Source organism: Acomys minous, assembly GCF_964271855.1.
Source record: "Acomys minous genome assembly, chromosome: 1".
NCBI lineage: Eukaryota > Metazoa > Chordata > Mammalia > Rodentia > Muridae > Acomys > Acomys minous.
The window spans coordinates 16,556,137-16,626,473 of NC_140483.1; the positions used below are offsets into that span (position 1 = coordinate 16,556,137).

The 70,337-nt window shown below is 45.0% G+C and overlaps 4 protein-coding genes across 5 annotated transcripts; 3 read left to right on the forward strand and 1 right to left on the reverse strand.

The window, feature by feature from the left end:
- The first annotated feature begins 12,705 nt into the window (after positions 1-12,705).
- HNRNPU (heterogeneous nuclear ribonucleoprotein U) lies at positions 12,706-22,675 on the forward strand. The gene is made up of 14 exons (XM_084791859.1): positions 12,706-13,559; positions 14,384-14,495; positions 14,581-14,654; positions 16,481-16,620; positions 16,884-16,983; positions 17,452-17,564; positions 18,143-18,406; positions 18,538-18,657; positions 19,099-19,227; positions 19,316-19,484; positions 20,333-20,587; positions 20,895-21,076; positions 21,311-21,382; positions 21,833-22,675. The coding sequence occupies exons 1-14, from the start codon at positions 12,947-12,949 to the stop codon at positions 21,884-21,886; spliced, it is 2,397 nt and encodes a 798-aa protein (XP_084647985.1). The 5' UTR covers positions 12,706-12,946; the 3' UTR covers positions 21,887-22,675.
- A 6,597-nt stretch (positions 22,676-29,272) lies between these two features.
- COX20 (cytochrome c oxidase assembly factor COX20) lies at positions 29,273-32,757 on the reverse strand. Of its 2 annotated transcripts, none has more exons than XM_084791997.1 (4): positions 32,616-32,757; positions 30,142-30,256; positions 29,992-30,055; positions 29,273-29,475 (listed from the first exon to the last, which is right to left on the reverse strand). In XM_084791997.1, exons 1-4 carry the CDS (start codon positions 32,652-32,654, stop codon positions 29,343-29,345), a joined length of 351 nt encoding a protein of 116 aa, XP_084648123.1. In that variant the 5' UTR covers positions 32,655-32,757; the 3' UTR covers positions 29,273-29,342. The 2 variants fall into 2 exon arrangements, with proteins under 2 accessions (XP_084648123.1, XP_084648122.1); XM_084791996.1 differs by lacking the exon at positions 32,616-32,757 and adding an exon at positions 32,270-32,553.
- On the forward strand, positions 32,650-34,850 carry LOC311603118 (uncharacterized protein). Its single transcript, XM_084791949.1, has 2 exons — positions 32,650-33,664; positions 34,127-34,850. Exon 1 carries the CDS (start codon positions 32,653-32,655, stop codon positions 33,313-33,315), a length of 663 nt encoding a protein of 220 aa, XP_084648075.1. The 5' UTR covers positions 32,650-32,652; the 3' UTR covers positions 33,316-33,664; positions 34,127-34,850.
- A 23,106-nt stretch (positions 34,851-57,956) lies between these two features.
- Positions 57,957-59,190, forward strand: LOC311600922 (uncharacterized protein C1orf202). The gene has a single exon (XM_084788080.1). The coding sequence runs from the start codon at positions 58,676-58,678 to the stop codon at positions 59,075-59,077; it is 402 nt and encodes a 133-aa protein (XP_084644206.1). The 5' UTR covers positions 57,957-58,675; the 3' UTR covers positions 59,078-59,190.
- Positions 59,191-70,337: the final 11,147 nt, after the last annotated feature.

The window sequence follows — 70,337 nt, forward strand, 5'->3', positions numbered from 1 at the left end:
GATGGCGTGGGATTGAGGCAGGGATCCGATGCTTGCCCCATTATGGGAGACAATTTAGAGGATTGATATCTGCCCTGTCCCAGGTTAACTAAGGCTATCTTAAAATATAACAAGTGTCTGTGTCTTGATTGATTGCTAGCTGGGCATACTGATAATACATGTAATTTTAAAAACAATAGAGAAACATTTGTATGAGGGGACATTGCTTGGGACAAGGTCTGTTTTGTTTGTTTTTGTTTTTTGAGACATGGATTCTCTCTGTGTAGCCGTCGTTGTCCTGGAACTCACTCTATAGACCAGGCTGGCCTCAAATTCACAGAGATCCACCTGCCTCTGCCTCCCAAGTGCTGAGATTAAAGGTGTATGCCACCACCAAACAGCTGGACAAGGTCTTATTATGTAATCCAGGCTGGTTTTGTTTTGTTTTTGGAGACAGGGTTTCTCTGTGTGTATCCCTGGCTGTCTGGACTCACTTTGTAGACCAGGCTGGCCTCAGACTCACAGGGATCCACCTGCCTCTGTCTCCCGAGTGCTGGGATTAAAGGCATGCTGGCTCAGTAAGTGCTCTTAACCACTGCTTGCTTAAGTGAGACCTCTGTGCAGATGTCAAAGGCCTCAGGCTCATGAAGGTCAAAGGTTATCTCTAGCTGCTTATCCCAAGTTGTCACTTCTCAGTCCCTTTCTACTTTGCCTGCCGCTGGAAAACAGGTTTCTGGGGCTGTAGAGGGTGGCTCAACAGTTGAGAGTGTGTGCTGCTCTCACAGTGGACCTGAGTTCAGTTTTCAGTAGGTCATTCATAACTATAATTCCAGTTCTAAAGGATCTGACCTGCCCTTCCAGTCTCTCTGGGCCCCTGCAGTCCTGTGCACACACCCCAGCAGACACACAGAGACACAGAGACACAGACAAACACAGCAAATGTGCTAACGAAGACCCAAACCCCAACTAGATTCTCTGAATAACAGTAGGGTATGTGGACACAGGCTGTAATCTTTGTACTAGGGAGATAAAACAGGAGGACCAGAATTCAAGGTCACCCTCAGCTATGTAGTGAGTTAGAGGCTAGTGTAGGCTCCAACAGATCTTGTCTCAGAAAAACATTTGTTGTTGTTTAAAAAATCACTCTATTAGCCAGGTGTGTTGGGACACACCTTTAACTCCAGCACTAGGGAGGCGGAGGCAGGTGGATCTCTGTGAGTTCAGAGGCCAGCCTGGTCTACAAAGTTAGGCCAGGGCAGCCAAGGCTACACAAAGAAGCCCTGTCGCAAAAAACAAACAAACAACAACAACAAAAAAATCACTCTATTTAACTGATTCCTTTCAGTGCCTCTTTATTACCATGGTGATGGAGTGCACTGCTAACTTGGACCTTAAATATCTTTCAGTTTTTATATTTGAAATTCAAGTTGGGCTAGACCTGGTGGTACACACCTGTAATTTCAGCACTCAGGAGGCAGAGACAGGCAGATTTCTGAGTTTGAGGCCAGCTTGGTCTACAGAGTGAATTTCAGGGCAGCCAGGACTACACAGAGAAACCATGTCCCCAAAAAAACTAAATATAGATTGATAGATAGATATGTAGGTAAATAGATAGATAGATGGATAGATAGATAGATAGATAGATAGATAGATAGATAGATAGATAGGGAAATTCCAGCTCCAGGAATTCACATTCACATTTGTATCTCTCTTTCCCTCCCTCCCTTCCTCCCTTTCTCATTGCTTTTTGTTTGTTCGAGACAGAGTTTCTCTGTGTCACAGCCCTGGCTGTCCTAGAATTGCTTTGTAGACTAGGCTGGCCTTGAACTCACAGAGATCCATCTGCCTCTGCCTCCGGAAGGCGCCCCCACGCCCGGCTCTCATTGTTGTACTTTTGAAGCTGTGATGCACGTAGCCCAAGATGCCCTTGAACTCTTTGTGTACTGGGGCTGATCTTGAATTTCTGGTGCTTCTACCTCTCAAGTGCTAGGATCATAGGCTTATGGTCAGCATGCCCAGCCACATTTCTTTAAGAAAATTGTATAACCAGACTCTGAAGGAATGAAAAGGGGGCGGGGGTGGGAGGAGTGAGAAATCAGCCCATTTTGTAGCGCATCAAATCTCTCCCAGGAATGGGAGAAATCACAGCTGATCTCTGAAAGACTCACGTCTATGCTTAAAGCTTAGCTGGCCTCTATCTCTCAACTTGTTACTTCTTGTCTTCCCTGGAGGCAAGAAGATAAATTCCCTCTGCTCCTCCCAGGCAGGCAGGAATGAAGATTCTGTTTACAAAGTACTTAATTAGCTGGTGATATTACTCATCTTAATTTGAGAGAATTAGATTCAAACTCATCCGCTCTAGGACTACTGGTCTACCCTTGTTATGCAATACAGGCCCAGTTCAGAGTTCAGTTTCTGATGGGAAAGAGTAGACCAACTAAACTCTTCCCAAGTGAAACTGTATTCTGTGCCCTCATACTCATCACCTGCCACTCACAGTGCCTTTCTGTTGGTCATTTCACTATCCAGGCAAGAATGGACAACCACGCCAATTTATTCACTTTACCAGAAAACACACACACACACACACACACACACACACACATATCTATCTATCTATATATATATATTTTTTTTTTTTTTGAGGCAGTGTCTCTCTACATAGCCCTGGCTGTCTTGAAACTCATTACACAGACCAGGCTAGCCTCTTATTCACTGAGTTCTCCTGTCTCTGCTTCCCAAGTACTGGGATTAAAAAAGGTATGCCACTGTACCTGGTAAAAATATTTTAAGTTTATGTGCATGAGTATTTTGCCTGCATATGTTAGTACACCATGTGCATCCAGCGACCAGAGAAATCAGAAAAGGGTGTCAGATCCCTGGAGTTACTTACAGACAGTTGTGAGGTACCCTGTGGGTACTGGGAACTGAACCTAGGTCCTCTGCAAGAGCAGCCAGCCAGTGCTCTGAACCATTGAGCCCTCTTTCCAGCCTGCCAGAAAATAAGTCTCAAAGCATGATGCTGTTTTTAGAACTTTATCAGGTATTCATTTATTGAGACAGGGTCTCACTATATAACCATAGCTGCCATGGAATTCATTATGTAGATCAGGCTGGCCTAGAACTCATAAAGATCCATGTGCCTCTGCCTCCAGGATGCCAGAATTGAAGATGTGTGCCACCATACCTAGTCCATTACACACACACACACACACACACACACACACACACACACACGTGCATATATATAATTTATTTTTTGTTTTTCGAAGACAAGGTCTCTCTTTGTAGCCTTGACTGTCCTGGACTTGCCTTGTAGACCAGCTGGCTTCAAACTCACAGAGATCTGCCTGTCTCTGCCTCCCAAGTGCTGGGATTAAAGGTGTGCGTCACCACTGCCTGGCTCATTCCTTTATATTTAAAAATAAAATTTCATTACATATTTTAATGTTATGTTAATGTATATGTAGGTGGCAAGCACCTTACCCATTGAGACATCTTTCTTGCCCCAATTTTAATTTTTTGTTATCTACAATAATTACAATGCTTCTGCAGAAGTAACATGAACAAGGGACCTGGTTATCTGCTTTCTTTAAAACAACAACACCACCACTGTTTGAATCCTATGCAAAATATAATCATTCAAGAGTCAGGAACTCCTAGCTGGGCTCACTTGAGCATGCCTTTGACCCCAATATTCAAAAGGCAGAGCCAGGCAGATTTGTGAGTTGCCCTCTAACCAAAACAAGTGCCTTTTTCTTTTTTTTTTTTTTTTTTTTTTTTGGTTTTTTGAGACAAGGTCTCTCTGTGTTAGCCTTGGCTGTCCTGGAGTCACTTTGTAGACCAGGCTGGCCTCGAACTCACAGCGATCCGCCTGCCTCTGCCTCACAAGTGTCATTTATTAAACAGCAAATGTTGCTATCTTCTTCCTAACGCTATCAAAATGAAGTGGCAAAGCCCTCACTTTCAGGATGGGTAAACACAACTTTACCATCTCTTTTCACTCCCAGAGTCTAGGTTTGATAAATAGACGATAATTGGATGAATAACATTCATTTCAGTACCATGTTATAGTTTAGAATTTTCCTGTTTGTGGCTGTTAACATTCTGGAGTAGTTAGGGTCAAAACGGTTGTTATTTTATATGTTAAAAGACAAAGGGATATGTCAATGATAAGTAAGGGGGGGGGAGAAGGGAAAGGGGGGGAGTTTAGAGGAGGTGGGCTCAGTGTACAATGTACTTACTTATGTGGTAGTATTCTACAGTAACAATATACACAATTGCAATTTTTTTTATTTCTTTTTTGTTGTTGTTGTTGTTGTTGCTGTTGTTGGAGGGGATGGGGCGTGGCATGCGAGCACCATAGCCGGAGGATGGAATTAGAGGACAGTTCATAAGTCGCTTTTTTTCCTTCCACCATTTAAGTTCCAGGTCAGTGGGCTTGTGGGGGCAAGAATTCTTACTCAGTGAGCTATCATCTCACAGGCCCTCGTTTAAAAGAAAGAATTAAAAGCCGAACAATACAATAAATAAGCCTGATGCTGGAAGCAGGTTTGCCTGAGGTTTCCTGGCAGTGCAGGCTGGGAGCCATTGGCTGAATGGCATCTGAGAGATATGGGCTCATCCTTCCTCACATCCGGGGTCTGGGAGCCTTCCCGCTAGCAGTTCCCCCAGAGAGAGGGACAGACGTGGACACAAGTAATTGCAAAACTATGGAACAAAGATATTAGAGAGGTTGTGGAGACTCAGAGGAGGCGTTCCTGATGCAGTCAGGGTGGAGTGGAAGTCTTGGCAGGGAGAATCTTTCTGGAGCAAAGCTTTGTGAAGCCTAGCCTCAGAGCTGCTCACAAGGTGACGTAATAGGATACTATTCATATCTATACTAACTAAGAATTTGATAGACAATACAGCTCGTGTCTTTGTTAGGGTTTCTATTGCTATGATAAACACCAGGACCAAAAGCAGCTTGGGGAGGAGAGGGTTTATTTCAGGTCCCAGGTATAGCGCATCATGAAGGGAAGTCAAGACACAAATTCTCAGTAGGAATCTAGAGGGAGGAATTAAGGCAGAGGCCAAGAAAAAATACTGCTGCTACTGGCTTGCTCAAATGCCTGGCTGAGGCTGCATCCTTATATAAGTCAGGACCCTCCCTCAATCCCCACGCCTAGCCCACACTTCTGTGAGGAGGGTCAGTCCACTTCCTTAATCAAGAAAACTTTCTAAAGGGCCCAGCAAGGTGGTGCGCACCTTTAATTTCAGCACTTGAGAGGCAGATGTCTGTGAGTCTACACAGAAATCCAGAGATGTCTGGTGTACACAGAAAAACCCTGTTTTGAAAAACCAAAGAAAAAAGAAAGAAAATGCTCGACAGAAAATGCTTGCTTACTGAGAATCTGGATGTGTTTGGCTGAGCCAAATTTCAGTAATGTCAAGCTATGGGGCAAAGCAGGGTGGCTCACACTAATTCCGACACAAATGTGAGGCTGACCTGGCTACAAGAGAGACTCTACCTGAAAAAACAAAATCAAGCAAACACAGAGTTGTTGGGGAGAGTTGGAAGGACATTCCGAGGGATGGCACCTTGCTAAGGACGCCTTTGTCCATGCGTGGTTCATGCCTTTGTCCATGTGTGGTTCATGCCTTTGTCCATGCGTGGTTCATGCCTTTGTCCATGCGTGGTTCATGCCTTTGTCCATGTGTGGTTCATGCCTTTGTCCATGTGTGGTTCATGCCTTTGTCCATGCGTGGTTCATGCCTTTGTCCATGCGTGGTTCATACCTTTGTCCATGTGAATCTGGCATTTGGCGAGTGAGGAGAGGAAAGGGTCTTGTTCAAGGTAAACGCAAATGCGTTGTCCTGCGATCAGTGAGTAGGTATTGCATGGCCTCTTCTCTTGAAAAGACTATGCTGCACCACTCCAATAAAATTCCCTACCACCCTCATAGCAACAGCAGCATCCAGAAGTTAATCCAGATGTTTATGCTTGCTAAGGGTAGGTAGTCTTAAAAAACCCCGTGGGATATTAAGCAAATTTTCTTCATAGCCCCTTAACCCAGGTTATGATTAACTGAACTATTTGTGCTGTCACTGTGGCCTTCACTTCTCACTCATGTTAAATATCTGGGTATGCTAATGTTCTCTAGGGAAAGACAATCTAAAAAATTATGTACTATGTATGTATGTGTATATGTTATATATATGCATAATTATAAAGAGGATTTATTAGGTTGGCATGGCTGTTTGATGCTGGGGAGGCAAAAAATTACAGTAGTTTCTGAGTTCAAGTAGCTGGAACCAGCACCAGCAAGGTGGCACTTGCTACCAAGCCTGACAACCTGCGTCTTGAATCATGAAAGGAGAAAGCCAACTCCCTCAAGTCTTCCTCTGCCCATACACATATGCTGTGGTACACGTGAGCCCACATATATATGTGCATAAAATGCAGTAAATGGAAAAGAAAAAAAAAAGCTGGAGCCCTAAAGGAGATCCCATAATTCAGCCCGGTTCAATACTGAAAACCCCAAAGCTGAGAGAGTCACTTTTGTGAGTTCAGCTGAAAGGATGGAGAAGCTGGGGTCACAGATGACAGCAGCAATATTCTCAGGGGTTCAGGAGGAGCCGATTTTTCTCCCCTGGATTTATTTCATCCAGGCCATCAGCCTATTGGCTCGTGATGCCTACTTTTAAGGTGGGTCTTTCTCTTTCAGTTGCTCTCCTGCGGGTCTCATGATCCCAGATTGTCTTGAAACGGCCTTTGCAGTCAAGGATAGCCTTGAACTTCTGCTGCTGCCTCTTGTCTCTACCTCCCAAGTGCTGGGATTGCAGGTGCTTACCATCGTGCCTGGTTAACCCAATATTTGTGAGTTTGGGATTAAATTTAAGGCTTTAGGCATTGGAGGCAAAGCACTCTACCAGCTGCACTGCACGCCCAGCCCCTGAGTTGAACTTTCTGATACAGGAAAGAGAACTTGAGCACCTGACTTAACATCCTCAGCTTCATCACTTAATAATAACCTTGGGTCGGTATTGAAAACACTCTGATTCTGTTTCCATTCCTGTAATATTTCCCATCTTACAAGATTGCCATGAAACTCAGAGCTATTCTCTACGAAGTGCCTGGCCCAGGGGCTGGCACACAGCAGGTACCCAATTATACCAGGTAATAATCACAAATTAATCAATAGGACAAAGCACCCGGAGTCACTCATATAGAGTGTTATTGGTGTGATTGGATGGAGCGTGGTAGAAGGAAGGAGTTACACAGGACAGAGTGTACGTGGTGTCTTGGCGATTAGGGCAGTTCGGTTTTTACCCCAAACCCTAAGCAGCTTTTACGTGAGAATGAACTCTGCGTGCTCAGCCAGTGAACAACAACAGAGGCCTTTCCCCCCCAGCTTTTGATGAAGGATTTACTTAACAACCAGCTAGCAGAAGTCTGGAAATAAAATATGACTATATATGAAGTGATCTTGGCTCATTACTGCTTGCTAGTGAATGCCATGCAACTGGCTTCATTAGGGGTGTGTGTGTGTGTGTGTGTGTGTGTGTGTGTGTGTGTGTGTGTGGTGGGGTTTGATTGGTTTTTGGTTTTGAGTGTGTGGATGTGTGTGTACAAACCTACGCCATAGGAACTATGCAGCCATGAAGATGCCCTGCTCCCGTGTGGTTGTTCTTGGGTCTCATGGCATGTCTCTCTCACCAAACTACAAGCTGGCATTGTGGGGGCACACATCTGTTTTGGCTGCATAGTATATGGTATTGGACACAAAGCAAATTTTCAGTAAATATTTGTTACGTAGGTAAATGAGTTGGAAACTGCAGAGACGTATATGTACTTGTCTACGTATCTGACACACTTTCATCCCCATTCCTGGGGCCAGTTTTCCATGTCGCCTGTCATTTGAGTCGTGTCTACTTGCTGCTCAGCCTTCTGGCTAAACTCAAGGGTTGAGTCACAGCTGGATTCTATATAGCTGGATCCTTGGTCTAACTGCTGTCTGAAGAAGTCTGTGATGGAAATATTGTATTCTATATTATACAGTACAAGGTTACTGGCTATGAAAGATATTGAAAAAATGCTTAGAGTGACTGAAGAGTGAATTTTGAATTCACTTTCATTCATTTAGATTTAAGTTGCTATATGCAACTAGTGGCTCTTGTATTGGTCAACTCTAGTCTGTAGTCTCTCTTAGCCTAGACCAGCTGAAACTCGCTGTGTATCAGAGGCAGCCTTGAGCTTGGGTTCTTATGTCTCCAGCTCCCAAGGGCTGGGACTATAAATGTGTGGCATCCAACCTGGTTCTAGTCTTATGTTGGCCATCTCTTAGGATTTTCTACACCAGTCATTTGGTAGATGACAGACAACACTTCTTGATGGTGTTTATAGTAGGAAGGCTTCTCTAGTACTTTGTTTTGTTCTGTTTTTTTTTTGTTGTTTGTTTTTTGTTTTTTTGTTTTGGTCTTTTTTGAGACAGGGTTTCTCTGTGTAGCCCTGGCTGTCCTAGACTTACTTTGTAGACCAGCAATCTGCCTGCCTCTGCCTCCTGAGTGCTGGATTACAGGCGTGCACCGCCATGCCCGGCTATTTATATTTATGTGCTTGTGAGTGCCTGTAGAGGCCAGGAGAAGATTTTAGATACTCTACAGCTGGAGTTACAAGCAGCTGTGAGCTGTTCAATGTGGGTTCTGGGAGTTAAACTTAGGTTCTCTGGAAGAGCAGCAATTGCTCTTAACTGCCAAGCTATCTCCACCAAGCCATCTTTCCAGCACCCACCTTCTAAGTTTGAGTCCACCCTGGGCTCCACAGCTAGTTTCTGACCAACCACAATTAATTACATAGTGGACTTGTTTGAAAAGCAAGCAAACAAGAAATTATATGTATATAATATATATTAAATACACATACACACATATACACATACATATGTATATATATGTATGTATTTGAATACACATATATGAATGAAAATAGGGCTAGGATGTAGTTTAATGGGAAGGCACAGGGTCCTAGGTTCGCTCTCTCATGTCATAAACATCACATACACATCAATTTAAACGTGTATATGTTGAGTGTGTAAATACATACACATAATATAGAGTAAAAAAGAATCACTATAAAGTCATCATTTAGACTCCCTCCCCGCCCTCACCCCCCAGACAGGGTTTCTCCGTGTAGTCTTGGCTGTCCTGGACTTGCTTTGTAGACCAGGCTCGCCTCTAGCTGAAAGATCTGTGGGAAGGATTTGTAAGCTTTGCCCCAGGTGAAAGCAATCTTGGCGGGCTTTACCCCTTGGAAACACCACGGATAGACTGAATGGAACCATCCTGGGTCCGAAATTCAGAAAGTGGACCAGCAGGGTTATGGTGTTTCTAATCGAACATCGATGGGGGTAGGGATCCTGACCCAGACTGGCCATTGCAGGGCCCGAGAGAGACGCTGACAGAGGAGAGAGAAAGCTGCAGTTTTTGGAGCAGGATCACACGTGGATTTGGGGGGAGACCAGTTTACAGGCCAGACCAGCGGCCGGTCAGAGACACCTGGGGATCCGTCCCATGGAACTGATACTGGAAGGTTTACTCTTGTTTCCCTTTAACCCTTTTTCCCTCTTGTATAGGATTGTTGGGTTGTACAATAAAGTCTAATTGTTAAGAAACAGAGCCAACAGAGATCCTCCCAAGTGCTGGGATTAAAGGCCTGTGCTACCACACCCTATGATTGGATTTTGGTTTGTTTGAGACGAATTTTTTCTGTGCTGCCCTGCCTGTCCTGGACTTCCTCTGTAGGCCAGGCTGGCCTCGAACTCACAAAGATCCGCATGCCTTTGCCTCCCCAGTGCTGGGATTAAAGATGTAACCATTTAGACTTTTTTTTTTTTTTTTTTTTTTTTTTTTGGTTTTTCGAGACAGGGTTTCTCTGTGTAGCCTTGGCTGTCCTAGACTCGCTTTGTAGACCAGGCTGGCCTCGAACTCACAGTGATCCGCCTGCCTCTGCCTCTCAAGTGCTGCGATTAAAGGCGTGCACCACCACGCCTGGCCCATTTAGACTTTTTTAAAGTGGCAAAATAAAACATGGAATGGCAAGGCTGGGGCTGGGGGTGGTGGTGGCTCACGCCTTTAATCCCAGCACTCGGGAGGCAGAGGCAGGCGGATCGCTGTGTGTTTGAGGCCATCCTGGTCTACAGAGTGAGTTCAGGACAGCCAAGCCTACACAGAGAGACCCTGTCTCAAAAAAACAAAACAAAACAAAAGGAATGGCAACTATTTTAAAAAGGGAGATGATGGTTCTCTGATCAAGAAATTGTTTTCTTTCCAGTTTGGTCTAGGGCAGCACAAAGGATGGAGGCGTGAGAGTGTCAAGGGCTCAGCTTCGTGGGCCTTAGGGTGAACAGGCTGAGAGAATCTGCTGCCCCATGGAGAGCAACCAATCTGTGAACCTCTTGGATAATAAAACTGTGGATCCGCCTCCTGTGCATCTAAAAGTTACTGCAGCCAACAATGTTCTAAGAATGCCTGTTATGAGTAAATCTAGTATTATTAGCTTAGCAAACCTTTTGAGTTTAGTGGGGTTTTGTAGCTATTTGCCCATGAATGACTTCAAACCCACTGAGCTCTGCTGGCCTCTGTCTCTTGAGTAGTAGGATTAAATGTGTGCAGCACAACATCCAACTAGTTATTTTTGCCATAAATATAAGTATCTAAGAGCACATAGAAGCCTAATAATAAAGTTTGATGCTGCCTGATTAAGGGACTAATAATCCAGTTTATAAATCTGTAAGCCCCCTGTAGTTCTATCTTCCATTTCTGAACAGAGTTGAAATCCTAGTTTGTGCTTTATCTATAAGCTTCAGAATCATTATATTCTGAAGATAAAGTAAATTTTGGAGCCATTTTGGTGGCAGTCACTACCAATTACCAGGCTGTATTGATTTCAACTCAGCTCCTTTCACAGATATATTTCATGTTTACTCATGACTCCATAGTAAGAAAAAATGCTTTTTAAAAATGATTGCAGCAGTGTTGTTGTGGTGCATGTTTTAAATCACAGTACACAGGAGGCAGAGGCAGGAGGATCTCAGCCAGCCTGGGGCTACATAGAGTGAGCCCTTCAAAAACCAAATGAACAAATCATTTTATTTACAAGTTAAGTTATATTGGCCAAATAGGATAGATTTCATTTCTGTACTTCCAACAGTCAGATGAACGGGAAGAAAGGACCACAGCATCAAATGGTAGGTATAGCTTAACATTTTGGGGTCTGGTTTCTGTAGAGACATGGTCTCAGGTAGCTCATATTGGCCTTGAACTCCTTCTGTAGCCAAGGATGACACTGAATTTTATTGATGTAATTTTCTGTGTTTTTGAGACAGGGTTTCTCTGTGTAGCCCTGGCTGTCCTGGACTCTGTAGACTAGGCTGGCCTTGAACTCAGAGATCTGCATGCCTCTGCCTCCCGAGTGCTGGGATTAAAGGCTTGTACCACCTTGACCCAACAGGGTGACACAGAATTCTTGATCATCTTTCCAGCATCTCCCACATGCTGGAATTATAGACATATGCTTGGATCATAATGGATTTTGTGAGCAATACTTTTGGTGTTTTGTTTTGTCTGCCTAATGAAGCCCAAGATACGTGGAATTTACTATGCAGCTCTGACTAGTTTTAACTTTTTTTTTTTCCAAGACCCGGTTTCTCTGTGTGGTAGATAGCCCTGGCTGTCCTGGACTCACTTTGTAGACCAGGCTAGCCTCGAACTCAAGTGATTTGCCTGCCTCTGCCTCCTAAGTGCTGGGGTTAAATGAGTGCTCCACCACTCTGGGTTTAGTTTTATCTCGTTATTTCTGCCAGTCTGTCAAGGGATAGGACAGGTAAGTGTGTTTAAAAAACAAATAAACAAACTAAATCGCAGCCTTTTATTATTACTTGTTTGCAGGCAATATTCAGCATGTATATGCTTAGAATGTATCTGAGAAAACAGGGAGAGAATAAAAATGCGTTTTCTAGCTGGGTGTCCCTCCAAACTGGTGGACCAGATCTGAAGCGGGCACACTAAGTCCTGCAAGATGCCTGTCTTTACAGTACGAGTTGGGGAAAATTCCATGCAATTCTAAGGCTTCCTCATGAATCACTAATAAATACGGGGAGTAGTGCGCAAGGCCCGCTCAGCACGCTGTGCTGCACGGAGCAGTGTAAGCAAGCCTGTTTCCCAGGCCTTGCACCGCTGGTTGTGGAAGAGACAAAAGAAAGGCTCTGGCCTCGCCCTTGCAAAGCTTAAAAAGTCCGACTGGCAAAGCAGGACTTGTAAAAACCACACCGCAATCAAATGGAGGGAAAAGAAACAAACAGAAAACCGCCTTTGCATAACAATCGCCTACAGTGAAGACTTGAAGTTTTAAACCTACAGCCTGAGGGACAGACAAAAAAAAAAAAAAACCTAAGATGGAAGAAAGGAGGCTGTCCTCGAGTGGGAAATGACAGGTGAGGACTGACGGCGGGAAGAGGAGAGCCTCCTCCGGGCTACGGAGGCAGAGCGCCAGAAGAGCGCGGCCACCGAAAAGCCGGAAAGGCCGGCGGCCACTGCGGCCGGTCGGTTTAACCGAAAGGCGGCTTTCCTGAGCCTCCATTTGCTCGGCGGGGCCCAGCGCGGAGGTCGCGCCGTGGGGGCGGGGCGGGGCGGAGCTTGCGCGCGCAGGCGCCCTAGCGCGCCGCGCCTCGGCAGGGGGCGGGGCGCCTATATTACGTGCGCGGCGCCGCCCCTGCGAGAGGACGTTGCGTGCTCGCTCGCGCCGGGCGAGTCTCCGCGTCTTGCCTCGCGAACTCGGTGAAAGGAATTGGCGCCGTTCGACAGCAGGCGGATCCGCTCTGCAGCAGTACTCAACCATCTCCAGCCGCAGCCGCCGCCCGGGCCGACCAGCAGCCGCCGCCAACAGGCCGAGGGAGCCAGCAGTCAGCGGTGAACCGGGGCCCTCACCATGAGTTCTTCGCCTGTTAATGTCAAGAAGCTGAAGGTGTCGGAGCTGAAGGAGGAGCTCAAGAAGCGGCGCCTCTCCGACAAGGGCCTCAAGGCCGATCTCATGGATCGACTCCAGGCCGCGCTGGACAACGAGGCAGGAGGCCGCCCGGCCATGGAGCCCGGGAACGGCAGCCTCGACCTGGGTGGCGATGCCGCCGGGCGCTCCGGAGCAGGCCTAGAGCAGGAGGCCGCGGCCGGTGCCGAAGATGAGGAGGAGGAGGAGGGCATCGCCGCTCTGGACGGCGACCAGATGGATCTGGGCGAGGAGAACGGAGCGGAGGGGGCGGCTGACGCTGGCGCGATGGAAGAGGAGGAGGCGGCGTCGGAAGATGAGAACGGGGATGACCAGGGCTTCCAGGAGGGGGAAGACGAGCTCGGCGACGAGGAGGAGGGCGCGGGCGACGAGAACGGCCACGGGGAGGAGCAGTCCCAACCGCCGGCGGCGGCGCAGCAGCCCTCCCAGCAGCGCGGGGCTGGCAAGGAGGCCGCGGGGAAGAGCAGCGGCCCCACCTCGCTCTTCGCGGTGACGGTGGCGCCGCCCGGGGCGAGGCAGGGCCAACAGCAGGCGGGAGGTAAGAAGGCGGAAGGCGGCGGGTGAGTGTTGCGTTGTGGGTGCGCGCGCGGCGGGAGGCCCGCGTGGGGACCGTGCCCCGGGCCTGCGGGGGCCTCCAGGGGCGGGCGCCGCGGGAGGTGGGGGCGGGGAAGCCCGGGGCCGCCAAGAGGGCTCTGCTTGCCGTGCCGGCGGCGCCTCCATTATGTATGTCGGGCGCCGGGGGGAGCTGCAGCTGCTGCTGCGTTGGGGGTTGGCGGGGGAGCCGGGGCGGGCGGGCGGGAGCGGCGGCCGCTGGGGCGCTGCGTGCGCGCGGTTCGGGCACATGTCTTGGGTGGGGGAGGGGAAAGGCTCGAAGGTCCCGGGGCGGGCGGGCTTTGGCGGCTCTTCGCCGCGGTATTGTGCAAGGAGCGCAGGGGCTCGGTGTGACGTCATTTCCGGCGGGAGGCGCCGGGCGCGGGGAGTGGGGCGGAAGCCCAGTACAATGCGGCGGCGGGGCACGCGGGCTCGGGTGGGGGAGGGGTGGTTGGCCCACGCTACCCCTCCCCCCGCTTGAGCGCCGCGCACGTGGGCTCGGGCGTCGTCGCGCTTTTTTATTTTTATTTTTTGAAGGCTTTCTGGAAGGTTACGGTACGCTGGCAGAATTAGTAGTGTCTTTAGACTGCGTCACTGCAGTCCAATTCCAGATTGATGGCTTTAATTTTTTAAATTCGCATTTGTTTCATGGGTTAAGTCACGGAACCGGTATGGAAAAATCAGTAACTCGGGGATGGGAGTAGAAAAAGGTGCTTTTCTCCATTATTTAGTTAGCGGCCTGGTGTCGTAAGGCGGTGTTCTGTGTTATAGGAGACGGCAAAACAGAGCAGAAAGGCGGAGATAAAAAGAGAGGTGTTAAAAGACCCCGAGAAGATCATGGCCGAGGATATTTTGAGTATATTGAAGAAAACAAGTACAGCAGGTAGAGCACCCTAACCTAGTTTTCACTTGCCACCCATTCTTTATGGTGGAAAGAGTTTTTATCAGGAGACAATTCTGTCTTTCAGAGCCAAGTCTCCTCAGCCACCTGTTGAAGAAGAAGACGAACACTTCGATGACACAGTGGTTTGTCTTGATACTTGTAAGTGAAGCGGACTTTCCCCGCTCTCTTCTCGTTTTCTAGTATAGTGTTAATTTTAGTTTTAAGTGTTAGGAAAATGTGTTCATCTTAAAGTGGAGAAAAGCCCATTAAGAGATTTGTTTTAAAGCAGGAAAGTAATAAGCTTATGTTCAGGCTACAGTAGTTCAATATTTAGTACCACTTCAGTTGTATTGATATTTTTTATAAGCTCTACTAATTGGTAATATTTTTATGACATGGAACTTCTCAGTACTTAGGGATGTAAAACTAATCAATTTTTGTTCAGCTACCAGAAACTTGTTTTTTAAAACCCTGCCTGTAACTTGTCCTTAGATAGGTAAGACGATACCTTTTATGGAATTATATTAAGTGAGCTATTTGGGCTAGTCGAATACTTACTAAGTAGTTTCCCATTAGCACACACGTATATTCCCTATTCTAAGGATTGTAATATTACCTTTCAATAACTGCTCTTTTGTTCTCAATTCCAGTTCAGTAGCTGCTGCTTTAACATAAGTTGATTTCTTCCAAAGACCTGGGGCAGCAGCAGTGGGCTATCTGAGCCACTAGCTTTCTTCAGCAGCGAATGGTATCAGTGGCAGTGCTGTAAATATGCTACTTTACCCAGTTGGGTTGCAATTGAGTATGAGGAAGTATTGCAAGCCATGATACGGGCTTTAGCTGTCAGATTTGCATTTTTATCCTTTAAAGAAGCCAATTAGATTAGTATTTAATAAGAATGTATAACTTGATGTGAGCAGAAAAAAAATAGCAATAAGTGCTTGAGTAGTTACAGGGTTCACTTTATGGGTTAAAAGCTTGAACTCTCAAGTTTCTTTGTACAAATTGGTTTTTAAATTACTGAGCTGGTTTACAGTTAAATCAGTTAAGTCATGCAAGAGAAAGAGAAAACAAACTGACTTGGAAGTTTTGTGTTTACTGAGATGTAAAATACTTGGAAACCACGAGATAGTATAGTAATGATTCAAGAGAGTGGTTGGTTAACACAGTGCTACTGAAGATTTTCAGATCAGTCGGCTAGTGTTTGTTTTAAACAAAATTCTATCAGCAGTCAGGAAATTTTTGAACAAAGCTTGGAGAATCTCAAACTGCAGATAAGTTCAATAAAAACCAACAGCTTTCTAGTTAACATCAGTTGTGAGTGCCAGTTCTGAGAAGCTGCGTGTTAATGAGCTCTAGTCACCCAAAGATAGCTAGGTTAAGGACTGGATTTGTGTAATCCAGCCAGTAGTTAATTCCCATTTGTGATACCTTACCAGGTTGGGTGTACAAGCCTAAAAGGCAACAGATTAATAGACTGCCAGGTTTCTGAGTTTGAAGCTGGCTTAGTTACACTCTTTCAGAAATGAGTTAAGGTTCTAGAACTCTGGTGTTAGTCTACAAAGCATAGGATCCGCAGCTTTCTTAAAATATTTGGTAGTGGCTTCCCTTCCGTTTTTTATTGTCACTGGTAAATCCTACCTGGTTCTGGCACGCTTCACTTTGATATCCTGCTGTCCTCTACTGCTTGCCTCTAAATCAAGGTAAAGAGCAGAGCAGGTATGTATTACTGTTGCGTTGTCTCAGTCATTTTATGGTACTTAAAAACACTTCAAAGTGTGGCATTAATTGGCAGTTGACTGTATATAATCAGTTAAAACTGTCTTGGTGGGGGTGGGGCTTAAAATGAGAATAGGATCAAGAGCATGGTATGAAAACAATTTTCCGCAGTAATAAATTACATGAAAAAAACTACTAAATTTTGTCAACATAGCTGGAATACATTGGATATCAAAAGAATAATTTGGTATTTGATATAATTTCAGATAATTGTGATCTGCATTTTAAAATATCAAGAGACCGCCTCAGTGCTTCTTCCCTTACTATGGAGAGTTTTGCTTTTCTTTGGGCTGGAGGAAGAGCATCTTATGGTGTATCAAAGGGCAAAGTCTGTTTTGAGATGAAGGTAAATGGAATTTTGTGACTTCCTGAGAACCTATTTGTATTGATGGATGATGTAGGTAAAAAGGAACTCTTCTGAAATAAGATCTTTGTTATATATCAACTTACTAGATCTTTCAAGATGGGGGAAGTGTATGGCCAAAGATGGAATGTTTTTTCTTTGTATTAATAGCCGGGGAAGAAATTGGCCCATAGCCCAGATTAAATAAACTAGAGTGCAAGAGACTGTGTTTTAATACTTAATCATGTAATTAACTTGATTTTTAGGTAACGGAGAAGATCCCAGTAAGGCATTTATATACAAAAGATATTGACATACATGAAGTTCGGATTGGCTGGTCACTAACCACAAGTGGAATGTTGCTTGGTAAGGTTTACATTTGCATACTGCTTTAGGATCTGGTTACAGTATTAACTGAGACTTAGTACAGTGTGAGCCTTTACGGGACTCTATCCATTTAGTGTAGCTATTTTACAGCTAGCATGTACAGACAAGGATGGGTTTTATTTTGCTTTCCCCCTTCGTGGGTTTTTTTGTTTCTCAGTGTATCCTTGGCTGTACTGCCTGCCTGGGATTATAGACATAAGTCAAACAAACCCTTTTTGTTGTTTAAAGGATGATTAAAATAAACTTGTTTTGACATGTAAATTGTCAGTTGAATTGTATGTCCTAGCGGACCCCTTAAGTCATGTAGGTGTTTGGTATAGAGAGACTTGTTTGTCAGACTGGGCAATGTGTTTGCTAGTAATTCTTTTCAGCATATATTTTAAATAAGTTAGAATGGGTCTTTGGGCTGCTTAGATGCTGGTTTTATGCTTTGTTTTTGTCTTTTAGGCGAAGAAGAATTTTCCTATGGATATTCTCTGAAAGGAATAAAAACCTGCAACTGTGAGACAGAAGATTATGGAGAGAAGTTTGATGAAAATGATGTGATTACATGTTTTGCTGTAAGTTGTTAACCTGTTAATGTCACTAGCTGTGTATATAAGAGGAATTTTTGGCTTATCGAGGCAGGGTTTCCCTGTGTAGCTTTGGCTGGCCTGTAACTCAGATCTTCCTGCCTCTGCCTGAGTGCTGGAATTAAAGGGGTGTGCCACCAATGCCCAGCTTAAAAGAAGTTCTTACTAGTGACTAAATATATGCAGCTAGTTGGATAGGGGCTTGGGAAAGGAGGCTCACAGATTTTAGTCTCTGCTGTGTAAGTGTGAGGACCTGAGTTTGGATACTTAACACCCGTGTAAAGTAGTGTGATAATGCAGCAGGTGGGAGGGGGAATCAGCCAGTGTGACAGAAGGAAAGACATCTGAACTCTGGCCACACACGAGCAGTAGAAACTGGGAAAATAGAAGACTCTTAAATCACAAACACATTTTGTCAAACAAGATTGGCCTGAAAAACCTATTTGCTGATGCCTGATTCTTGTGCTTTGTTTATAACCATTGGTTCTTAGCAATTAATCTTAATGTGTAAACTTCTATGTCTTGAGTTGAGGGGCCTTAAAATTTTTTTAAATTCCATTCAACAGAACTTTGAAACGGATGAAGTTGAACTCTCCTATGCAAAGAATGGACAAGATCTTGGTGTTGCCTTCAAGATCAGTAAGGAAGTCCTTGCCGACCGGCCACTGTTCCCACATGTTCTCTGCCACAACTGTGCAGTTGAATTTAATTTTGGTCAGAAGGAAAAGCCATACTTTCCAATACCCGAAGACTCTACTTTTATCCAAAATGTCCCCTTAGAGGACCGAGTTAGAGGACCAAAGGGACCTGAAGAGAAGAAGGATTGTGAAGTAAGTTTGTTTTTAGTGGGGAATTTGTAGATTTATGACTGTAATGTTGAGCAAAGCTAAATGGTGGGTAAATTATTGTTAATAACTAGATGATAAAGTAGTAAAACAGCGTTTTCTTTTTTTCAATGTAGGTTGTAATGATGATTGGCTTGCCAGGAGCTGGGAAAACTACCTGGGTTACTAAGCATGCAGCTGAAAACCCTGGGAAGTATAACATTCTTGGAACAAATACCATTATGGATAAAATGATGGTAAGAAAAGGAATGAAACTATAAAATGTCACATTTTACAGATAAAATGTGGAACCCTGAAATACTGATAATAATTCAGAGGGAGGTAACTTGTCTAGCATATGCTATGTCTTGGCCTTAATTTTCACTATAACAAATAAATGGAGTCAGAAGGCATCCTAGGTTAACCTTGGCTTGTGTGTCCTATCTTAGTGAATAGGGGTTTGGCTAAAACAAAATGGGTTATATAAAGTAATCTTATCTGTAATAAGCTATCTTCCAGTGCCTGCTTTTTCAGAAATTAATCCATAGCAATGTAAAGACCAAGATCAAAAGAGCTCTTTTTTTTTTTTATAACTGTTAAAGGATACAATTGAGTATGTTACCTAGTCCCTGTAGTCCCAAGCTTTTACTAAATGTATATAAGAAATTACACAAATTAAAAGAAAAACCTTTTGGTAGGTTGCTGGTTTTAAGAAGCAGATGGCGGATACTGGAAAGCTGAATACACTGTTGCAGAGAGCTCCACAGTGTCTTGGAAAGTTTATCGAGATTGCTGCCCGCAAAAAGCGAAATTTTATTTTGGATCAGGTAAGCAGTAGCTTTGAAGTTAAAAAATGTTACCTGATAAATTGATAAACATGTAGAAGATTAATGTTTTTGACTCTTTCCCCTCAAGACAAATGTGTCTGCAGCTGCCCAGAGGAGAAAAATGTGCCTGTTTGCAGGCTTCCAGCGGAAAGCTGTTGTAGTTTGCCCAAAAGATGAAGACTATAAGCAGAGGACACAGAAGAAAGCAGAAGTAGAAGGGAAAGACCTTCCAGAACATGCTGTCCTTAAGATGAAAGGCATGGCACCTTACTTTTTCTTAAACTGTCTTAAGTTTGTTTTTATAATTTATGCCTAGAATTACAGTGTGGGTTTTTGGGTTTTGTTTGTTTTGTTTTGTTTTACTAGACAGGATATCTCTAGCCTTGGCTGTCCTGGACTCACAGTGATCAGCCTGACTATCCTTGAGTGCTGGGATTAAAGGCATAAACTACCATGCTTGTCAGGGTACAGTGATTTACCAGGACTTGTAGGGATACTACTAATCTTTGGTTATTTTACAAGGAATGTCCCTAAAGCTGGGCAGGATGGCGCCTGCCTGTAATCCCAGCACTTGAGGCAGAGGCAGGTGGGTCACTGAGTTTGAGGCCAGTCTGGTCTACAAAGTGAGTTCAGGACAGGTAAGGCTACACAGAAACCCTGTCTTGACAAACCAAAACAAAGAATGGCACTAAGCCATGGCCAGATACTAATTGAAAGAATTAAAAAGACATTCAAGCCTTGCGGTATGTGGTGGATGCCTTTAATCTCAGGATCAGGAGACAGGGGCAGGTGGATTTTGAGTTCAAAGCCAGCTTGGTTTACATAGTTCCAAAACAGCCAAGGCTACTTGGGGGGAAAATTAATGAATTAATTAATTTAAAATTGTAGAATTTGGGGCTGGAGAGATGGCTCAGACAATAAGAGCACTGGCTGTTCTTCCAAAGATCCTGAGTTCAATTCCCAGCAACCACATGGCTCACAACCATGTATACTGAGATCTGGTGCCCTCTTTTGGCATGCAGGCACACTTAGGGGAGACATTGTATATATAATTTTTTAAAAATAGAATTAGTATATAAGTTTAATTTTTCTTTATTCCCTGAAGGAAACTTCACCCTGCCAGAGGTAGCTGAATGCTTTGATGAAATAACCTATGTTGAGCTTCAGAAGGAAGAAGCCCAAAAGCTTTTGGAGCAATACAAAGAAGAAAGCAAAAAGGCACTTCCGCCAGAAAAGAAGCAAAACACTGGCTCAAAGAAGAGCAATAAAAACAAGAGCGGCAAGAACCAGTTCAACAGAGGTGGTGGCCACAGAGGACGTGGAGGATTCAACATGCGAGGTGGCAATTTTAGAGGAGGAGGCAAGTTATTTTGAATGTTATGTGTTACTTGAAACTGAGCTGAGAGATTAAGGTTTTTGTCTTTTTTTCTTTCTTTTTTTTTTTTAAGACAATTTTTTTTAAAGTTTACTTAAATAGGAAGTTGGCTTCTTAGATAATTTTATGCTGCCATGTAAACATGGCATACTTTACTACATACTTTTAAAAAACTCATGCTAGGTATACCAGAAGTTACAATGGCATTGATTATTTTTCAGTAATGTTCAGACTTATCTATGAACTCTGACCTCTATGTGACAGGACTAAACCAAACTCTGTTTGTATTTAGCTCCTGGGAACCGTGGCGGATATAACAGGAGAGGCAACATGCCACAGAGAGGTGGCGGTGGTGGAAGCGGTGGAATCGGCTATCCATATCCTCGTGGTCCTGTGTTTCCTGGCAGAGGTGGTTACTCGAACAGAGGGAATTATAACAGAGGTGGAATGCCCAACAGAGGGAACTATAACCAGGTATTGACTATAATTTGGCCTAGAAAGTTATAGATGGATGATTGGGTGTCTCATTGGTGGTGTTCCATAGTTATGAAATGATTTAGTTTATTGAACTTTGCTTTTCAGGCGCACTAACTTACTATCAGTGAGCTTGGGGTATGGGGTACAAGGGTTTCTGCATGCCCCTCCCTAAAATCTGTTGCTTCAGAGCTCTTTATTTACAGATTTCTTTTTTCTTTTTTCTTTTCATAGAACTTCAGAGGACGAGGAAACAATCGTGGCTACAAAAATCAATCTCAGGGCTACAACCAGTGGCAGCAGGGTGTAAGTAGTTTCTTAAATGATTACATACATTATAGTGTTTATGTTTAAGATTCAGGTGGAAGTCCTTATCTGGGGATTGAAGTATTTCCATATATACATTAAGAGGACAAGGTGTTTATTGTTAACTGTGTTATAAATTGTAACCATGGTTAGACTGGATTTTAACAGTTTAAAGTAATAATACTACATAATGGTTGTTTTACATGGTCCTTTTCAATAGTTTTAATTACATAAACTAACCCAAGTCTCCTGTTTTCTTTTGTAATGTGTATTGGTAAAATAATACGGGTAATTGGTAAATTAAAATTTCTGGTCTGATTAGAAGTTAAGTGTGATAAGTATAAATTTATTTCCAGCAATTACTCTCAATTAGATCAATGTCATTTCCTAAAAACAATTTGAGTGGCTTATTGATGTTTTTTTCTTTAAAAACAAAATTTTCTCTTACAGCAATTCTGGGGTCAGAAGCCATGGAGTCAGCATTATCACCAAGGATATTATTGAATACCCAAATAAAACGAACTGATACATATTTCTCCAAAACCTTCACAAGAAGTCGACTGTTTTCTTTAGTAGGCTAACTTTTTAAACATTCCACAAGAGGAAGTGCCTGCGGGTTCCTTTTTTAGAAGCTTTGTGGGTTGATTTTTCTTTTCTTTTCTTTTTTGTACATTTTTAATTGCAGTTTTAAAGTGAATCGTAAGAGAACCTCAGCATTGTGCACGATAAGAGAATGTGTCAGTATTTCAGGGTTCTACATTTTATCTGTAAAATGTGACTTTTTTTTTTATCACAACAAAAGTAAAATGTTGCTTTGTACCTGGTGTCTTTTATTAAGCATTTACTCCCCCATTTCTCACAGAGAATAACAGTCGGGAGTCATTGTCACAATAAAATAGCAATGTTAGCAACCAGATTCATGGAAGGACTAAGTGGCCCTCATGAATTACGTAAGATTCTGTACTGCTCATAATACACTCCATCCTCTCTGCACCGCTGGGTACTAGTGGAGGAATATGGCAAAACCCGGGAAGGCTACAATTGTTACTACTATTATTTTCTGTTATTAACAATGAAATTGGCATAATTGGGAATGAAGATAAATTTGGAACCAAGATTGAGAAGATGGAGTGTATGTAGAAGGGCTGTTAAAAATGTAAACTTGGTTGCATTATATGTGGAGGCTCAAACTTGTGAAGGTTAAATACCATAAACTTTTCCATTTGTTCTGCATTTTGATTCTGAAAAGAAAGCTGGCTTTGCCCATTTCTTATTAAAAAAACTTGTTGTAAATCCAGTTGTCTAATGGGATCTATATGAAGTTAGCTATGTCTGTATGCCCTTCTCCCACAAAATACTGTATAACTAGTGTGCTTGTAGTAGTTAACTCCACCATCTTTGTAAGCTAATGAACTTGTGAGTCACCCATTTATATCTTAATTTTTAATCATGTCAGTTCTTGAATGGGTATCTCCTTAGCCTGCTGATTCCTTTTTCTTTCTAAAGAAAGTGGGTGGAGAAATTAATTTAGACGTTTGTTTGCAATAAAAAGAATTCATTTTACTCTTGTTTGGGATTCTCGCCATCAAGGTCTAAATCCCTCTATAGTACATCTCCTAAGAGGAGAAACGTTAAGTGTGTGCTTTCTGGACAGCTTATTCTTTTACTCTGTTACTTTGCAACATTTAGGTTTTAAAAACTTAAATGTATAGTGACATTGATTTTTATAATATAAAGTTGAATTCTTCCCTTCCCCTCCCCCCCCAAGACGGCTTTTAACATTTATGAGGGGCAAAGGTACTGGCTGGGAGAAGTTAATGTTCAGTTGATCATGTTACAAATGTAAATGGCTGTCCTCACCTGATAGACATATGATACACGAAACTTTGGGAACAGATGCTTTTAGAAGCCATCATACAAGCAAGCCAGTCATTGATTTCACTACTACACAGTGCTGCTAACTTAACTAGCTATGTGATAACATTAGATCCCCTAATTGTAATTTTATTGGGTTTGCACAGAACACTTAAATCTTCTAAAAGGAGCCTCACTGTGTGAGGTGAGGAATCATGAGTCAAACTGTAGAACTAAAATCAGAATTTAGTGTGTCTGTTCTTAACCTGTTTCTGGTAAGTTCAGGTTTCTTGTAATACCGATTGCTATAGTTTTTGTTTTAGGTATTTTAAGTCAGATTTTTATACTACATATACTCTAGAAATTGCTACAAGTTCTAGCTTTCAAACATTGCCATAGAACCAACACTACCAAGGATAGTATCTTCTTGGGCTTTTGGCTTAGTGGTTAACTTAGTGTTAGCAACCATTGGTGTGAGTAACTGCTGTGTATATATTATTAGGGTATATATTCCTAACCCGGGGAACAATTCACATTTTAATTCGGATCAGTGTTGATCCTAATGTTTTAACCCGTGCCTTTCAAAAGTCTTGTATAGGCCTAGTGCTGGGACTCAGTACAACAGAAAAGGGTCAAGTAACAAACTAGGACATGATGTATGCATTGCCCCAAAAATTAGAGGAAAGGGAAAGAGAAAATGCTTTCTGGGAGTGATCTCTAGACTAAAAGATCACTAGTTACATCTATGCATATAAATTTTCTTTATAGAGGAAATGTCTTAAGGTTAGTTTTTTTTAATCCCAAATACTGACAGAAACATACCTGAAGGAAAAAATTGACTTAATCATGCCCAGTAGTAAGCAAACTGAACAAAACACATTGGTTTGAGACAAATGTTTGCCAGAGAGAACTTAAGATTGCTGTGTTGGTTCAAGACACGCTTTCAATCAAGCTGGGCATGGTAGCACAGGCCTGTACTGCAGTCTACAGAGAGGCAGAAAAATTAAAGGCTGGAAGCCAACCTGGGATACGCATTACATATTGAGACACTCCACACCCCACCCCCCAAAAAAGCACTCTTTTTGTAGAAATAGTTAATGTAATCCAGTGCCAGCTGAGCCAAAAGCTGGGGCAGAGGGCTGCTGATGCTTTGAAGGCAACAGAGAGCTGGTCAACAGTAGAATTGGAAAGTAGTGTAGGTTAATGCCAAAGGAAAAAATGTCAAAGTGTACAAGAGAACAAATTAATAGTCTCTGAAGTTTCTGGTAGAGTCCTACTTGTTGGTGGCCTTGGCTGTGACCTAAGAAAATTTAGGACTAGCTCAAAAGCAATTTTCTTAGATTTATTCTAGGAAACAACCAGTATTTTTAACATTTGTGGTTAGATTGTTTTGTACATAAGATTTCCTGTTTTACTTTTCTATAAGTTTGCTCATTAATTACAATTCTAGACTACACTGCACAAAAATATTTTAATAGCTTTTTAGGTAGTAATATGCACTTGGATGTAAAAGCCTAGTAGTATGCACATCGGTATGAATATATTTGAATTTTTAAAAAATGTAGAATCTTAAAACCCGTAACTCCCTTTTTATATAAATGTAATATATTTTTATTAAAAGTGAACAAAATTTGTAGCAGACAATTACACTCTAGTATTCATTCAGTTTTCCCTAGAAAGATGAGCAACAATACCTAAAGCTATTTTGGAGTAAACATCATAAGATGTTTGAGGCTAATTTTTTCTATATTAACCATTCTGGTGCATGGGTATTGGCAATGAAGTTTGTTAAACTCTTGAGTTGTAACGTATTTTTAGTAATAGTGTCAATTTGTTAATGGTCAAGATGGTTATGCATTGAGGGTGTAGTTAGGCCAAGGTTACTTGAAAGGAGTATTCTTGGAGTGTAATTAGCTTTGTGGCTTGTCCGAAACACTCAGTTGCTCACCTGGGGAGCCTTTTCCTTGTATGATTTTTAGTTTGTCATTTGGGCAGAGAGGTAGATAAAAGTGATTGCTCAACTAATATGAGGACAAGAAGAAACCCTAGCAACTTAACAATTTTGAGTTTTAGTCCCCCCCCCCTTTTTTTTGGTTGGTTTGGCTTTTTGTTTTGTTTTGTTTTGAACTTGTGCAGTACTAGTACTTGATAGAGGTATATATATATTTTTTTATGAGACAAACATTCAAAGAACTTTCTCAATCTTTGTCACTAACCTTTTTTTCCCCAAAGCCCTTGGAAATTTGGAAGTGAGCTAAAGTGTGGGTTGAAGGAAAATGCAGTGTTATAGAAGAATGGTTAGAACCAAGGATCTTTAAATATTTCACTAAGTGTATACTAGTTTATTTGTAAATACGTGGGTCTCACGCCATATAGCAGATAGAAAGTATGAACTTAGGTGGTAGGATTGGTGTATTTATACATTTTCATCTTTCCCCATTAAATAAAAGTATAGGTGATTGAATGTTGAAATGCCCTAGAATTTCACTTTATTTGTAAGGTAGAATCAAGGTTAAACTATAATTACTTAGAAAACGAGACACCTTAAAATTAGTCATTACAAACCCAGTGCTGGTAGGCTAGATATAGGTGTTAAAGATAAGTGATGGGCCAGTAATATGTTACTGGGACCGTAGTTTGTCTACCTGCTTAAATACAAGCTTGGGAAAGAGTTCTGTCTTTATGACAAAATTTAGTATATACTTGTAGCAAGAGAAGGAAGTAGGTGACTGCTTTTAAAAAGAGCTAAATCTGCATATGGGGAGCTTACTGTTTGATGTTATTAATGACATTTTAGGGTACTGTGTATTCTGTGAAAATATCCTCGAGGAGGTTCTGGGCCTTTCTTCGGACAACTGAACACCTTGTGTGGCAGTGGCATAATGCTGTGTTCAACTTAAGTTAATGTGTGGATTGGGTTTGAGTCAGGGCTGACAGTTGAGCTACTGTTGGTCTTTGTTAATCTGCTCTGCTTTTGTTTGGCCCATGCTATAGAGAGAGCTTATCCAATTAAAACCCTACACTTAACATAAAAGGTTAATATTGGACAAAAATATGAAGACACAGATAAAAGTTTGGTGTGAATTCAAGTATTAAAAACATACCTAGATAAAATGGTTACAGCTTGTCAACTAAGTAGCTAGCTGACATGGGGAAATCCTGGACAAAAAACAAGAATCCAAGATTTCCAGCATACTTCATTTTCTTGTAGCTTAGTAATAAAAGCAATGTGTTGATTTAAATTTCATCTCCTTTTTCTTAGTCTGTCCATGTGAATGTGCTGTGTGAAGAGTAAAAGGGGCCCAACTAAGTGTGTTCCAGTGATTCTAATAGGTATTCAAATTAATTGCTGCTTGTATGTTTACCAGTTATGCTAGGTTTCCAGGATCACCTCAGACAAAGCTATTGACAACCAAATGGACAGGACACAGTCACCTTACAGCTTTCCTAACTTTCCCTTTGTATATCTTGTATATCAAGTGAGATGTCTGGTAGTTGTCAATCTTTGTATAGGCTTACAGGAATACATGTGAAGACTTTACCCAAGTCTTAAGTTTTTAAGATACTTAATATCCTCAGAGGCCTGTTTATTGCAAGACTGACCTTTAGGGTACTTTTCCTTCATTTTTACCAGATTTTATAGTGACCAGCTTTAAGAAATCTGGGAAGTAGGCTGTGTGGTCTTTTCTGAGTAATAAAGTGAATATTCTTGGGAGTCCAAAATTAGATACAAAATAAACTGAAATTTAAAAGATGCTGAAGTTAATGAAAAACTTGGCTTGAGCTTTGGGCGCACCATTCCCTGGGGCATTTACTATTGTAAAACAAGCTAGAATAATGTCTAGGTGAGGTCAATGAGAAAAAACTTTTCAGTTTTCATAAGTTATTTGGGTTTGTGCAGTAAAAATGGCTGTACCCTCAAAAGGCAACCTAGTGGCTTTCAATGAGTCAGCTAAAAAAAAGTTTATGAGGATTATACATTGAGAAAAACTAAAATTTTCACATAATTTCATGATATAAAAGCATTTCCTTGGGGACATCCCTTATATAAAGTAAATATAGATATGTCTGGCCTCCAGTGGTGTGTCAAAAACAGGTGGTTTAAAGACAGTACTTAAAGGTTACAGTGATCTACACTTTTTAAAAGTGAACAGAAATGTTTAACAGATGGTACTCTTAAGATCTTACTGTCTTCATTAGAGACTGGAAGGATGAATATATACTGTTCAACTCTACCTGAAGTGGAAACACAGTTTATCTGGTAGTGCTTATACTAAAACTTTAAGCTGTATCTTGCTAATTTTTCCTTGCTACAACAGCTTTGTTCTCTCAAATACTTAACCATATATAAAAATTGAACTTAATGTTAAGTTGTATACAGTACCAGTATTTGGGTGGTAATAGTGAATACTGGCTATTACAGTGACCTGAGAAAATTACTAGACCATTAAGCTGCTTCAAAATTGATTTTAGAAGACTGTTACAAGTCAGAATTATATTGTTTAGTTTTTCCTACTTACTATGGTCTGCGTACCCAAAGAATAGTGTATATGTAACATGACTTTTAAAGGGGTGCTTTGACACCTGTCAGATTTCTATCTAGGAATAGAAGGATTCAAACTCTATTTGATCCTTAGCTCTTTGCTGAAAAGTGCATAAACAGGAATCCTGAATTTATTATATAGACCTCCGCATTATATAATCGAAGCAAAGGGAAACCACCGATGGAGTTAGAGGTACGTAGACTAAAAGGATGCTTGCAAATCAAATACTGGTTTTAGCATAGTTGAGATTTATTGTTGCCAAATTCAGTCAAGTCACAAGTCCAGGAAAAAAAGCTGTTATTAAATTTCCTTGAGGTCCTTTTTAGTGAAATGGAAAAATAATCAGAGGGAGGGGTTTGAGGGAAGGGTGGGGGGGAAGGAATGGTAGATAACCTACCCTAAAACTTCAAAACTACTAACACTACAATTCTATTTTAATCAGCTATTTAGCTGGTACCCACTGCTATCACGTAGTATGACATTTCGGGATTATCGGAACAATGAAGGAAGCAGTATACATGGAGGGCGTATAGAAGGTAGGTTGAGTTTAATAAAGTTTTAAGTGTTCGATTTGGGAAGAGTTTACCTAGTGAATAACATAGCAGTGGGGTTCAATTGCTGTGCCTGACCTTTGGGGAAACCTAGGTTTTGTGCTCAGCACATAGGCAATAACCAGTGAAAGTGTCACCTATTAGAGACAGACACCCAGAAGTTCCTAAAGAAAATGGGAAATTTGCAAAGATTTCTGTCGAGTATAAAGATTCTGGTATGCAGGAGGCTCAGCTGTCACATTGGATGGGATAAATTTAAGCAGGGCATAGTTCACACCATAATACCAACACCTGGGTACTGAGGTGGCCTGGGTTTCAGTGAAACTGGACAAGATTAAAGAAATTAGCGGTCATATAGTGGTGTGTTCCAGACAAGTCAAGGAAACTAAATGCTTTGTTGACTCTCTTTATTCATTCAGTTGCACTGCTGCGAAAATGAACTTGGTAAGTAGTGAAGATGTTACCAGTCAAGAGGTTTCTGTCACGGTAAGATATAACTGCAGTTAGAACTCAGATCAACGCATTGTCAGTACGTAAGTACAGGGCCCTCAGCATGTTAGGCTGACAAATACTGCAAAATTCATTTTTATCAATGCTAAATCTGATGGTTGCTACTGGCTGAAAACTGAGTTACCAGGTCCCTGTACCCTGTCCTTCATGGTGATCAAAAGGAAAAGCATGTTACAGTGAAGGATTGATGGAGAACAAAATAGTTTCCGGCCTTCTCCCTTTGGTTCATCTTGACAGCCTAGGACCAATAATGGATACATCCTTATTCAGATGTAATTTATCCTTCAGTTTAACGGCTTTTATTGCATCCATAGATGATTAAGCCAGAATACTGTGGAAGGTTTTATACTCCCCTCATGGCATTTCCATGAACTATAGTGATATTAAAGGACAGAAAAGGTTTTTGTGTTAAGTGACGAATGCAGTTCACAAACACTTTGAGAGCTTTTTTATTGTATAATGTATACATTTGCAGTTGATTCCCAAGGTGAAGTTAGAGGTTCAGTTGCTGCTGTTCTTGATTTTTCTTTCAGGATCAAGGTGGGTGCTTTCATATAAAATCTTATTTTTAATTCCTTCTCTGGCAATTCTTTCCTGGATTCTTTGCTTAGCAAAATTATACCTACAATGGAACCTTATAAGAAAGAATATGAATAAATTGCTAGTTTCCATGAATAAAAAGATTTTAGTTACAGAATTTCAAAATGCTTATGGCTACCCTGAACTAAGTTTTAAAGGTCTATTTTTAATAACTACATGAAGTACAAACTAAGCATGTTATACAAACTACATGAAATACAAACTAAGCATGCTATAGAACATTAATATTGTAGGAATCTCTTGAATTGGACTCAATCAACTTCATATTTTAATCCATTAATCTGTTAAAATATTCAATGGATGGATGATACACTTATGCCTTGCCAGAGTCAGGACAGATTTCCATCAAAAACAACTGGTGGCTTATATCATTAATTTCAACACTGAGGAGGCAGAGGCCACCCTAGTCCATGAAGAGAGACCCTGTTTCAAGAGACCCTGTTTCAAGTTGAGTGCACACCATTCCACCCATCAATAAGGAAGATGGCTGTTTTATTGGAAACCTCAGAATACTGTTCCTTAGCTTCACTTTGCCCCCCAGCAAACATACCAGCATCCTAAAGTCACCAGGATAAATCCTCCTACTCCAACATCACATGATCTTTTAATTCTACCTGTCAAAAACATGGTCAGCATAATTATGGTCTGTGCAGAAAATGCTTCACAATAGAAGTGTTCTAATATGTAAAAAAGTACTCACTGGTTGCCAAGAAATGTCCAAGTCCAGCCGCAAAAAACCCCAATGAACCATACAGTACAGATTCTCGTGCACATGGGGTATTCTCAACATCTAAAATTCCTAGGAGCTTAAAGGGCTAGGATAAAATGAAGAAACAACAAAACAGTTGAAGATGACAAAAATTTTAAAATAGTACTATAAGCATTGCTATTTGCTAGACAGCTGACTTGATGTTTAAACACTAAAAGTGTGTTATAATTCTGATTTTTGGGACTCAAAATTATGACATTTAAATATCTACTACTTAAAGTTTGCTCTGGGTGAAATAATTCAAAGAATTGCTCTTGTAAATGACCTCTAGTTTAAAATGACCAAATATCTTTTTGTAGTCTTACAAGGACACCTGTCACTTAACATTGGCTCTGGGATGGGGACAAAGCAGACTATGTTAATATAAGTCTGGTAGTTTGTGATTGTGATCCCAGCAATCAGGAAAAGTGCCTCAAGAAGATTGCTGTGAATTGGAGGCCAGTCTGAGCTCCAGGATGAAAAAGCAAGACTTAGTCACCCTGTGTTGGATCCCAGCAACTTAAATGTTTCCTGCAATGATTGCAGAAGAGATGCATCCTATACAGGGTGGGGATTGGGGCAAAAGGCAAGTCAGCTCCTTTAGAGATGGGTAGAACTGCACCTCTTCTTTCTTTGGCCCAAGGATCTGTTTCTTATTAAAGTAAAATGTCTTTATCCAGATGACTTGTGTTTTTATTTGTATCACACACCCCTATGGATTTGGGAACTGTTTTGTTCAACATCATATAAAATAAGTCCTAAGCTGCAGGAACTGACACCTGCCCTGAAATGACTTGCTGCATATGGACATGATGGGTTGGTTGGTGCAGTGGTACTACATATTTGTATACAGGGCATGATAAAATAGACACTGAGCTTCCGCCACAAAACAGGATGCTAGAGGCACCTCTACATTCTTGCCCAATTCAGACCTTTTTAATTTGGGTTCTTAATGGCAGGAGATGGGACACAAGTTCAGATAAAACAAATATCTGCTCTTGTAGAAGGCTCAGGTTGTTCAGTGGTTCTGTGACACCAGTTTCAGGGACACTTGTAAAACCTACAAAGAAAATACAGACCTTCATTTTGGAAAAACGTCTACCCTGTTCTACAAGACAAGGATGGACCTTTAGAGCCTACTAGGTAAACTTAAAGCTTCTTCCTCATTTGACAGACGTGGACACCTTAAAGTAGTGTGCTACCGCCGCTGGGCTTCTGGCCGCATTCTTTAAAAATTAAAGTGCCTTTTTACCCCTTTGCTCGCTTTTTCCAGTTAAGGGCCATTTAAGCGACTCCATGTTTGAGACTTAATTGTAGTCATCTGCTTATTCACTTATTTTTTAAGTCGATAAAGTAATTCACGTCCAAATCCTAGTGTTTTTCCAAAACACGGGTTTTTGCTTCCTAAGCGCTTGTGTTAAAGGTGTGCTTCAGACCAGGTTTTCTCTGTCATCTTGGCTGTCCCGAACTAGCTTTATAGACTAGGCTGTCTTCACCTCCCAAGTGCTGGGATTGAAGGTGTGCTGCACCACCGCCCAGCTGCCAACCCGGACTAGAACCTGAGTCTACATATCTTAGAAATACACATGCAGTTGTTTGAGCAATAGCTTGAAACAAAAACCACTACACCTTTATTAGCTCCGTATTCATAAAAATGCATCTTTCTGCTTAGAATAATATGCACTCCTAAACCATTGCTGCCAAAGCCGTATATTCTCTGCCATGAACAGATTCTACTTTGGGCATATCTGCCTGTAGCTTTGAGTTTTTCTGTAGCCTTGAGTCTTTAACTCAAACTCAGAGATCCGCCTGCTTCTGCCTCCCAGAGTGCCGGGGTTAAAGCTATTACCAAATTTAGCTGGTCACGGCCTAACAGTTTTCTCCTCCCAGCTGGAATAAAATTCGACTTAAACTCTGTCCGTTCTGATACTAGAGCCCTAAATGTGCAGAACTCTTCAAGAGGGTTTCTCCATGTAACAGACCTAGATGTACAAAACTCTGTAGACCAGTCGGGCATTGAACTCAGCTACACCTGCCTGTGCCTCACAGGTGCTGGGACAGAGCTATTAGTGGATCTAACCTGGGAGTGGACGCTCCAGGTGCTATGCGAGGAGACTGACATACTAGTTGGCGCAGAACTAGTTGCCCCAGCCTCAGCCTCACGCCTGAGATTACTGGCACGCGCCACAAGGCCCAGCCTTCGGGAGCCTGTTGGCCCTTCCTGCCGAAGCACAGCGCAGTACTAGTCAGGAATAAGCCGCCGTTTTCATTCTGATCTTGCGGGTCTGCTCTTCGCCAGTTTGAGTCAACTGGGAATTTGGACACATCCAGGATATGAGGACTAGACCGATGGGATACCTCATGGCTATGGGCATAGAGCTAGGAAGCCGCGCGCCCTCCCCCCGCGCGCCCCATTGCGAGCATACCTTTTTCTCCGGCTCCCGGGGCTCCGGCGCGGCAGCCATGGGTGCCAGTCGTCAGCCCCGCCCACGCCTGCGACGGAAGCCGCACTGGCTCCGCCCACCCTCCCGCGCGGCGGCGGCGGCGGCGGCGGCCATCTTAGGGAGCGTTCCTTTAGCTGCGCAGAAGCCCGCCGTGGCCCCCTCCTTTGTTCCGTGGACCCGGCCACGTTGTTTTCCCAACCTCGCAACTGGCCATCGGGAATGGGGCGCGAGAGGAGGCAACCTAGGGAAGCACCGCCGGCTCCGTCCGGCCTCGCAGGCAGCGCGGCCCGAGACTGGGAGCCCCGAGAAACGTGGCCTCCCTCAGCCCCTCCTCCCTCTCAACCGCCATTTCCAACCGTTGTGCGCGTCCCCGGGCTGGGCGCGCGCCGAGGGCGGAGCCGGGGCCGCGCGTCCTCGGCCGCTTTGTCCTCCGAGAGGGCGGGAGCCCGGGTTGGCGGCCCACGCGCTGCCGGAAGTCGCTTGGCGCAGTTTCCGCGGGTCTCGTCCCCTACGTGTCCTTTGTCCTGGCTGTGGTGACCTTGGCCGCCTCCTGCGTCCCCAGCCTCAGTCCGTCCCCGGCCTCCCAGCGCCGGGCCCGCCCTCCCCCACCCTCAGATTTGGGAGGTTAAAAATAGCTCGCGTGGAGGAGACCCGGGACAAAATGGAGGCAGCCGCTAGCTAAGGGACGTGCGTCAAGCCCCGCGTGTCGTCCGACGGGAGGGGGGCCGTGCGGCGACGCGACGGTGACTTAGCCGGGGCTGAGTCCACACCGTGTGTGTTGCCTGGCCCGAGCACCCGTCCAGCCGGCAGTAACGACTTTGTTTAGCTCTGCGTTTCCCCGGTTTGGCCGCTTCCGTTCGTTGCAAACGGCCCTCCCTGGAAAATGTGCCGGGCTGCCATTGTGCAGAGTCATGCTGCCTTTAAGGCGGCTTGCTGCAGTGTTAGCTGGGAGGACGTCACCTTAGTACCATGCCGGCTGCTTACTGTCTCGTTCTTTGTGCTCATTAACTGCCCTCCACCGATCCCAGGGTGTAAAAGTGATTTTTGTTTCTGTGTTTATGCGCGGTAGATTTTTTTTAAAGGAACCTCAACAATTACAAAGTATATGCCTTTAATATTACTAGAGAATTAAAAAGGAACAATTTGGGATGCTCTGCTGGAATTCATAGCTAGCCAGGCTTTGAATCCTTGTCTGGAAGGTAATATTGGAGGCAGTAATATTCCATAAAGGAGAGAGGAATTCTTTTTGAATTCCTAATTGCGATATAAAGGACGTAACTGGAAAAGTACTGAGAAATAACGTGGCCATTTTATTTGTGACTGAGAAATTGCTAGATTACACTGAGTTGGAGTCAGCCTCACGTGTTTTAAAAATGTTCTCATGTATTTGCTATATTAAAGTTTCTTAATTTAACAAAAATGGAATGTGTTTGAGATTTTTGTTGTGTGAAAAATAACAAGCTCACTGTCACGTCTTCCTCTCCTTCCTGAAGGTGTGGATGAAAAAAACCAAATTCACCCCAAAGGGACTAGAGCTTATTCTGGAGTCAAGTATGTGTGGCCATGACCCAAGAGCGTGACTCAGACTGCCTCCAAACCACGTTCAACAAAGTAACCGGTTCATGAATTTTATATGGTGACAGCGATGGCCAGTGAGTGGCTGGTGGAGGCTAAGGATGGTCCAAGACCTCCGTTATCACACCTGATTCAGCCTGGTAGAAATTTTAACTCAGGAGGGGTGCAGGTGTGTGGCTTTTTCCCTCTGGGAAAAAGTTGACAAAGGAAAAGAGCAGTTCTGTTTTTCCAAACTCTTTCCCTTTTTCTTAATTAAAAATGACTACAGAAATACATAAAATTTGCAGTTTTTAAAAAAAAACATTGTGCACTGCTATCTTGGCCTGCACCTTTAATCCCAGCACTCCAGAGGCAGAGGCAAGAAAATCTCTGTGAGTTCGAGGTCAGCCTGGCCTACAGAGTGGCTTCTACCCTGTCTTGAAGTCCCCCCCCCCCCACCAAAAAAAAGATTAAGTCTAAGAATCTGCAGCTAGGATCTCAGGCACACATGAAAGGCATAGAAAATTTATTCAATGAAATTGTAACAAAATTTTTGTATGTGAATGTGTATTTCTTTTTTTCTTTTCTTTCTTTCTTTCGTGTGTGTGTGTGTGTGTGTGTGTGTGTGTGTGTGTGTGTGTGTGTGTGTATTTGAGACAGAGTTTCTCTGTGACTATCCTAGACTTGCTTTGTAGACCAGGCTGACCTCGAACTCACAGCGATCCGAATGCCTCTGCCTCCCAAGTGCTGGGATTAAAGGTATGGGACAGCTTGCTCAGCTGTGAGTATGCATTTCTAGAGAAGGAAATAGACATTTACTCACAAAAACACTTAGAACCCTAAAAAAACATGACTAGAAAAGAACCTCTCTATAGTCAAGAACACAACGTAAAGAGACGATATCAATAGCTGGGCACAGGAAGGATTTGTTAACTCACCTACACAGGCAGAAACAATAACATCAAATCTCTTATTAGTGACTGTCAAATTCAGGAAAGCAGAAGATGTATGTCAAACCCTCTAAATAAAGAACAGCCAACCCAGAGTGCTACACTACCTAGCAACACCATCTTTTAAAAACTACATAGAGGGCCAGCCAGATGGCTCAGCTGGAAAAGGAGCTTGCTGCCAAGCCTGACGACCTGGGTTCAATCCTCAGAGTGCACTGGGTGCAAGGAGAAAACAGATGCCCCCCCTCCCCCCCCCACCCCATACACATCATGGTACATGTACTAACATACACAAAACACATGCCTGAAAATAAGTAAGTAAATAGTTTTTTTTTAACTACGAGAGAATGCATTGGCAGAAATTTTAAATATTTGAAAACTGAATAATGCCCTAAGATTAGTAAAGCAACTGACGCAGAGGAAGACTGCTCTACAGAGTCAGATAGAGCAGCTGTGGGTTAATAAGTCACAACTAGGCTGGAGAGATGGCTCAGAGGTGAAGAGCCCTGTCTGTTCTTACAAAGGTCCTGAAGTTCAATTCCCAGAAACCACATGGTGGCTCACAACCATCTATAATGAGATCTGGTGCCCTCTTGTGGCTTGCAGGCACACATGGGGGCAGAGTGCTGTATAAATAATAAATACATCTTTTAAAAAAAAAGTCACAACTATCACCCATCTTTTGTTTTGTTTTTCGAGACAGAGTTTCTCTGTGTAGCCTTGGCTGTCCTGGACTCACTTTGTAGACCAGGCTGGCCTCGAACTCACAGTGATCCGCCTACCTCTGCGTCCTGAGTGCTGGGATTAAAGGCGTGTGCCACCACGCCCGGCTAACTATCACCCATCTTTAAGGCACTTGAGTAAGGATGGATCCCAAGACTGCCCCCCTAACCTCACCACACCACACCCCCTATTCTTTGTTGATACTGAATATTTTATCAACATTATTTTCACTCATTGATATATTTTCTCTTTGGTTGAGTCTATGGACTATGCCTTCTGCTGTGTTTACTGTCTGTTTAGATCAATTGCCTATATAGTTTTGTTTTGTTTTGGGACAGGGTCTCACTATGTAGTTTTTGGTAGACCAGACTGGCCTTGAACTCATAGAGATCCATGAATTTAAAGGTATGTATCACCACAATCAGCTCAGATTGTTTGTGATCACATTTGCCATTTGGGCTTATTTCCTGGCCTACTGATGTCCTTTTCAGAAAGTCTTTCCCTGGCCTAGATCTTGAAGCATTTCCCCTAAATTTTACTTTTAGTTTTCAGCTCTTCATTCAGTCATTGATCCATTTTGAACAGATTTTTATACGGGGTAAGAGATAGGAATTCACTGCCATTCTTTTATGTGTGGATATCTAGTTTTCCCAGTTTCAGTTGAAGAGGCTTTCTTATTGTTTAAAAAAAAAAAAGTTAACCAGGGCTGGAGAGATGACTCAGCAGTTAAGAGCACTTGCTGTTCTCGGGAACTGACACCCTCCTCTGCCTCCACAAACAAGATAATCTTTTGAAATATCAATGGGAAATTATGTGAGTTTATTTCTGAGTCTTCTATTCTATTCTATGTATGTCTGTTTACGTGTTAACATAAGTCCGTGTGGCCCAGACAGGGCTAGACATTCCTATAATACCAGCACTCAGGAGACTGAGGCAGGAGGATTATTAAGACTGAGGCAAGTCTAGGCTATTAAATGAAGTTTAGGCCAACTTGGGCTGTACAGGGAATCTCTGTCTTCAAAAGAGGAAAATGAAAATAAAAGTTTTGGTTTTTTCCCCTTCGAAACAGAGTTTCTCTGTCTTGGTTGTAGCCCAGGCTGGCTTCAAATTCACAGAGACCCACTTCTGCTTCCCCGAGTGCTGGGATCACAGGCATGCACCACCACTATGGGCTTAAAAGGTTGTAATGTAGATTTAAATACAGGAGTTAACAGGAGCACGGCTGTCAGGACAAGGGTGGTTGCACACACTCAAGAAGGGTAGGTTTGAGCAGAGAAAAAAGGCGTGGGCACACAACATTTAACTCAACACCAGCTGCATATGATTTTGATGAGTTTCAAGGTTATATTGTCCCTATCACTTAAAGACTGAGTAAATGTTGTAGTATGCTTACATTTATCTCACAAGGTTTTATTTGGTAAACAAGGCCATAAAATTGTTTACGAAGTACACCACACAGATTTACAGGCTGGCAAGATCAAAGCATGTGCCAAAGAAAATCAAAGTAATCCTTACAGTGGCTAGGGTCATGGGGCAGCCAAGGCACAGATCTTGTTTATGATATTCTTAGAAAAGCATGCACAGAGGAGGTAACGTCCTTCTCTGCATCGTAAGCATCTCTCATTAACATTCTTCCCTCTCCAGCTTGGTGGTGTCACTACTTTGGTCTGCCCTCAGTTCCTTATCTGGGGAAAATAGACATTTGTACACATCTCTTTAGGAAGGTGTCACAAAAATGCAGGTTCCCTTAACTGAATCCACAGTTTGCAGATATTGCTAGCTTGTCTAGCCCGTTTGCTGTGGCTGGACACACAGCCCCACACAACCAACCAAATGCCGGGTGGACAGGGTGGCTGGTCTATCCGTAAAGGCATTACAACAAATACATAGTGGGCTCTTCCACCTAATTAGCTGCCAGTCCGATCAGCTGAGCCAGTCTGCGTTTCCACTTACTTGTCTTTCACAACAGTTCAATTCCGGGCCCAGACTAGCTTTGGGTTCACTCTTTCGGGATATTTTTGTCACTCTCCTTGCCTTCTGTTTCCCACTGGTCATTTGTTTGAAAATGGCCACAGGTTATTTCCCGTCTCACTTCCTCTCTGTTGGGGCAGGCCGACTGACTGATTTCTGCAGTGTTAATTTGTTACCCGCCCCTCTTCCTTGTTTCTCTGTAGCTGTAGCACCAGTGGCTTCCCTGGATTCAGGTTAAGCTTTGAGACTTCTTTGGACAGGTGCCAATGGGCTTCTGCCTCTCACTTTCAAAGATGGGTGGGTGGGTGGGGTGTAGCCTTTGAAGACCCCGGGGGTCAGCCTGATGCTCTCCCTACCAGTGTTCTTGGTAGCTGTGGATAGTGTCAGAAAACCATGAATTCCTGTGTAGCTACCTCCGTTCCTCCCAGACTTACTAATTGGAGTCTGTAATGTAGAACTGGGGTTACTGTAAAACTAACAACTTCCACACAGGTAGTGAGGCTTTGGGTTAAGGGAAGCAGGTCATATCTGCATGAGTGTGAGAGCATGTTACGGCAGGAGCTGTTCCATTTCCTCAGTCTTAGTAGTTCTTTTAAAAGTCACACTTATTAGCTGGGATGTGGTGGTGCACGCCTTTAATCCCAGCACTCAGGAGGCAGAGGCAGGGGGAATCACTGTGAGTTCAAGGCCAACCTTGTCTACAGAGTGAGTTCCATGATAGCCAAGGGCTACACAGAGAAACCCTCTCTGGAAAAACAACAAACTATTTGTTTACTCCCTAAGTCTTTCTTTTCTCAGTCTCCATTTGTTAAATCCTGAGAGCCTGTTTTGTCTTGTTTTGTTTGTTTGTTTAATGACGTCTTATGAGGTTTGTTGTAATAATTTCTTAAATAATCTACAACCCAGGCTGGAGCTGAGCGCAGATGATGCAGTGCTTGACTAGCATCCTGGAGGCCGGAGTCACATCTGGCACCAATAAGCAGTCAGCCTGAGATACTAGCTCTTGGAAGCTGGAGGCAAGAGATTCAGAAATTCAAGGTCATCCTTTGCTACAGATTGAGTTTGAGCCAGCCTGAAGTACTTGACATCCATTCACACCACCACCACCACCACCACCAACAACAACAACCACCACCACCACCACCACTACCACCGATCTATTTTACCTTATGTCTTTTGGTGCTGAGAATCAAAGAGGGCTGATCAAGGTTAAAAGAGGAGAAAGCTCCAGTATTTTTATTCATTTGCTGCCTTTATATATTGGGTCCCACTTTCCAGAAAGATTTACCAGTACTTGCACTGACTTCTGTAGATTATTATCAAAGGGAGGAGATCCATCTGCAAGCTTTGAAAATCCCCCTTAGCAGTGTGAGTACAGACTCAATGGGCAACAAATTGCGCGCCCTAGTGGTCAATGTTTTTATTACACTGTTAGTTGGGAAACAAGTGTAAAACCAGTTACAAAACTCCACTGAGCATTTGTGTTAGCCGGGTGGTGGCACAGGCCTTTAATCCCAGCACTGGCGAGGCAGAGGCAGGCGGATCTCCATGAGTTTGAGACCAGTCTGGTCTACACACAAAGAAATCCTGTTTCCAAAAAAAAAAAAAAAAAATCCCAAATCACCAGGAGGTGGTAGCACATACCTTTAATCCCAGCACTTGGGAGGTGGATCTCCATGAGTTCGAGGTCATCCTGGTTTACAAAATGAGTCCAGGACAGCCAAGGCTACACAGAGAAACCCTGTCTCTAAAACAAACAAACAAACAAACAAAAAACCCAAACAAACAACCCCCCCCAAAAAAAACCCCAATCAATCAATCACTCAATCAACAGAACCAGTGGTCACCATGCATAGAGAGAACCTTCCAAAAATTTAGAACTTGATACCATCAGCATATTGGCGCACACCTTTCATCCCAGCACTCAGGAGGCAGAGGCAGATGGATCACTGTGAGTTCAAGGCCAGCCTGATCTACAAAGCAAGTTCAGGACAGCCAAGGCTACACAGAGAAACCCTGTCTCAAAAAACAGCAACAAATAGATACCACCAGCAGTTTTGTGACGGTGGGACTCCAGCAAGACTTCTGAACTGCTGTCAGGCACAGGGAGAGGAAGAAGAGGAGGGCTAGGGGGAGAGAGCAAGCCAGTGAGAACATCCCTCCTCAGGAGCTGCTGCCGAACCTCGGCCAACTCCAGAAACACCCCAGGTTCAAAGGGAAAGAGAGACGTGGTGATCACCTGCTGGCCTAGGCTCTGTGGAGAGAACTTCCCGAGTCTTGCCTGAGGAGGAACTGTTCTTTGTGGGAATTCTTCCTGCCTGTAGCTTCCCAAGCTTCTGAGCGTCTGGGAGGTTTACTGGCAGGCAGTGATGGGTCTCTTTGGCACATAAGACTGTTTTAGTTGGCTAAACATTTCATCCCTTTTCATGTAGGGATCTGTTGAACTGGCTTATAAATGTGCCAGCCCCCGACCCCCACCCCCCCTGCCCCAGCATTGTCTTAGTTTTCCAAGTAGTAGAAACTTCTAAGCCCCAGGACTGGAGCTTTTGGATACCCATTGTTTCTATCCCCACCCCAAACCTCCACCCTAAACCCCCACCCTAAACCCCCACCCTGACCCCAGACAGGGTTTCTCTGTGTAGCCTTGACTATCCTGAACTCACTTTGTAGACCAGGCTGGCCTCGAACTCACAGAGATCTGCCTCCCAGAGTGCTGGGATTACAAGCATGCATTACCATGCCTGGCTTTCAGGTACCATCGTTAATAATAATGCCACCAGAAGCATCTCCAGAATCCAGATGCCTCTTGCCTTAGAAGATGCCCCAACTTTGTCCACCTCAGCTCCATGCTAAAGATTCCAACTGTGTGGTGGTTTGTCCGAGACCCCTGCATGCTCAACTATTTGAACTCTTGGTTCTTGGTGTTTGGGGAGAGTGGTACAGTCTTGCTGTAAGAAGGTATATAATTTAGGGCAGGTCTTGAGAGTTTACAGCCTTGTCCGACTCCCAGTTACCCCTCAGCTTCCTGCTCCAGATGCTGGCTGTCATGCTGCCCCCACACTCTTACGTACTCTAAACCCCTGGAACTGTAAGGCAAAATAAACTTTCCTGTAAGTTGCCTTGGCCATGGTGTTCTTAGAGCAGCGCAACGCTAATATGGACTGCTTTCTGGAACTCCCCGAGCCCAACCACCTGCAACGCTTACGATGCAGCAAATTGCTCTAACACAGTGTCCAGATTCTGCTGAGACCTGGAGAAATTTACACACTGGAAAGGCTACACATTTTGGGATCATGCCAGATGCCTTATTGCTCCTGTTAAACCATTATGCCCAGGCCAGCTTTGGCACCAGCATGAGCCAGGAGCTTTGGGGTTATCAAGTGTAGATTCTGCAAAAGCCACTTGCCTAGTAGGGTGAGTTTGTGTTGGGTATGGCCTGTGGGGCTCTTCCTGTAGAGCAAACGTGGGAAGAAGGATTACAGTTGATGAAGCCACTTGGATACCTTTATACCTGGCTTTCCCTTAGCCTTCATCATGTGTACTCTTAGGGAACCATCCAAAGGGCTCCCTGTTTGTCTGTCTGTCTCTCTCTCTCTCTCTCTCTTTCACTGTGTGTGTGTGTGAGTGTGTGTGTGTGTGTGTGTGTGTGTGTGTGTAGGCCAGTTTGACACTGTTTTTCTTGACTACTTTTCATCTGGGTGTTTTACGTAGATCTTATTGAGCCTGAAGTCTGCCAAGTTGGCTAGGCTGCTAGCATGCACAGTACTGTCTCTGCCTCCCCAGCACTGAGGTCACAGGGTTGGTGCTGCTGCCCAAGCTGGGGTGGAACCTAGATCTTCACGCTTGTGTGCTAGACATCTTTCTAGCCACTGGAGTGATGTTTTCTAAACAAGATGACAGTATTTCCTGCCAGTGTGGTTGTGCCCTTAAGAGCCCAAGTTTTAGGTCTTGGGCAGTTTTAGGTGAGCCTATTATTTTGAACTATTTATGCTAGTTGTGATGGCATGTGCCTTTACTCCCAGAAGATGCAGAAATTATAGAGAGCTTGAAGGTTCAGGCAAGATTTTCTTTTATTTCTTTTTCTTTCTTGAGACAGGGTTTCTCTATGTAGCTCTGGCTGTCCTAGAACTCTCTCTGTAGACCAGGCTGACCTTGAACTTAGATATTCACCTGCCTCTGCCTTCCAAGTGCTAGGATTAAAGGACTGTGTCACTACCACCATCACCTGTTTTAAGATGCTGCTTGCTTCCTTCCTTCCTTCCTTTCTTTCTTTTTTATTCATTTTTAAATATGTGTGCGTGTGTGTGTGTGTGTGTGTGTGTGTGTGTGTGTGTGTGTGTGTGCATGCATGTGGGTGTCAGATCCTCTGGAACTGGAGTTACAGATGGTTATGAGCCACTATCTGCGTGCTGGGAATAAAATTTGGGTTCTCTGGGCTGGAGAGATGGCTCAGAGGTTAAAAGGCTGTTCTTCCAAGGTCCTGAGTTCAATTTCCAGTGACCACATGGTGGCTCACAACCATCTGGTGCCCTCTTCTGGCCTGTATGTGTACAGACAGAACACTGTATTTGTAATAAATAAATTAAAAACAAACAAACAAACCCAAACAAACAAAAATCTTGGGTTCTTTGCAAAAGTGGCTAGTGTTCTTAACTGCTGAGCCATCTCTTTAGCCCCCTAGGCATTTCTTTTGGTAGTATAAGTTACTTTAAAACAAAACAAAACAAAGACACACACAAAAAAAAGTGGCACACACACAAAAGAGCTAGATTTAAGTCAGTGATCTCCTATTATAAATCAAATTTCGGGGCTGGAGAGATGCCTCAGTGGGTAAGATCACTGGTTATTCTTCCAGAGGTCCTGAGTTCAATTCCCAGAAACCCCATGTGGCTCACAACCATCTATGGTGAGATCTAACGCCCTCTTCTGGCATGCAGGTGAACATGGAGTCAGAGCACTGTATACATAATAAATAATAAATCTTTAAAAAAAAAATCAAATTTAAAAAGCCCAAACCTGTCATTCTTATCATGGTTTGAGTCTCCCATGGGCTCAGGTATAATTTGAATGCTTGGTTCCCAGTTGATGGGGCTGTTTGAGGAGTTCAGGCTTGTGTGACCTCTCTGGAGTGTATGGCACTGGCGGAGGATATGGGAGAAGGCTTCTCCCTGCTCCCCCTTTGGTCTCCCCGCCTTCTGCTTGAGGTTCCGTGTACTCCAGCTGCCATGCCTGCTTCCTGCTTCCTGCTTTCTGCTTCCTCCCACTATACTAGAACCATAAGACCAAACAAACCCTTCCTTCTGTAAGTTGCAGTGGTTATGGCCTTTTATCACAGCAACACAGAAGTTACTAAACCGTCTGTTAATTCTTTTTGTTGTTGTTGTTTTTAATCACAAATCTTAATGTTGGCTGGTGAGATAATGGCTCAAATATGAATTACCTTTATTGGCTCAGACCTTAAGGCCAGTTTGAAATAGTTTACAGAGGAAATGATTGCACTCCTTATCCTGGTAGTGAAACAAACACACTGAAATCACTGGTCACATGTTAGTGACCGGGAGTGGCGGGCAGTGGGGTGAGCTTGGACTGACTTCTGGATACTCACACACATGCAGTGCCTCTTTCCCACTTGCTTTCCAAGTTCATCCAACATGCTGGAGTAATCTGCAATTTTGTATCTGGCTTCAAATTTTTAGCCTTGTTTAAAAAAAAAAAGATTTATTTATTTATTTTTGTGTATACAATGTTCTAGCTGCATGTACACCTGCAGGCCAGCAGAGGGCGGCAGATCACGTTATAGATGGCTGTGAGCCACCATGTGGTTGCTGGGAACTGAACTCAGGACCTCGGGAAGAGCAGACAGTGCTCTTAACCTCGGAGCCATCTTTCCAGACCAATAAAAAAATGTTTTTAGTAAAAATACAACATGAGCTGTTGTATTTTAATAAAAATACAAGAGCACTGTGTACAAAATAAATAAATAAATCTTTAAAAAAAAAAGATAAAAGACAGAACCAAGAAGCCTTGTCCTGGAGACTTCCCCTCCCCCAACATTTCTAGCTACGTTATTTAGTGACCTACAGTTCCTTATTTAATAGAGAATTCTGAGGTCCCAAGCTTGTCTGAGACCAGAACAGCGAGTAGCAAAGCTATACTCATTTCTGCCCTTTATTCAGAGAAAGAGAGACACGTCCACAGTGTGACCACAGGGATGGGCTCCACTGGTGGCTAACTCGTCGGAATGGTTCTCAGAATCTCAGTGTAGCTTAATATTTTAACAGCTTTTTTTATTCTATAATTCCATATGCCCACGATGCATTCTGATTATGTATACCTCTGACTCCCTCCTCCCACTCCTGCCTGGGACCCTAAATTCATCCCAATAGGTCCTCCTCCTCTTCTTCCTCCTCTTCCTCCTTGTCCTCTCTTTTATTTTAATTAAGTAACTAATCTTTGCTTTTCTGAGACAGGCTTTCTCTGTGCATCCCTGGCTGTCCTAGAACTTACTCTGTAGACCAGGCTGGCCTCGAACTCACAGAGACCCACCTGCCTCTGCCTCCTGAGTGCTGGGATTACAGGTGTGAGCCACCACCTCAACTACCTTAATTTTATTCTTTTAATAATAACCTACTAAGTCCAATTAATGCTGGCTGTTGGGCTGTTGACTGATCGTGTCACCTTGGTCCTGCGTGACGACATAGCTGCGTCATGTCCGCAAGGCAGCACTTCACAGCACCCCTCCTGGTTCTCTAGCTCATGCTGTTCCTTCCCCATCCTCTGAGATGCTTCTGAACCAGGGGGGTGTGTTTTGCTGTAGATGTCCCATTCAGGGATGTGTTTTGCTGTAGATGTCCCATTCAGGGATGTGTTTTGCTGTAGATGTCCCATTCAGGGATGTGTTTTGATGTAGATGTCCCATTTAGAGATGAGCATTCAGTAAACTGATTCTCAGCATCTGACCAGTGATGAGTCTTGCATTCATGACTGACCATGCAGAGAAAGTCTCACTGGCCAAGGCTGAGGACAGCACCCGGCTATTGGTATAAGCATACATACTCATGAGGCAATTTGACAACATATCATTTAATAAAGCAATAGTAGTAGGTTTCTCCCCAGGGCCTGTGACCTCAATAGCCATAGGCTTAAAAAAAAAAACAAGAAGAAGAAGAAGAAGAAGAAGAAGAAGAAGAAGAAGAAGAAGATTTAATTATATGAACGTGACTGGATTTGTGTGTGTAGAGGCCGGAAGATGGGATGGGATGCCCTGGAGCTGGAGTCACAGGCAGTTGTGAGCCACCTGGCAGGGGTGCTGGGAACTGAACTCAGGTCCTTGGTAAGGGTACCTCTTACTGCTGAGCCCATTTTCCAGCCCTAAGCCATGGGCATTTGACCAGGTTTACGACACCGGGCCTGGATTCCTTCCTGTGGAATAGGCTATAAGTCCAAACGTCACCAGCTAAGCTCCCATTTTCTTCATGCCACTATTGCAGGTGCCTCTTTCCTTGTGGGTCAGGACAGAGCATGCGCTGTTGGCTGCAGGACACCACTGATGTCTTTTATTTCCCCGGTGGCCTGCACAGCAGCATCTGGTATCACGGAAACTAGTCAGCAAGGAGGAGGCTTTCAGGTCAGTTCCAGCTTAATTTCTCTATGCCTTGCAACCAAAATATGTCGTATTTTCAGCAATGGCATCTTACCGCCTAATTGTAGTGGGTAACTGAGAACAGCCTGTGCTGTTCCAGAGGCCTTGCCGACCAATAACTCACAGGGAGGTACTGAGCTCTCACTTCACTTCAGGGATGAGGTGGTGGCCATGGGTCCTCTACACATGCAGGGCATTTATGCTCAAAATCCTTTTTTTTGTTTTTTGAGACAAGGACTCTGTGTAGACCTGGCTGTCCTGGTTCCAGCTATGCAGACCAGGCTGGCCTCGAACTCAGAGAGATCCTTCTAACTCTGCCTCTCTGAGTGCTGTGGTTAAAAGTGAGCACCACCACACCCAGGAAACTCCATTTTTTGGTTTTGTTTTTCAGCAGGGTTTCTCTGGGTAGCTCTGGCCTTGAACTCCGAGATCTGTGACCCTCTGCCTCCTGAGGGCCAGGATTAAAGACGTCACACACACACACACACACACACACACACACACACACACACACACACACCAGAAAACTACATCTATTTTTATATATATTTGGTTTTCCAAGACAAGGTTTCTCTGTGTAACAGCTCTAGCTGTCCTGGAACTCACTCTGTAGTCCAGGCTGGCCTTGAACTCACGGAGATCCACCTGCCTCTGCCTCGCAAATGCTGGGATTAAAGGCGTGTGCCACCACCGCCTGGCTAAGTTATATATTTAAGCTATCTTACAAAACAGTAGGATTCCACAGGGATTTTTGTGGGAGTTCACTGTTACTGTTTTGATGCAGGGTCTCACTGTGTAGGCCTGGCTTTGCCTCCAACTCACAGAACTCTGCCTGCCTCTGCCTCCCAGGTGCGCAGGGGAGTCTCATACATTCCTGGGTTTTTTTTGCTCACCTAACCCCTTCCTCTACTCTTTTGTATTATTTTATTCCAGGGGTGGGGTAAAAGCTGGAAATCACTTCTATTACAGGAGTCTCCTCGGTTTTGCCTATTTTGCCACCAGGTGTCGCCACAGCACACTTGCCCGTGCTTCCTGCATTGGTGAATTCCTACTTTACTAAATGGGCCAAGTTCAGTTACGTAAAAACAAACAGAAAACTTGTATTTAGTTGTATCACGAAACTAAAAATAGCCCAGAGAATATAATGAAGGTTAAAAAGAAAAGAAATAACATTAATATGGCGGAGAGGAAGACAGAAGAAAACCTATGAAACGGAACCCGGGGAGGGGAACCCCGCAAGGGGAAGCCGGGGAGGGGCTTCTTTCAGCTGCTTTATTTTACTGTCACTTAACTATGCCAAGAAGATGTGTAGGTTTTTGTTTTGCTTTGGTGTTCTGTTTTTGCCACAATCCCCTGCCAGAGGCTCCATCATGATTTTTTTTTTTTTCTTTCTTTTTCTTTTTGGTTTTTGAGACACGGGGTAATATTCCTGGCTGTACTGGACTCGCTTTGTAGAACAGGCTGTCCTCGAACCCACAGCGATCTGCCTGCCTCTGCCTCCCAAGTGCTGGGATTAAATACGTGTGCCACCACACCCGGCTCCCCATCATGATTTTCTTTTCTTTTTCTTTCTTTTAAAAAGATGTATTTATTTGTATATTTTATGTATAGGAGGGCTCAGTTTTTCATGCATACCAGAAGAAGGAGGCAGACCTCATTACAGATGGTTTTGAGCCACCATGTGGTTGCTGGGGATTGAACTCAGGACCTTCAGAAGGGCAGCCAGTGCCCTTAACTTCTGAGCCATCTCTCCAGACCCCCCTCTCCGTCCCCCACCCCATCATGGATTTTCAAATGTTAAGATTTTAAAAATATTTATTCATTTTATGTATATTATTTGCATATAATACCTGCACGACAGAAGAGGGCATCAGATCCCATTATAGATGGTTGTGAGCCACCATGTGGTTGCTGGGAATTGAACTCAGGGCTTCTGGAAGAAAAAGCAGTGCTGTTAACCACTGAGCCATCTATCTCTCCAGCCCTTGATTTAAGATTTTAAGGCAAGTATCATATCATAAGCCTTTAATCCCAACAATAAAGAGAAATAGGAAAGCAGATCAGTATGAGTTCAAGGCCAGTCTGGTCTATAGACCAGAGTTCCAAGCCAGCCAGGACTACATAGTGAGATGCTGTCTTTTTGTTTTTTGTTTTTGTTTTTGGTTTTTTGAGACAAGGTTTCTCTGTGTAGCCTTGGTTGTCCTAGACTTGCTTTGTAGACCAGGCCTGTCTCTGCCTCCTGAGTGCTGGGATTAAAGGTGTGTGCCACCATGCCCAGCGTGAGATGCTGTCTTAAAAGACAAAAACAAACAACAACAAAACCTCTTAGACAATGCCTTTGGATCACTGAAGTCCGTGGGTTTAACTCTGAAGAGAACCCTGAGACAGAAGGTACAGACATGTTCTGCTATGCTCCTGTGGAGATAAACAAACACCACAAAACAAAAATTAAAAATGCCTTTGCGTGAACGGGTCTTCAGCGCAATTTAGGATCAAAGGCCACGGTATATTTTAGGCTGTGAGTGCTGTGTTCCGGGCTCTGGGATGGACACAAAGCAGCTTAAGGAACATCCTTAGGACCCCCAGCTACAGAAGCCTAACTGTGGCACAGGCTGGTGACAGCCTTGGCAGAGCCGCTGAGGGCTGATCCGGGCCCTTTGTTCTTATGGGGCCTCCAGTGAGCATATGCAAGTTGGGTCCAGGCCCAGCAGCTTTGCTGTGGGGTGGCAGACGGGAGCATGGAGGACACACAGCGGAAACCAGAGAGAGTGCAGAAGGGGAAAAGGTTTCCACCTTGAGCACTTGACTTGTGGTTTAGCTGCTTGCCGAGTCGCCCACTCTGTGAGCAGCAGCAGCAGCAGCAGCAGCAGCAGCAGCTGGTGAGTAAGTGGAAAGGATGGAGGATCTGCTCCGGGATGGGTCAACCGTGGGGATACTGCACACCTGAAGCCAGTGTGGGATTTGCTGCTCTTGACTTGTGTGGTGGTGAAGCGTGGTTATCAACCTGACCATTCCCTTAAACTGCCAGCCAAAGTACTTCTACCTTCCCAAGTTGCTTTCTTCAGTGTTTTGTCACACCGATGAGAAAAGTAGTCGATACCTGGTATAAATAAATATAGGGCCAGGCACGGTGGCACATGCATTTAATCCCAGCACTTGGGAGGCATAGGCAAGTGTATCTCTGAGTTTGAGGCCAGCCTGGTCTACAAAGTAATTTTCAGGACAACCAGGGCTATACAGAGAAACCCTGTCTTGGAAAACAAAAACAAAAACAAAGAACAAAGAAAAAAAGAAAAAGAAATATTGGATTCCGGGTTTATTTGATTTAGGTTCACTGATCTATAGAAATAGGAATTATTTTCTATCAAGTTACTAAAACGTTCGAATAAGACATGTATGAAGGTGCTTTGTAAACTGTAAAGCTCTAAGAACATTATTGTTTTAACCTTGTAGCGCTAACACAGAAGGGCAGGAGACGGAGAGTGACTCATGTCCTGAAAGGGACTCTACATAATACCGTCCTTAATCAAGGCTGCCCTCCTTGGCCAGACTCCCATAAAAACCAAGCCGAGAAGAAAGACATACAGAAACCAAGTTAAAGTTCACTGCTGAAAAACCATGTGTTTTGTACAGTGTGTGTGAAGGCGGGGCCGGGGGAGGGGCCGGGGCGGGGCCAGGGCAAGCATGGGCTCACGGGCAAGAAAAGGACTATAATATAGCTCAGCTTCCCCATCTGAGCCTTCCGATGTGTTAGTGTGATTCATGAGCTGTGACGCACAGGTTACAGCCCTTATCCTCATCTTACTAATAGCAATTTTTAAAGGAGATGAGGCAAAGCCGAGAAGTTACGACATTTCCCTTCGGTTTAGACTCAATGACCCTGGACCTCAACAAGCTCCTGACAGGCCAGCAAGCCCCAGAGATGACTTTCCTCTGTCTCCCCAGCTTTGTGGTTATGAGCCTGCACCAACCACGTGGTTAAAGCACGGGTTCCGGGTCTTGAACTCGAGCCGCTCATGCTGGCCCAGCAGCTAATTCAGCACCTTCCCACACTGCCACAGGCACTTCTGTGTCACGCGGCGGTCGCTTCAGATGTCATGGGCTGTCCCTTACTCATCCCTCCTTTACAATACCGACAGTTACATTTGCTGTCCAGTATTGTTACTGAATGTGAATTAGTCACATATCTCAACTCCTTTGAGGGCTGGATAGATGCTGCTGTGCCTAAGAGCACAACATTGTGGTGGGCAGTGGTGTTGAAGCCGTTAATCCCAGCCAGCGCTCTTGAAGCAGAGGCAGGTTTCTCTATATAATAGCCTTGGCTGTCCTGGACTCACTTTGTAGACCAGGCTGGCCTTGAACTCACGGATATCTACCCACCTCTGCCTCCCGAAGGTGCCACCCTACCTGGCTGAATTTTCATTTTTCTTTTTAAAGACTTATTTACTTATTATTATGTATACAGTGCTTTGCCTGCATGTACACCCACATGCCAGAAGAGGGCACCAGATCTCATTCTAGATGGTTGTGAGCCACCATGCGGTTGCTGGGAATTGAACTTGGGACCTCTGGAAGAGCAGTCAGTACTCATAACCACTGAGCCATCTCTCCAGCCCCACGAATTTTATTTTTTCAATGCACATAAAAGCATTATTCTGGGCTGGAGAGGTGGCTCAACCCTTCAAAGGCTAGGCTCACAAAATAATAATAATAATAATAATAATAATAATAATAATAATAATAATAATAATAATAATAATAATAATAATAATAATAATAATAAAAGCTTTGTTTTTAAAAGAGGTCCATGACTGGTACAGTGATGTGTTCTAGTTATTCAGGAAGCAGAAGCAGGAGTATCACCCGTGCCCAGGAGCCTGGCAACATCGGGGGTCCTGTCTGAAAACAAATGGACCCATAGACACCCCCAGGCTGCCAAAGAAAGTTAAGAAAGGCACCAAGATACCGTCAGTTTGCTCCAAAGCTCTATTTCTTTGCAGGAAGCTTTCCCAATGCCTTGTTAATATGACTCACACGTCAAAAAAAATTGTCAAAACACAGGAGACTCAACGGAGCATGGTTGCTGGGAAACTAAAGCCCAATGAAGTGGTTACTGCTTTTAAAGCGCAGAAAGAAAGCCTGGGATGCCCATAGAAGGTTCAGGAGGCTGAGGTTTACTTGCTCTCATTCATACCTCTTAAAAAATAAAATAAAATTAGCGCTATAGTTAAAATTAAGGTTAGCAGTTAAAAGTACATACTGTTCTTGAAGAGAACCAGAGTTCAGTTCCCAGCGTTGATGCCGGGTGAGTCACAACCTCCTGTCTAACTCCAGTCCCAGGGAATCCGGCGCCATCTCTTGGGCTCCCATCACCTGTGAATTACAACACCACCACGACCACCATACTCACGCAACTAGAAATGTAAAGGTTTTGCAATGCTGAGGACTAAACCTAGGGCCTTGTGCATGCTAGCGAGCCTTTATCACCGAGCTACATCCCCAGTAATCTCCCCACAGGGGCAAGAGGGAGGCAGGGGACCTGACATGAAATGATCATACGTCCTGATCTTCAAATGCTCGTAAAGTGCTTTCTGCAATGATGACCGTCTGCTGGGTATTAGAATGTCACACACGGTGTCCCAGAGTTACTACTGCCGTGATGCCAAGGATGCGAAGCAACTCGGGAAGGAAAGGGTTTATTCTGACATTTCCACATCTCTGTTCATCATTGAAGGACGTCGTCAGGACAGGAACTCAGAGAGGCAGGAGCTGATGCAGAGGCCATGGAGGGGCGCTGCTTACTGGCTTGCTTCTCGATGGCTTGCTTTCTTCTAGAACCCAGGACCACAAGGCCCAGGGATGGCACCACCCACAATGCACTGGGCCCTCCCCCATCAAGCGCTAATTAAGAAAACGCTCCACAGGCCTGCCTACAGCTGGATCTTATGGAGGCGTTTTCTTAATTAAGGCTCCCTCTTTTCTGCTGACCTCTAGCTTGTGTCAAGTTGACAGAAAACTAGCCAGCACAGCGGGGTACGGTGGCGCAGGCCTGTAATCCCAGCACTGGGAGGCAGAGGCAAGCGGATCTTTGTGAGTTCGAGGCCAGCCTGGTCTATAGAGTGAGTCCAGGACAACCAAGGCTACACAGAGAATTCCTATCTCGAAAAACAACAACAAATTAGCCGGCACACACAGGGCCCCTCCCGATTTCACTATAGCATCTCACGTTTCAGGGTACATATCAAAGTTCTTTGTACCCTCCCATTTCATCTTTGTGCCTTCGAAGCTGATGCTATAACAATCCCAGTTTTATAAACGAGGAGACCAAGGCTTTAGAAAAGGGAGGAATCTCGTCCTTGGCTCACAGTACTTTATGACTCATAGTGCACAAGGGCTTGAAAATACTACCTGTGCTGCTATTTCTGTGGGTGTGGGGACCTAGGTGATGCTCTCAGGGTGAGGATGACTCCTTCAATATGGTGCTTGGACTGCTTCTCTGACTGGCCTCCCTGTGACGGGTGGCCTACCCTGAGGAAGTGGCTGAGAGCTGGGGCTGGCCTGTGGCCTTCTCACCCTGGCTCCAGCTTTCCTGAGTGGCCCGGACTCAGAAGAGACTGATGGCAGCCACCACCTGGGGACCAATGAAGTGAGCTCTCCCATGCTTCCCTGAAAGTGACCTGCATCGTGACCTTTGCAGAAAGAAATCCTTAGGGTGTTCTGAGAAGTTACTGTCCTAGACCAGGGCCCACTGACACCTCAGGGTCTGGGGAGGCAGCCATGGTCTCCAGAGAGTTGCACCTCTGTGGCAGACACACATTTCTCCCCCACCCCCAGGGCAAACCTGTCACATGAGTGCTGTAGTTTGGGTTTTGAATGCCTTCCAAAGGCCTGTGCACTACGGTCTTGGTCCCACAGGTGGTCCCGCAGAGAGATAGAGGGACATTTGGGAGGTTGGGCTGAGTGGAAAGCCTTAGGTCACTGGTCAGGTCTTTGAAGGGAATTATGGGACCTAGTGTCTTGTTCTTTTCCTTTCTGGCCACGAGGCCAAATTACCCTTCTATAAGCTCTCACCACAGGCCCAAAGCAACAGGACCAGTTGATTGTGGATATTATACTAATCTCAATTTTATTATATTTACTTATTTGGGATCTCCCAAACTATAAGCCAAATCAACCCTTTCCTCATGTAAGTTGATTTTTCTTGGGTATTTTGTTACAGTGCTAAGAAGCTGACTTAACTGATTCCCTCAGTTCCTTTTGCTTTTCAGTTAACCTTCCAAGTGGGATTATAATTTTCCTAAATCTTGGCAGGCTGACATTGCTAGAGTGGAGCCTGGGGCGTGTTGAATTTAAGGAGACTCACTGGTACCTTGTTTCCTTTTAAGAGGGATCCTATCATTTACATGGAAATGGGAATGCAAATGCGATGCTTTCCCTGTAGAAATCCAAGCTGCCAACTTGATACTCAGTTGCAAACAATCCTCCCAAGCTTGTTAAATTTGGATGTCTAGGAAAACCAAGCCCTACCTTTTCAGCATCTCCACAACCTCATGCTTGGGGGGGGGTGTGGGGGGGGAAAGACTAAGTGTGTTAGTGACTTAATTCAAACGCTGACATGCTCCTGCTGCAAAGTGTTAAGAAGTCACGCCTGGGGCAAGGATGTGGTTCAGCTCATGGAGTGCCTGCCTGGCGTGTGGGGTAGCTGTGGGTTCAGTACCCAACACCCCCTGAACCAGCCAGAGTGGTGGTGCACTCCCAGAATCCCTGCACACAGGAGGTGGAGGCAGGAGAACCCGGTAAATTCAAGGTCAGCTTGGGGGCTACAGGAGGCATCATTTCAAAACAAATGGATAAATAATAGATAAATAGATAGATAATAAATGTGGATTGATCGCTTCCCAGAAATTCCATAATTGAAAAAGGAACAAGCTGAGAGATTAGACTGTTTTGTCTCTGACATGCCAGGTGGGTAGGTCACGCTTAATAGATTCTAAGATAATGTGTTTTTCTGTTCTTGCAAATGCTTTTGTATGGATGTGAAGCTAAAAATAGATGGAAACAACAATCATCGGATAGAAATCCAGTAATTTGGAAGGTCTGTTGGAGACTGTGAGATCTAGGAAGGGCAGTTTCTGCTGAGCGCTGCTGTCCTGAGGGCCCAGGGATGCTTAGCACTTAGCACCATCAAGCGCTTTCACTCACACTGTCTCAGGGACTGACACTATTTCCGCAGTGTCCAAGGGGGGTTGGCTCCAGGACCACTCTCAAATCGACCAGAATCTGTGAACTCTGAAGTCACATATAAAATGGTTTCGTATTTGCCTACTGTCTATTCAATTTCCCATGTACTTTCAGTCACCTCGGGTTACTTAGGATACCCGCAAAGCTCTTGCTACCTAAATCATTGCAACGATTTGTTTAGGGAACCATATTTAAAAAAAAAAAGCCGTGCATGCTTAGCACAGACAATCTAGAAATTATTCATTCCATAGCAAGAACACCATGACACACAGGGCTGACGGGTGTCTGTGTAACTTACCAAAGAGAGGGAGCAACTCTCTCATTCAGATGGCTTGAGCTGAGAGATTTTAAATTCCAGGTAGGTTTCTTGTCCATCATTGTATGACCCTGACAAACTGGTACATCCTCATCTGTTCCACCAAGGAGGATAGATGTTCTTGCCTGAAAAGGATTTAGGCACAATGAAGAGATGTGATTGCGATGTGTGTGTGTGTGTGTGTGTGTGTGTGTGTGTGTGTGTGTGTGTCTGTCTGTCTGTCTGTCTGTCTGTCTGTCTATGCAGGGTAGCTTGTTACTGTTGATCCAGAAGGGATCTTGCACATATTTATGTAGGTATGTACATGTTCCTGCTCCCTTCTATTCTAGCACCCACATCTAGAAAACTCCGTACAGTGGCGCCTCGTCTCTGAATCAGCATGCCCTCCCAAGTCCTGCACCCCCTCCCCCACCTAGCTGGAATCTTAGTATCTGTGAGAAAGGTCTTTTCTGTCTCCTTTCTTTCTTTCTTTTTTTTTTTTTTAGGACAGGGTTTCTCTCTGTGTAGCTTTGGGTGTCCTGCACTCACTTTGTAGACCAGGCTGGCCTTGAACTCACATCGATCCGCCTGCCTCTGCCTCCCAAGTGCTGGGATTAAAGGCTTGTGCCACCACTGCCCAGCTCTGTCTCATTTCTTTGGCCTGAGTTGGGAGTTGGTTATTTAATATGACAGCTGATGGGCTAGCAAATGACTGACTGTCAAACCTGATGACCTGAGTTCAATCCTTGGGACACACATGGTAGAAGGAGTTGTCCTTTGACCTCTACAACGTCACTGTGGTATGTATGTGCATACAAAATTAATGTAATAAAAATTATAAATTACAATGTGACATCTGGGGCCTGGCCCTCCTTGAAGAGGAAGAATGATCTGGACACAAGCCAACTTCCATTTCCCTCCCCTGCAGGCTGAGAGGTCTACAGAGTTTCTTTGCTGTAGATGGAACTGGGCTCCCCTAGGCACAAGAACCTTTACAGGAAGGTGTGATGGTGCACATCTTTAATTCCAGCACTCAGGAGGCAGAGGCAGTCAAATCTTTGTGAGTTCAAGTCCAGCCTGTTCTATATCGTGAGTTCCAGGACAGCCAGAGTTATGTAGAGAGAACCTGTCTCAAAAATGCTTAATGAGGCCGAGTGGTGGTGGCGCACGCCTTTAATCCCAGTACTTGGGAGGCAGAAGCAGGCAGATCACTGTGAGTTCGAGGCCAGCCTGGTCTACAAAGTGCGTCCAGGACAGCCAAGGCGACCCAGACAAACCTTGTCTTGAAAAAACCAAAAATAAAAAATAAAAAATGCTTAATGAGCTCATCCTTTCTTGTTCTTTCAGAGCTATGGGCTGGCTGGTTCAACTCAGCTGTTCTGGCTCTAACTCCTCTCCTAGCTAACTTATTCAATCTGGCTTCTCTCTCTGCCCCTGAATTGCTCTGCTTGGCCTCAAGCTAACTCCAGCAATCTGCTCTAATCTCCTGGCTCCTTCTCATTCTCTGACTCGTTCTGTCTTCACCTGTGTCCAGCCTGTTCTCTCCTTCAATCTCTCTCTGTAAAACTCTCCTGGTCAAACTGCCTCCTCTCTCTCTCTCTCTCTCTCTCTCTCTCTCTCTCTCTCTCTCTCTCTCGTTCTCTGTGCTGCTCCCTTGAGTAGCTTCTCTTTCCTCTCTGTTCTCGTGAGAGTTGCGCGTATCACATTCTGTCAAATCTTCCTCTGATTCGTCACTTTTTCTGCCACTCAATTAAACATCACTTTCAAACATGAGAATTTCCTTCTACAAAGTATCTTTGCCTTCACTGTTTGGGATTAAAGCTATGTACCAGCGCACCTAGACCTATGCCTTGTTTGTTTGTTTATTTGTTTGTTTGTTTTTTACCTGAAACTTGCTCTATACCAGGCTGGCTTTGAACTCAGATCTGCTTGCCTCTGCATGTGACTTCTTTCCAGAGCAGCCTTGTTCTGAATTAAAATTTTTTTTCTACACATTTCCTTCTTCTTTTCTTAATAACCAGTGCCAATTTGGTAGGAACCCAAAGAAGACAATCAGCCTCTACTTCCTATAAGCTCTGAATAGAGGGGGCTTCTCATCTTCCCTTGTCCTACCCAGCCCACCGTGGGATGCTCTCTGTTGATTTGGTGGGATCGAGAAGCACTGTAAGAAAGAAACTCAGCTCTACGAGAAAAGTAACAGACCACCAGAGACCTAGAGTTGTCCAGAGGCACGAAGAGCTCATCCTATACAGCTATGGTGGTGTAGGTGAGGTGTGGTGGAGCACACCTTGAATCCCGGCACCGGGGCGGCAGAGGCAGGCGAAGTCGCACCAAGCTGAGGGATAAGCCGAGGATGCTGTACTGAAATGCTGCTGCTGGGCTGACCACAAACGAAACATCCCATGCCTAAAGATGCCTCGTTTGCATAAGGACTAGTTTGAGTTATTTTGAAAAACAGGAGCAGGGGATGCTCTGGAAACCAGAATATACATTGCTACTCTTTTTTTTTTTTTTTTTTTTTTTGAGACAAGGTTTCTCTGTGTAGCCTTGGCTGTCCTAGGCTTGCTTTGTAGACCAGGCTGGCCTCGAACTCACAGCGATCCGCCTGCCTCTGCCTCCCGAGTGCTGGGACTAAAGGCGTGCGCCACCACGCCTGGCTTACACTGCTACTCTTTCTTAAAGGAAATTTGCACAGATCCCTATGGTTTGGGTCCCTGGCTCTTATGATAACAGCTTGTTCCCCACGCCCAGTGGCACTATTGGGGGTGCTAGTTGGGGGAATCTTGGGCTTGCCCTTGAAGAGGATGAGGAACTACGACCTCTTTCTTATTGTCTGGGTTTGCTTTGGGACCATGAGATGACCTCCACCATAGTGTGCTATGAACGTTCAGGGGGACTAGGTGGGCTGGAGGACGCGGTGAGGGTGGAGTGAATGGCTGAGTGCACAGCAAACAGTAAGCAGACATGTCCTATCGTGGGGTTCAAATAATAATGGGGTTGGAGTTGGGCGGTGGTGGTGCACGTCTTTAATCCCTGTACCCGGGAGGCAGAGGCAGGCAGATCACCGCAAGTTTGAGGCCAGCCTGGTCTACAAAGCGAGTCTAGGATAGCCAAGGCTACACAGAGAGACCCTGTGTAGCTCCTTCATGTAGAAGAGAAATTTCTTCTAGCCTTGGCGTTCTCATCGGATCTCTGAGTTAAACTAACAGAGGACAGAGCAACAGGGGAATGGCTCTTTCAGTTACATTTGTGCCTGGAGTCCCACAGAAATATATGACTGCAGGCCGGGCCGGGAGGCTGAAAGGAGCAGGGCACAAGGGCTTTTGGGTGTTGATGGCATTTGTCTACCACATGTGCCTCCCCGTGCGAAAGGTGGATGTGTTTACAGTCTCTGTTCTCCATTTTACTCGTTTTTGGTTTTGGCAGGGTCTCGCTGGGTAGCCCTGGCTGGCCTTGAACTCGTGATGCTCCAGCTTTAGCCTTCGGGGTGCTGGAATTAGAGACGTGTATTGCTACACATGGCCACTTTTTCAGTCCTAAAACAACAAAGTGCTTTCATTGAGCATGTGTGTGTGTGTGTGTGTCCCCGTCCCCAGGATGACTTACTGGTACTGATACCTTCCTTAGAGGAAGTGGCCTTCTGAATATCAGCTGACGCCAGAGTGCGGGGTTCGAGGTTCACCGGCCATCTCTGGCAACTGAGGGAGAAGTTAAAGAGGTTTCTCTGAAGTAGCTAATTGTTTGTAAACGCACATCTCGCCTAGGGGCAGATTTCGGGTTGACACATTCTGAGCCCTGTTCATCTACATGCTGTTATCCCAGGTGCATGATTTTACCTCTTTTACCTACTTCAGTTTCCTCAGTTAAAATCGAAACTCTTACTTCACCTGGGAATCATTTCTTGTGAGGATTATATAGTAATCTGCGTCTTGCCAAGAATAAACTAAATTATATACATACTCTATGATACAGCAACAAGGAATCCATAAGGCCGAAATCTCCAGGCCAGCGCAGTGCAGAGACCCAAGGCTCTCTCCCGTGTGGCTTAACAATTAAGAGGCAGAGGAGGACTTCAGGACCATAAAGATTTTTTTTTTTCTTTTTCTTTTTTTTGGCTTTTCGAGACAAGGTTTCTCTGTGTAGCCTTTGCTGTCCTAGACTCGATTTTACAGCAATCTGTCTGCCTCTGCCTCTGCCTCTCGAGTGCTGGGATTAAAGGCGTGGGCCACCACGCCTGGCCAAAGATTCTTTTTCATCATGTCTGAAGTCATTCTGTAAGGAAAGAGCTCAGTCCCCGCACCCCTTCTACTTCCTTTGGTTGAGATGGGGGTTCACTGGATATCCCAGGCTGAGCTCGAACCCCTGAGTGCTGGGATTACACACGGTGTAACTGTGCCTGGTTTAGGCGCACTGACTCCTGGACCACAGAATGCTTGGGGGGAGGGGAGGAGGGGGGGCTCTGGATTCCAAGCCCTCCTCCAGAGAGCCAGGCCAGCATTGTGGGGTCATCCTCCACGTTTCCTTGGCAGCCTAACTCGAGGGGGCGGCTGAGGGCAAAACACAGACCCTGGAGGCCACGGAGGGACGCACGTCTTCTGGTATCCTGGAGGCCACCGCAGAGCTGCGCGGCCAGTGGCTGCCCGAATCGTCCGCCCCGTGCCAGCCCATGGCCGAGGCGTGGGGCCTGCGGCGCGGTGGCGTGCAGCACAAGCTGCTGGAGAAGGTGGCGCGCCTGCAGCGGGGAGCGCGACACCCGGAGCCCGAGGAGGCGGCGGCGGCGGCGGCGGCGTTCAGGGCGGCGAGCGACGGGGGATCGAGCTCGGGCTTCTGGTGCTGGCGGCTGCTGTTTGCGACCGGAGCCCGGGGCACGCGCCGGAGGAAGAGCAAGTTCGCGCGGCCCGGCGTGGCAGCGGCCCCGGAGCGCGGCGTGTGGGGACCCCCGGGCCTGCAGAGGCTGCTGCAGAGGTTGGCGACGTGGCGGCGGCGCTACCTGCGGCGAGGGGAGCGGTCCGACTACCTGGAGGAGATCCCGCTGCTGGCGCTGGATCGCACGCGGGCCACCGACTAGCGGCGCCCAAGCCCGCCCCGCCCCGCCCCGACACGCACAGGCGTCGGTTAGGTTTTGTAAGGCAAAGGAAGAAGTGAAAATAAACTCCGCACTGGATGAATGAAAGAACGTTGGTTTGGGGGTGTCACTCAGGAACTAAGCACGTCCCTGGCGCGGGACGGGGGGGAGGCTCTGTTGAGCTCAGTGGTGAAGTCCCGGGGAGCCTCCAGGCCCGCCCGCTTCCCCCACCACAATTGCCTTGACACTCCCATACACTGCCCCTGCCCTTGGGTAGTGTAGACTTGCATCGTCATCCTTGCTTTTATTTGTTCTTTATAATGAAGATGTTGAGCGGACCCTGCTCTTTGAAATGTATTATTCAGGGTCCTAGAAGTGGCTGTGCGGGTAAAGGTGCCTGCGGTGCAAACCTGGGACGCGAGTTCAAACCCCTGAACCCGTGGAAAAGTGGAAGGGGGGAACCAACTCCACAGAGTTGTCCTCTGATTGCCACACGCACAATAGTAATACTAGATGAAAAATCATTATTCTTACACACACACACACACACACACACACACGCTTGTACCTTGATCGTATACGTTGATCATATCTCTACCCTTTGTCCTCGCTTTCTGTGTCCCCGTAATCCTTCCTTGTCCCCAAGTCCCTTATTGGACAACTCTACTTACGTCTTTACAGGTTCCTGTAAGCCTGTAAGCCAACATCAGAAGCGAGACTGGAGGGTGTGTGTGAGGATTGCGTGTTAGAAATAAAAGCAAGGGAGCAGCCACCAAGAGATTGCTGGGTGTGCTGGGGGGTGACTTTTGACTCCTCCTCTCCCTCAATAAAAACTTGCTAATGATACTCTGGCCTAACACACCTGTTAGGATGAAAGTGAACTGTCGCCTGAATGGTCTTTTCACCGTTCACGGCTCCACGGAGAGGAGTGGACCTTCCAGCATGCTGAAGCTGTTGTTATGTGATGCGGCTGCCTTCATGGTGGCTTTGGAGTTTCCCCGGCACCAAGACCCTGAGCAGTGGCTCTCAACCTTCCAAATGCCACGACTCTAATACAGTTCTTGATGTTGTGGTGACCCCTCCCCCCAACCATAACATGATTTTGTTGCTACGTCCTGTGATTTTGTTACTGTTTTGAATCATAATGTAAATAAATATCTGGCATTGCAGGGTAGCTGGTGTGTGACTCCTGTGAAGGGGCCATTCAGCTCCCCAAAGGTTGAGAATCGTTGACCTGGAGGCCCCCATCTGGGGAGGAAAGCCTAGGATCATGATGTAATGCCACACCAATCAGGGGCAGGTGTGGTGGAGGGCAGCAAGTGTCAAACAGGCACCAGGGCAGCACAGAGAAAGAGCTCAGTCCTCTCTGAGGCTCTACAGTCGGGCCACACTGCTGTATGAAACAGAGTGATGCTCTACGAACCCAGGCTGTGGAAAAGGGCCGAGCCCACAGTACACAACTACCCATTCCCAAGCGACTTTCCTATACTGTATGGTAGTGGGGGAAGCACAAAGACAGCTGGGCAACAGGGCTGTTTTCTGTCGTAAGGACTGAAGCAAGGAAAACCTCACAGTCATGAGTCAAACAGCGGAGGGAGCCTCATACTGAGTAAAACCGGCCTGTTTGGGACCTTGTGTTAGCTTGCCAGAAAGGCATCAGCCGGCTTGCAGGCCACGGAGAATGGATTCCTCCCTCACCATCAGCTTTCAGACCCCCACCTCCATTTCCCTGGTTACACCAATTTTAAGAAAAGGAAGCTTGGGGCTGGAGAGATGGCTCAGTGGTTAAGAGCACTGTCTGCTCTTCTAGAGGTCCCCAAGTTCAATTCCCAGAAAGCACATGGTTGCTCACAACCATCTGTAATGGGATCTGATGCCCTCTTCTGGCATGCAGGTGTACATGCAGGCAGAACAGCTCGGAATAAATCTTAAAGAAAGAAAATAAGAAAGAAAAGGAAGTTTCATAACTGCCCTTCTTTAAAATTTAAAATTCCATAAGACAAAAGGGGGGGGGGAGGCATCAGGGGTTTGCTCAGACTCCTTACAGGAAAGCTACTTTCTTTTGATTAGAAGATTGAAATCTGGAGTCAGGCATGTTAGGTAGCACAGGCCTTTGCATCCCAGCATTTGGAAGGCAGAGGCAGGCAGATCTCCAAGTTTGACGCCAGCCTGGTCTACAGAGCTAGTTCCAGGACAGCCAAGGATTGTAATTTTCCTTAAAGATTAGAACGTTACATACACTTGCCCCTTCCCTTTAATGCTATTCCAACTGTCAATCACCTGGCCTGGAGATCACCCCTAGGTAAAGCTGACGCCCTTCCCTTGAAACAGTTGCTTACAGATTTTTGTTTTGTTTTGGTTTTTCGAGACAGGGTTTCTCTGTGTAGCCTTGGCTGTCCTGGACTCACTTTGTAGACCAGGCTGGCCTTGAACTAACAGAGATCTGCCTGCCTCTGCCTCCCGAGTGCTGGGATTAAAGGCACGTGCTACCACGCTCAGCTTGCTTACAGATTTTTGATGCTAAGTCTGCCTGCTTTTCTGATACCCAACTGAAAAGCCTAACTTTAGTTATTATTATTATTATTTATAAAAGATTTATTATAGCCAGGCATGGTGGCACATGCCTTTAATCCCAGCACTCAGGAGGCAGAGGCAGGCGGATCCCTGTGAGTTCAAGGTCAGCCTGGTCTACAAAGTGAGCCTAGGACAGCCAAGGTTACACAGAGAAACCCTGTCTCAAAAACAAACAAACAAAAAAGATTTATTATGTATACAGTGCTCTGCCTACATGTAACACCTGCAGGCCAGAAAGGGCACTAGATCGTATGATAATGATTGTGAGCCACCATGTGGTTGCTGGGAATTGAACTCAGGACCTTTGGAAGAACAGCCAGTGCTCCTTAACCTCTGAGCCATCTCTCCAGCCGTAGTTATTACTTTTTAATTAAAACATTTTTTTGTGTATGTGGTTCATATGTGAATGTGTACATGCACGGGTGTGCTTGCCTGTGCATGTGTGCGCACAGGGAAGCCAGAGGTCAACGTCTGCAGTCTTCCCCTATTGCTCTTCCAACCTATTTTTGAGCTAGTGTAGATCACTGAACCTGGCACTTGCTGTTTTAGCTATGCTGCTGGCCTGTCAACCCTCACAATCTATTACAGGGCACCAGACTTAGGAAGCCCGAGACCTTGGCACAACTGACTCCATGAACAAAGCATCACCCAGGCTGTAAAACTCAGCACATAGACAGCACCACCTGCCCAAACTAAAACAAAGGCCCTAACCCATCGAAGTCCATGTCATTCTGGCAAAGTCTCAAATTTTACTAATTTTGCTTTTTGGCATCTATAGTTCCAATTCTGGCCAAATTTCTTGTTAGCTGAGGTTATGTCAACTCAGGACGCGCTTTTTGTGTTTAAAAGCTCACCCTGAGAAAGGCTCGGTTCTACACTGGGATCCCAAGCACCCAGTGTAGTCGCTGGGGGGCTAATAAAGACTTTCTGTTGGCTTGAATCCATGGCCAAGCAGTCTTCTCTGGTGAATACCCCACGACACGATCCGTCTGTCTCCTTGCTCCTAGTGCTGGGGTTACGGATGTGCACTACTACACCTGCCTCCCAGTGAGGCATCTCCTCAGCACCTCTTGTTCGCTCCTTGTCTCTTCTTTGGATATTGTGCAAAAGTCCTAAAATGTTCGTCCTGCCTTCTCCTTGTTTCTTTTTTTTTTTTTTTTTTTTTCTTTTTGGTTTTTCGAGACAGGGTTTCTCTGTGTAGCCTTGACTGTCCTGGACTCACTTTGTAGACCAGGTTAGCCTCGAACTCATAGCGATCCGCCTGCCTCTGCCTCCCGAGTGCTGGGATTAAAGGCGTGCGCCACCACGCCCGGCCTCTTCTCCTTGTTTCTATGACGTCCATCCGGCCTGTCTTGGGCCTGCAGCTCCACTGCTGACTCTGACTCAAAAGGCATGCCTATCTTCCCCCTTTTCCGTGTCCCTCCTTCCAGCAGCTCCTTGGATTTGCAGTGGGCCTACTGTTTTGTTTTTTGTCTTTTTTTTTGGTTTTTCGAGACAGGGTTTCTCTGTGTAGCCTTGGCCATCCTGGACTCACTTTGTAGACCAGGCTGGCCTCAAATTCACAGTGATCCGCCTGCCTCTGCCTCCCGAGTGCTGGGATTAAAGGCGTGCGCCACCACGCCCGGCTGGGCCTACTGTTTTTTCTCCCCCTCCCCCACACTCATTTAATGATCCACGAGCTTCCTTCGGAGTTCGTTTTAAAATCCTTTTTTGTTTTTTCTAGACAGGGATCCTCTGTGTACCAGAGCCCTGGCAGTCCTGGACTCTCTTTGTAGACCAGGCTGGGCTCGAACTTACAGAGATCTGCCTGCTTCTGCCTCCCAAGTGCTGGGATAAAAGGTGTGCGCCACCACACCCGGCTTAAAATCCTTTTATTAATAAGACAACTTGCAATGGAAAACCCAACTCCGTGCTAACATAGGTCTTGCTTTATCTTTTGAGAGACAAAGGACCTGGACATCCTGTAGGGAGACACCCGGAAGATGCACTCCCCTCCCCCAGCAATTTGGCTGTACATGTCTTCCACTTCCTCAGTAACTTTAATGCCATTGAACTTAGTATGGGTGGTTCCCTTTGATCCATTGGCCTTAGTGCAGGAGCTGAGTCTCAAACAACAGCCTTCTGTGACTTTTTTTATTTAACAGGAGTGATGATGGAATCCTGAGGAAGGTACCCGGAAGTCCGAGAAAAGCAGGACATGGGTGAGAAGGCTGGGACAGGAGCAAAGGCTTCCAGCGCACCTCTGGTTCTGGCTCTTAGACTTAAGCAGCGCTGTGCAGTGGCATTTTTGTGAGTTTATCCTGTCATTGCCCAGCTAGCTTATACAGTCTATAGGTCCGTGATAGGGGAGATGTTTTATGCTGTTTTCTTTTAAACCAGAAAAGGTATGACACTTCATTCTGAGGAAAAGATTTTTCTTGTGATCTTGTGCAGAACTGATTGGGCCTCAAATCTAACGATACTTGAATTTAGAGGCTGTTTTGTAGAATTCTTTCAGCACCGAGAGACTCACGGTAGACTGTTAGAATACCAAATTGCTGAAGCCTCCTGTACCAGAATGGAAGTGCAGCTAATAACACACAAGAAATGTCAACTGCTGAACGCTCCCTGGATTTATTTCTTTTTATAAAGAAAAGCGCCAAGTGAAAAACTTCAAGCCTTTAATTTGAATGTAACTGTGCCTTTGTGTTTTGACCATTTTATGGACTCTGCAGTATTTCCTCCTCGTTAGACTAATTTAGCCAAGACTCGGGTTGGTCTGTAGGGCGCACGCTCTCTCGGCCTCTCTCCTTGCTAGCTTCCCCTCCTACCAGTTCTCTGTATAAGCACACAGCTGTGATGTGATGGATGCTTAACTTCTTCAGATGGTTAGTGTAGTGATATTTAAAAATATTTCCCTTATTTATATGAGTGACCTGTCTTCACACACACCAGAAGAAATTAGATCCCATCACAGAGGGCTGTAAGGAATTGAACTCAGGACCTCTGGAAGAGCGGCCACTTCTCCAGCACTCAGTGTCGTGATTTAATGAACATCCTCTGCCTTCTCTTTGACACACACGTCACACCCAACTTAGCACGTTTGGCATTGCTACGAGCCCACATCCGGCTCTTTTTGGCTACCAATCTCTCTGAGGGGACAACTTTTGTTAAGTTTGCTTGTTAACTGTTAGCTGTCTCTAGACCCATAGCTCAGCAACAATGCTCACTGTGGATGCAGGCCAGCTACAGTTTGGAAACGAGGACTTGGTGGCATTTCCTTTCCCTGTCAACTAGCTCAAGGGTAGGAATTTTTTCATGCTTTAGAACGGCAACTTTTAACTGTGACCTTCTGGGCATAGGATAGCACCATATGGGACCTCTCAAAGCCATCCTCTTCCTTCCAGAGACATTTTAAATTCAATACTTCATTGTTCAGGTGTTATTCTGTTGACTTAAATGTTCCAGAAACACATCTCAGAGCCTGAGGAGGTAAGCTAGCTTAGGTTTTTGTGTTAGCAAAGCTTTATTTATTGTTTACTGGAAACCAAGACCTATTCATTCTAGGCAAGTGCTCTACCACAGGGCTGTATCCACAACCTTTAAATTTTGATCCAGGCTGTCTTAGTTAGGCATTCTAGTATGGTGACAAAGCACCAAGGCCAAAAGCACCTTGGGGAGGAAAGGGTTTATTTGGCTTACACTTACATATCACACAGTCCATCACTGAGGGAAGTCAGGGCAGGATCTTGGAGGCAGAAACTGATGCAGAGGCCATGGAAGAGTGCTGCTTACTGGCTTGCTCCTTATGGTTTGCTCAGCCTGCTTTTATGTGCCACCAGTCAGGTGTGGCACTGCCATAGTGAGCTGGGTGCTCGCCCGTCAATCATCACAGGGTTGCCCACAGGTCAGTCTAGTGCATTTTCTCAGTCGAGGTTTCCTTTCCCAAAAATCACCCTAGCTTCGCCAAGTTGGCATAAAACTAGCCAGCACACAGGGTCTCATCATACTTGGGATCCTTAGGCCTTAGAAATGAGGGTATGGCCACAGTGCTGGCTAGCTTCCTCTTTTAGAGGCATTGTGTAAGCATCAACTTCCCCCAAGGTAACTGATGCAGAAATGGTAGCTGCAAAAAGGAGCTAGAAGGCCTCCAAGGTAGCTGTGGGGTAGCTCCTCCCTGAGCCTCCATCTGTGTACTACCTCCAGGCTTCACTGCAGACAGTTTCCCTAGGTGGGACCTGAAGGACATGACCTGAGGGACTTATATTGTCCTCAGTGACAGTTTCTGACATCGTTCAAAAGCCCAAAGTCAGATTTTTTTCTTCTTCTCGAGACAGGGTTTCTCTGTGTAGCCTTGGCTGTTCTGGACTCACTTTGTAGACCAGGCTGGCCTTGAATTTACAAAGATCCACCTGCCTCTGCCTCCAGAGTGCTGGGATTAAAGACGTGTCTGCGTGTTCCACCACTCCCAGCTGCAGCTCTTACCTGATTTCTTCAGCCTGGGGGATCTAGCCTCATAAGAGTGGCTGCCTTCTTAAATGGGCAGACCCATGTTCTAAGAAACATAATTGTCATCAGTGTAACAGATCTGTGTTGTACATTGTGGAGAGACGAGCGATCAAGATCTCTTTGAACTGAGTCGTGACACAGGGCTGAAAAATTACATACCCTTAAGGTAAGACAGTGAAGGCAGACTAGCCAGCTAAGAGCAAATTGCTTCTAGTGGGCACTATAGACAATTATGGAGAAAAAAAGCATTTGAGATCCATTGGGAGTGCCAGGGTGCCAGGGGGTAGGGGCTGTGAGAATTTATAAGCACACCTGGGGCAGCAGCTGCAACAAAATTGCCACTTGATTAAACTAACTATAACCAAACTATCTCCATGATCCATCCGTCTTCTGCATCAGCCGAGGAGGAGACAGAGTGAAGTGGAGATATGGTGATAACCACCAAACCTGCATCTCTTCTTGGCACTAGTTTCCTCAGTCCCTGCAGGGAATCCACACTGATTCCAGCTCACTCTTTTCCAGGGCAGAGGCAGATTTAAAGGCTTCCTTTTGGTCTTCTCAATCATAATAGTCCCCACTCTGTCCACAGATCAGGGAACCAATGAGGGGATCCTGCCAATTCTTAAGTATATTTGTCCCAGTTATGCATTTCAGGACTGAGGAGGTGACCACAGCAGGATGAGTGACTTCAGTGAGCCATGGTGTTGGGAGGGCAGCCCCCTCAGCTTTTGGTACAAGGATACACCCAGACACCAAATTCTCAGGGACAAGCAGGGGTGGGGGTGGGGAAGGCTGCCAAAGCAGACAGTAAGCAGCAGCAGCAGCAGCAGCAGCAGCAGCAGCAGCAGCAGCAGCAGCAGCAGCAGCGCAAGCAGTCCATTCCTATGTGTATTCCTGAGTTCAAAAGTTCTTTAATTGTGTAGTGCACCTCTATGTAGGTCACAAGGTGCCTCACTTGTAAGGGTCTGTTTAGCCTTGCGTCCCGTGATACATCTAGAGGCAAAGATAGATGGGCGTGAGAGGACAAGAAGGTCCTTGCTGTGTCCACACACAATGCTGTATTAGTACTCCAGGTACTGACAGAGGGTGGTTCTGCAGCAGGAGGGGGAGGATTGGGAGCATCTGCTACTGAGGGTGAGGACGGACATCACTTCCTCAGGAAAACAAAACCTGTCAACGTCCAATGACCTCTGCCCCTCCCCAGTGGCAGGAGCCCCGTGTTCCAGTATCGTCATTCTGTGTACACACTTTGAGCCCAGACTTAACTTGCAATGTAGGTCAGCCAGCTGCATGACGAGGTCTTTTGTTTGTTATTCCAGGAGCTTCAGTTCACAGCTGCAGGAGAAAGGGTTCTTTCTTATGACACAACTTAGAAGCCTTGTAGGCATGTCTGGCCTTGTGACATTGCCACAAGAAGTCACCTACAAAGTTCCTGCTGGAAAAAATCGCATTAAAAAAAATCTTATGATGTTTTAAGTAAGTTTCTGATTTCGTATTGGATTGTGTTTATGGCTATCGTTGATGAATGAAGAAAGAAAAAGGAAGGACATGGCTGCTCCTAGGTAGAGTAAGGAGGTTTATTGCAGATAAAAGAGAGAGCATAGCCAGAGGTAGAGACGCCTGGGAGAGACCAGAGTGGACACGACCTGAGCCATGTGAGGACGGGGGAGAGGTGCAGTAGCCAAGAGGGCAAAAGGTAAAAGAAGGCAAGTAATCAAACTAGCTGGACTATATAGGGAAGGGCCTCTGGGGGAGGGGCAGCACAGGGCTGTGGGGCAGAGGCACTATTAAGAGGTGTGGCCTTGTTGGAGTAGGCGTGGCCTTGTCAGAAGAAGTAGGTCTCTGGTAGAGGCAGGCTTTGAGGCATGCTCAAGCTATGCCCAGTGTGGTATACAGTCTCCCTCTGCTGCCTGCTGCTCTCAGCTCCTTCTCCAGCACCATATCTGCCGTGTGCCACCATGCTTCTCGCCATGATGACAATGGACTAAGCCTGTGACAGTGTAAGCCAGCCCCAGTTAAGAGCTGATATGGTCATGGTGTCTCTGCATAGCCATAGAACCCCAACTAAGATAGTTCTTTCAGTTCTTTATTCTTTTAGCAATCAGCCAGCATCACTCTATTCCTTTGTCTCCCCAAAGTGTTCCCTAAGCTTATGTGGAGTCACGGAATTCCTCAGCTCTCACCAACGGTGAATAAGGAGCTGTGAACGTGTTTTCTCATGCGATCCCTTTAACTCTCTGTGCCACGAGGAAGACTTGGGTAATGTTGGCCGTCGCTGTAGACTCAGAGAACCCACCGACCCGGTCAGAGAGAGCCACCCTTTCAATTGTTTCTAGAGCCAGGCATGGTGATACACAGATGCTGCAAGTGCTATTCTCAGAGCGACACAGCCACATCTTCCTCAGAACAGTGGTGGCCGCTTGCAAGAGACCACCACCACTGGAATCTAGGCTGAGGGATGTTAACCAGAAAGGGGCTCCATCTGTGCAGGGAGGTTCGGGCAATGTGAAGACAGAGCCTTGCTTCCAGAAGTGAGAGCTGCTGGGGGTGTATCTTGTCCATAAGAAAAGCAACTAACGGGGCTGGAGAGATGGCTCAGGGGTTAAGAGCACTGACTGCTCTTCCGAAGGTCCTGAGTTCAGTTCCCAGAAACCACATGGTGGCTTCCAACAATCTATAATGAGATCTGGTGCTCTCCTCTGGCTGGCAGGCCCACATGCAGGCAGGATGTTGTATACATAATAAATAAAATAAATCTTAAGAAAAAAAAAAAAGAAAAAGAAAAGCAACTAACACATGCACTAATAACCAGGAACACATAAATCAAAACTGGGAAGAGGTTTGTCTACACTGAGACAACTTGGGTGCAGTGTCATTGGACAATTAACAGAAAGTAAACCCTAGGGGTGGGAAGATCAAAGCCATGTGGCATTTATTACCTCAGGTGGCTTGGATACAGTGTGGACTCTGACGCTTTGGTAAGCCATATATCCTGTGGGGTGTGAACTGCTCTGATCTTTCCAGACTATTTGTGGAAGAAAAGTAGCCAGTCCTTGACTAACCCAAGTTTGTACAAGTTTTAGGACTATTGGTGTCGTGCACAAACACAACACTGCAGCCAAGCCTGCAAGTTATTACAAAGGACACACGATGATACAGGCTTCTCTGGAGTTATTTTAACAAAATTTAAAAAACACTCGTTTGTGCTTATGTGCGTGAGGCACCTATATGCAGGTAGAGGTTAGGGACAACCTGTGGGAGTCGGGTCTCTCCTTTCTTCACACGAGACTAGGGGACTGAACTAAGATTTTTCAGGTTTAGCAGCAAGCACCCTTCCTTACCTGCTGAGCCATTTCACAGGCCCAACAGACACTTTTATACACAATTTATTCCTCGAAGCTTTAAAAGTCTAATCAGAAGCTGGGCGGTGGTAGCTCATGCCTTTAATCTCAGCACTCAGGAGGCAGAACTCTTATGAGTTTGAGGCCAGCCTGGTCTACAGAGTGAGTCCAGGACAGCCAGGGCTACACACAGAGAAACGCTGTCTCAAAAAAAAAAAAAAGTTTAATAAGGCTCCGTTGCTCATAGTTTTGACTCATAATATTCATGAATGTTCGACAGAGAACAAGTGTGCACCTAGTTTATTGATGTATAAGTTTTTTTTGAGACACTTCTTGCTGTTTCTTGCAGCCTCAATCTCATGGTCCTGCTTTGGTCCCCCAAATGCTGGGCTTATAAGCATGAGCACTGTGCCCAGCTCAACTAGATTTAAAAAAAAAATTTTTTTTAAAAATTTACTTACTATGTACACCAGAAGAGGGCACAAGATCTCATTATATGATTGTGAGCCACCATGTGGTTGCTGGGAATTGAACTCAGGACCTTTGGAAGAGCAAGCAGGGCTCTTAACCTCTGAGCCGTCTCTCCAGCCCCAACTAGATTTTTTCAATGTTGAGTGTTACCTTTCTCATTGGCTGTGTGGGAGGTATGTATGGACTTCATCTCTCTGATTCCTTTACTTATGAAAAATACTTTTTAGGCAAGGTTCTGAGAATTTCATGTGGTATTATAAGAGAATAATTGGGTCATGGAGTTATTAGCAGATGGAAAGAGGGCTAAACAGGATTTTATTTAGTAAAGGTGTAATAAAGAGCATATTGTCTTTCTACACCAGTAAGGTTGAACACACACATTCCTAGTA

Coding starts and splice junctions, on each gene's coding strand:
- HNRNPU (XM_084791859.1), top strand. CDS start 12,947: ATGAGTTCTTCGCCTGTTAATGTCAAGAAGCTGAAGGTGTCGGAGCTG. Junction 16,621..16,883: donor AAGTCTGTTTTGAGATGAAG/GTAAATGGAATT, acceptor CTTGATTTTTAG/GTAACGGAGAAGATCCCAGT. Junction 20,588..20,894: donor TGGCAATTTTAGAGGAGGAG/GCAAGTTATTTT, acceptor GTTTGTATTTAG/CTCCTGGGAACCGTGGCGGA.
- COX20 (XM_084791996.1), bottom strand. CDS start 32,311: ATGTCAGTCTCCTCGCATAGCACCTGGAGCGTCCACTCCCAG. Junction 30,257..32,269: donor CCTGGAGCGTCCACTCCCAG/GTTAGATCCACT, acceptor ATTTTATCCTAG/CCCTTTAAGCTCCTAGGAAT. Junction 29,476..29,991: donor CTGGTGACTTTAGGATGCTG/GTATGTTTGCTG, acceptor CTTTCTTATAAG/GTTCCATTGTAGGTATAATT.
- LOC311603118 (XM_084791949.1), top strand. CDS start 32,653: ATGGGTGCCAGTCGTCAGCCCCGCCCACGCCTGCGACGGAAGCCGCAC.
- LOC311600922 (XM_084788080.1), top strand. CDS start 58,676: ATGGCCGAGGCGTGGGGCCTGCGGCGCGGTGGCGTGCAGCACAAGCTG.